Source organism: Rutidosis leptorrhynchoides, chromosome 3 (assembly GCF_046630445.1).
Source record: "Rutidosis leptorrhynchoides isolate AG116_Rl617_1_P2 chromosome 3, CSIRO_AGI_Rlap_v1, whole genome shotgun sequence".
Lineage (NCBI taxonomy): Eukaryota > Viridiplantae > Streptophyta > Magnoliopsida > Asterales > Asteraceae > Rutidosis > Rutidosis leptorrhynchoides.
Genome location: NC_092335.1, coordinates 304,112,009 through 304,184,097, shown reverse-complemented (window position 1 = coordinate 304,184,097; position 72,089 = coordinate 304,112,009). Strand labels below are relative to the sequence as shown.

Genomic DNA, 72,089 nt, shown 5'->3' with positions numbered 1-72,089 from the left:
GATAAAGTTGGCGGAGAAGGTGATCAGGGACGGGTGGGTTATTATGGTTTGATGGTGTTCTAGAGATTATGGTGGTTGATAGATGGAAAAGGGAAAGGATGTTGGTGCAACCATAGTTAGCAATAGTGCTAGATTCAAACCCATTGTAAAACCCATAATTTTCTTGAAACCATTTTGCCAAAGTTGTGACCGTTTTTGAATATTTGCATTATATATACGAATACATATACATTTAGGTAGATGATGGTTGCTAACTTGCTATGGATGTAGTAAAAATTTTGGTTTTTGAGCAAGTGAAAGCTTAAAGTGATGATATGAAGAAAGAGGAAAGTGAATGGTTATTATGCGTTGTATGTATATATATTATAATAAAGTGTGAGAGAAGATAACAAAACAACAACAGTAAATTTAATCAATTCTTTCAATTATGAATAAAGTAGACGTCCTTAATTTAGTCCGATTGTGCCGACAGTTTTTAGGGGTACTATATCGGGTCCATTGCTAAACAGTTGAAGTATAAAAGTGTCCCTAAAAATCCCAAACTTATAGATTAAATATATTTAATTATTTCACTCAATAACTGTTTGAAATCTGATCAAAAAGGTTCGATAATTATTTATTTTCTGTTCCAAATTATATGTACGGAGTACTAATATTTAATCTTAAAAAGATAAAAATATTTTTGACTAATCTAAAATCTTCGTAATCAATTTACAATCCAACTTTTATTTTAATCATTTATGAACATGTATTATATCTATATTAAAACTAACTAAACGTCAACCAGGTGTTACTGACGTTTACTAATTAAGTTCGAAATCATTCATTTTCCATTTACTCTCTTTCTAAATATAATTAGTTTTAAATAACAAGTTTTATCACATAATTATATATTTTTAAACAAATATATTTAATATCATTTTATATATTTACAAGTAGTATACATATATATATATATATATATATATATATATATATATATATATATATATACACATTTTTAATAATAGTTTTCATTATATCGTATATTAATTTACATATTTATTTCCAACAATTAACTCATATATTATTTCAATTAATATTTCAAATTATATATATATATATATATATATATATATATACATGTATCTATTTACAAATAGTGGTTCGTGAATCGTCAAGAATGGTCGAAGGTCATTTGAATATACGAAACAGTTCAAATATTTTGAGATTCAACTTTACAGACTTTGCTTATCGTGTCGAGATCATATAAGTTTAAGTTTAAATTTGGTCGAAATTTCCGGGTCGTCACGGTACCTACCCGTTAAAGAAATTTCGTCCCGAAATTTGATCGTGGTCGTCATAGCTAACATTAAAAATGTTTTTATGATGAATTTGAGCAGGTAAACAGATTTATTATTGTTCCAAACCATATATATATATATATATATTATATATATATATATATATATATATATATATATATATATATATATATATATATATATATATATATATATATATATATATATATATATATATAAAGTATACATATATAATTTTCAGGAAGAATGAGTCAATACATCTTAACTCATTATTACTAATATTCCTTGGTATCTATGGGGCGTATGATGTTGATATCCGAGGTACAGATTATGGTGTTTGTTGTTGGTGAAGCTGATGCTGTTGGTGGTGATGCTGTTGGTACTGGTGGTGATGTTGGTTATGCTGCTGGTACTGCTGCTGGTGCTCGTAGGTTTCGCACCATATTCTCCAGAGCCACCACTCGAGCGCGAAGCTCATTGACTTCTTCTATTATTCCGGGGTGATTGGCGGTTCGGATAAGTGGATGAATAAGATCTAGAATTTTAGATATTATATATTCATGACTGGATACCCTGGAAATGAGGGTGAAAATAGTGTTCCGAACGGGTTCGCCGGTAAGTGCTTCAGGTTCTTCACCAAGAGGTGAATTCGGTTGGTGGAAGGGATCACCTTCTTCTTGTCTCCATTAATTAAGTTTACTACGAATCCATCCCTAATTCATCCAAAATAGATGATGACTAATTGGTTGGTTCATTCCGGTTACGCTGCCATTGGAGCTCGAGGAGTTCGAGGAATCAAGTGAGAAATCCATATTATCTGATCGAAATAAGGGTTTTTGTTATGAGATGAATGTTGAATATTGAATGATATATTTGTCTTCTTGATATACGTATATATAGCAAAAAGATTTCCGTAATTTACGGAGGAAATTTAGGAAAAGTGTTAGACAAAGTTTATTGAGATAGATATGATAAGATATAATAAGATATGATGTGTCTATAATCCAATAATAGCAGTATGATGTGTCGAGATCATAAAATGATAAGTATGTAATCTGATAATCTTTCGATTAAAGACTTTCAAGTCGTAATGGCCTATTCAGGTCTAGGGGCTTGAGCTATAGGATCCTTTAAATCGGTAATCCAAACCCTTCCATTCTAGAGTTTCGTAGACGCCATCCGTCAAGAAAATTCAATAACGAGAAATAAAAGGTATAAAAGTAATGAATATGAGTAGTGATGACATTATAATGTCTTTGAGATTCTCGATAACTCAAAGACATTTTTCGGTTCGCAAACTAATGCATAAAGGCATAAAGCATATAGGTACGTGATATAATAGAGAGTTATATACGTTTGAGTATGAATAGTAACAAATATAGGAGTTTCAAAAATTCATGGATATGTAACAACCCGACATCTTAAATCCCTTAGACGCGTACCAAAAAAAAAAATTTCTATGTCAGTGCATCTGGACGGCGTCCAGCTCAGAAAGGTGGGACGGCGTCCAAAGTTTGGGACGGCGTCCAGCTCAAAACAACTGGGACGGCGTCCCAATGGTCTTCCAGCTACTGATCACGGGTCCAACTCACATGAGCGGAAAACCCGCTTCCCGACACTTTCAAACGAAAACCTTTTTACCACAAGTCAATATAAGTGAAACTAAGAGATTTTCATCATCAAATCAAGTTTTACATCAATGGGCCCACATCGCCCATTTTTACGAGTTTCGTTCAAAAATAAAAGTTTCGACCAAATATAAGTTTAAGTTCCAAACGACACTAGAGCATGGTGTTTGGGGTTAAACTACCCAATCTCGGTCGAACTCCAAAAGCTAATACCCAAAAGCATCCCCTAACAAAACAAGCGGGAGATCACTAATCCAATTGAACGCTCTTACCCTTGTCAACGCCCGAGCCTATAAAAAAAAGGTAAACAACGAGAGGGTAAGCAAAGCTTAGTGAATGCAATAATTATACGAATACATATATAATTATACCTAATTGCATACACTTACACAACCGCAAACATGCTAGCAAACAACATTAGCTTATCGTCGCAATAACAAGCTATAATTCACCAATACCCCCAAGCTAGCATAACATCCGCATATAAATATAACTCGAATAATATAATATGCTTACAACACAAATAACCATGGTTAACCAATAGTACAAGGGAACGGCGCTCGCGAAAACGCCATCGGTGTTCACAACATCCGTTAGGGCACTTAACACCTCGCACCACTAACCCCTAGGGTGGCACCTGAACACCTCGGCACTTCACCCCGAGTGGCATCTTAACACCTCGATGCTTCACTCATTATTTTACGGAGTGGTGTCTTAACACCTCGACACTACACTCCTAGGTGGCATCTTAACACCTCGATGCTACACCCGAGTGGCATCTTAATACCTCGATGCTACACTCTTCACGTGAAATGTGGTGTCTTAACACCTCGACACTACACATTTCACGCTACAACAAATAGATACATTATATACCTACGCATATAATTATTCCACTCACCTCAAAGTCTTCGTGTAAGATAACCGAACTTGCAATGTCAATGTAACGTACCTATTACATTTTAGCACATAATCAATTAACAACTCAAGTCGGTCAAGCAACTCACTCAACAATCTAGAGTCTTTTGACCCTAAGTGCAATCCCGACCCATTTTGCACCTTTAACCCTAATAATGGGTCAACTTCACCAAAAACCCTAACTCTAGCCAAATATGGTCTTATTACATTTTTTTAAATCACCAATTTAACTCATTTTCACACATGCAAGACCACTTAGGTCATTAAAGACCCATTTGACCCATTTCAAGGTCAACACACCCATTTGGGTCATCCACAACCCAAATGACACCCACTAACATTAACTATAAGTGTACTAGTGATTTGCTAGGCCTTTAAGACCCATTTACCCTTTCAAAACCCTAGGTTAGCCACCATTTGGGTCTTCATGACCCAAACTTACCTAAAACCCCCAAATTACTCACAAATGGGTTTTATGTGCAACACTAACCCAAACCCTAACCCTTAAACACATTAAACTAAGGTAATCAAGTTTAGGGCTTACCACCACAATCAAAACGAAGCTAACGAGGAGATGATCAACTTTAATGCTCGAGCTAAAACCCGAAACACGCTTCTTCTTCTCCGATTTGAGCTTTCTCACACTTGAATCACACTCTCTCACTAGGATTTAAGTGGATGAAGTTTGGTGGTTAGAAATGGAGTAATGAGACTCCCAAAACTGATCTAGGGCTTTAAAATTCATCCAAGAAGTGAAATTACCAAAATACCCATCTAAAATAATTAATAGCAAAAAGACATGCCTGCCAGCCATTCTGGACGGCGTCCAAAATGTTGGACGGCGTCCAGGTCTTCAAACTGGGACGGCGTCCCAAATGTTTGGACGGCGTCCAAACCCAAAAAGAAAACAGGATCTTACAACTCTCCCACACTTGAACCGGATTGCGACCTCGCAATCCACGCCGCATGACAAGCAGGAAGATAAACCAAGACAAACTCTTCGGGCTCCCAAGTAAACTCGGAGCCTATACTTCGACGCCATTGGACTTTAAAAGTACTCACCTCCTTATTTCTCAATTTCTTAACCTTTTCACCAAGTATAGCAACCGGCTCCTCAACATACTCTAACTTATTATTTAGCTCAATCTCGTCTAACGACACCCACGAAGAATCATCCGCAAGACACTTACGGAGATGGGAAACATGAAATGTATTATGGATCCCCGCAAGTTCTTCGGGTAATTCCAAATGATAAGCAACTTCGCCAACACGAGCTAAAACTTTGAATGGCCCAATAAACCGAGGAGCTAACTTTCCCCGTTTTCGAAACCGAATAATACCTTTCCATGGCGAAACCTTAAGCATCACCATGTCACCTTCTTGAAATTCGATCGTTCGTCTACGTTTATCGGCATACGACTTTTGTCTATCTTGAGCCTTCTTCAAGTGATCCCGAATACTATCAATCTTGTTGTTCTTCTCCAAAACCAAATCGGTACTCCCGATTTCCTTTTGTCCCACTTCACCCCAACAAAATGGGGTTCGACACCTACGCCCATAAAGCATCTCATAAGGTGGCATCCCGATACTAGTATGATAACTATTATTGTACGAGAATTCCACCAAAGGCAAATGCTTATCCTAACTACCATTGAAATCAATAATGCACGCCCGTAACATATCTTCCAAAGTTTGATTCGTACGTTCGGTTTGACCGTCCGTTTGAGGATGATACGCCGTGCTCAACTTCAATTGCGTACCCATATCTTCATGAAACTTTTCCCAAAACCGAGATGTAAAACGGGTATCTCGATCCGAAATAATAGATATAGGAACCCCATGTCGCGAGACCACTTCCTTGATAAACAACTTAGCCAAGGTCTCTGACGATATCGCTTCTTTAATGGGAAGAAACAAAGCGCTTTTTGTCAATCGGTCAACTATAACCCAAATCGAATCGAATTGGGTTCTTGCCATTTTAGGTAACTTTGTAATGAAATCCATGGTAATGTGCTCCCATTTCCATTTCGGGATTTCTAACGGTTGCAACTTACCATACGGCTTTTGGTGTTCGACTTTTACTTGTAAACACGTGACACATTGCTCAACATACTTCACAACATCACGTTTCATGCCTTGCCACCAATAATCTTTCTTCAAGTCATGATACATTTTTGTCGCGCCCGGATGAATGGAATATTTTGACTTATGTGCTTCATCAAGTAGCACCCGTCGGTAATCACCCATATTAGGCACCCACACCCTTCCTTGAAAGGACAACAAACCACGCGAGCCCATAGTAATGAACTCCGATTGGCCCACGATTCGTTCCGCATGCTTGTTGTGAACGTAAGCCTCTATTTGAATCTCGCCAAGCCTCTCAAGAAAATCGTTGGAAATAATCAAACATAACGATCCCACTTTTATCGCCGGATGTTGACTCTTTCGACTCAACGCATCCGCGACAACATTCGCCTTACCCGGATGATAAAGTATCTCACAATCATAATCTTTCACCACATCCATCCACCTACGTTGGCGATAATTCAAATCTCGTTGATTAAAGAGATGTTTCAAACTCTTATGATCCGAATAAATCATACACTTGACACCATACAAGTAATGGCGCCAAATTTTCAACGCATGCACAACCGCCGCCAACTCAAGATCATGAGTCGGATATCTCGTTTCATGTTCCTTTAATTGTCGAGAGGCATAAGCGATGACTTTACCTCTTTGCATTAGAACACACCCGAGACCATTTAAGGAAGCATCACAATAAACCACCATATCTTCTACCCCTTCCGGCAACACTAACACCGGAGCTTGACACAACTTCTCTTTTAACAATTGAAAAGCAATCTCTTGCTCGTTCTCCCAATTAAATCTTGCATTCTTTCTTGTCAATTTCGTCAATGGAGAAGCGATCTTAGAAAAATCTTGGATAAACCGACGATAATAACCGGCCAATCCGAGAAAACTTCGGATTTCCGTAGGCGTAGTCGGTCGTCCCCAACTCTTCACCGTCTCGATCTTCCCCGGATCTACTTGAATACCGTTTTCATTCACAATATGACCAAGGAATTGAACTTCCCTTAGCCAAAATTCACATTTGGAGAACTTTGCATACAACTTCTCCTTTCGTAGCGTCTTCAATACTTCACGCAAATGACGTTCATGCTCGTTCATACTTTTCGAGTAGACTAGTATGTCGTCAATGAACACTATTACCGACTTGTCCAACATAGGTTGGCACACTCGGTTCATAAGATCCATGAATGCCGCCGGTGCATTCGTAAGGCCAAAAGGCATCACCACAAACTCAAAATGCCCATACCGCGTTCTAAAAGCCGTTTTCTCAATATCTTCCTCACGGACCCGCATTTGGTGATAGCCGGACCGTAGTTCGATCTTAGATAAATACGTTGCACCTTGAAGTTGATCAAATAAATCGTCAATCCTGGGTAATGGATAACGATTCTTGATCGTCACTTTATTCAACTCACGGTAATCAATGCACATACGCATACTACCATCTTTCTTTTTCACAAATAACACCGGAGCGCCCCACGGTGAAGCACTCGGTCGAATAAAACCCTTCTCGAGCAATTCTTGAATTTGATTTAACAACTCTTGCATCTCCGTTGGCGCTAAACGATAAGGAGTTTTAGCAATGCGGGTAGCCCCCGGAACCAACTCGATGCGAAATTCAACTTGTCTTTCCGCCGGAACACCCGGTAATTCGTCCGGAAAAACATCTTCGAAATCACTAACAACCGGAATTCCACGAATGGGTGGCGGCTCATCACGAGTATCAACAACATGAGTAAGGAAAGCCATGCCGCCGGTAATAACATGACGATGTGCCCGTGCAAAAGTGTATATCGGCACCGGTCTCCTCCGCCTATCACCATGAATAATCAACTCTCCCCCACTTGGGGTCTTCACACGAATAAACTTATCATGGCATGCAATATCGGCTCTATAACGATCAAGCCAATCCATACCAACGACAATATCAAAGTCGCCCAAGGTCATTGGAATAAGATTAATTTTAAAGGTTTCGGCACCAAAAACAACATCACAATTTTCACACACATCAACCACTAGCACCGTCTTGTCGTTCGCTATTTCGACTTCTACCGGACGACTCAACTTAGCTAATGGTCTATCAAGTTTAGGCACAAATTTAGGAGACACAAACGACAAATTTGCACCGCTATCAAAAAGAATCCTCGCCGGATTAGAATTAACCATGAAAGTACCTGAGACAACTTCGTTCGATTGTTTGGCTTCATCATTAGTCATCAAGTAGTTGCAACCCCTAGCCGTACCCGCCGCCTTCTCTAACCGCTTCACATTATCATTTCGCAAATCGGGACACTCCGGCTTCTTATGCCCCTCTTTGCCGCAATTAAAACAAGTGATTTTGTTTCCGGAACGTGGTTTTGGACACTCACGAGCCATATGACCAGGTTGCCCACAGTTGTAGCACGTATAAGAAAACCCACCGGTAGTGCCCTTCTTTGCACTATTGACACTTTCGGCCCCCCTCTTTCTCTTGCTCTTCTTGCTTGAGGCGTTAGAGTAACTAGAACCTTCAAACTTTCTTTTGGAAAACATGAAATCACTCTTCCTTGGAACCTCCAGCTCAAAACCCCGAGCCAACTCGAACAATTCATCAAAAGACTTAGCCATACCCCGACTAATCTTCCCCTTGTACTCATCATTCAAAGTACGGTATAAATCCTTCATGAGCTTATGATCATCACCCACATATTCCGGGCAAAAACGAGTCTTTGCCAAGAATGTAGACTTGAGGGTAACCAAATCCATGGAACCTTGTTGCAAATGGTGCAACTCGTCCCGGATTCTATCGAGATCGGATGAAGTTCGGTATTCTCTGAAAAATTCTTTCTTGAACTCCTCCCATGTCAAGCCCATACATTGTTCTTCACCATACAAGTTGATTTTATCGTCCCACCACAACTTAGCTTCTTTGCGTTACATGCTAGAACCATACCTCGTCTTCCTTTCGGGAGGACATTCCGCGGTACGGAAAGCTCCCTCAATATCGGAGATCCAACATGTACTTTTTAAAGCCATTAAACATCGGGGGTTGAGCATCCTTGAAGTTCTTGTAGTGGAAGTCCCGCCTTCCTTCACCTCCTTCACCGCGAGGGTAGATATTCCTAGCGTCAAGGGCCTCTTCGATAGTGGCCTTCATTCGTTCATTAATTAGATCGGTTATTTGCTCATCAACCGAATCTTGGAAGACCTTTCGAACGTCCGCAAGAAAATCCGATTTTAACTTCTTAAAGATGGCCTCAACCTTGGTTGAGAACTCGGCGCCCCCGCTTGTACTTCCATTATCATGTTCGGGACCATTTCTCATCTTCATTCTATAAAACGAATTAGGTTAAACCACAAAACGGAAGGACAGATTACATATATACATACATATACGCCACACTACTCCATCTCGCTCAACAATCGTCGTACATTACTTGTTTGACACGATTTGCACTCGTAGTGATGGTAGCTAGTCATTACTACGCGAGCACGTCGCGTTAACTCACTAGTACAACGTCCAACTCGCTTGATGATTGCTAATCACACACAACAAATAGCGCATGATTAGTTCACATAAACCTATGCACTAACCATCCCGATCCGACCCAAGGTCCTACAAGTCCCGCATAAACGCGCACACAAAAAGTCTAAGTCTAGGCACCTATCTCAAGTCACCTAAATCCCTTAGACCATGCTCTGATACCACTTGTAACAACCCGACATCTTAAATCCCTTAGACGCGTACCAAAAAAAAAAAATTCTATGTCAGTGCATCTGGACGGCGTCCAGAATCCTGGACGGCGTCCAGCTCAGAAAGGTGGGACGGCGTCCAAAGTTTGGGACGGCGTCCAGCTCAAAACAACTGGGACGGCGTCCCAATGGTCTTCCAGCTACTGATCACGGGTCCAACTCACACGAGCGGAAAACCCGCTTCCCGACACTTTCAAACGAAAACCTTTTTACCACAAGTCAATATAAGTGAAACTAAGAGATTTTCATCATTAAATCAAGTTTTACATCAACGGGCCCACATCGCCCATTTTTACGAGTTTCGTTCAAAAATAAAAGTTTCGACCAAATATAAGTTTAAGTTCCAAACAACACTAGAGCATGGTGTTTGGGGTTAAACTACCCAATCTCGGTCGAACTCCAAAAGCTAACACCCAAAAGCATCCCCTAACAAAACAAGCGGGAGATCACTAATCCAATTGAACGCTCTTACCCTTGTCAACGCCCGAGCCTATAAAAAAAAGGTAAACAACGAGAGGGTAAGCAAAGCTTAGTGAATGCAATAATTATACGAATACATATATAATTATACCTACTTGCATACACTTACACAACCGCAAACATGCTAGCAAACAACATTAGCTTATCGTCGCAATAACAAGCTATGATTCACCAATACCCCCAAGCTAGCATAACATCCGCATATAAATATAACTCGAATAATATAATATGCTTACAACACAAATAACCATGGTTAACCAATAGTACAAGGGAACGGCGCTCGCGAAAATGCCATTGGTGTTCACAACATCCGTTAGGGCACTTAACGCCTCGCACCACTAACCCCTAGGGTGGCACCTTAACACCTCGGCACTTCACCCCGAGTGGCATCTTAACACCTCGATGCTTCACTCATTATTTTACGGAGTGGTGTCTTAACACCTCGACACTACACTCCTAGGTGGCATCTTAACACCTCGATGCTACACCCGAGTGGCATTTTAACACCTCGATGCTACACTCTTCACGTGAAACGTGGTGTCTTAACACCTCGACACTACACATTTCACACTACAACAAATAGATACATTATATACCTACGCATATAATTATTCCACTCACCTCAAAGTCTTCGTGTAAGATAACCGAACTTGCAACGTCAATGTAACGTACCTATTACATTTTAGCACATAATCAATTCACAACTCAAGTCGGTCAAGCAACTCACTCAACAATCTAGAGTCTTTTGACCCTAAGTGCAATCCCGACCCATTTTGCACCTTTAACCCTAATAATGGGTCAACTTCACCAAAAACCCTAACTCTAGCCAAATATGGTCTTATTACATTTTTTTAAATCACCAATTTAACTCATTTTCACACATGCAAGACCACTTAGGTCATTAAAGACCCATTTGACCCATTTCAAGGTCAACACACCCATTTGGGTCATCCACAACCCAAATGACACCCACTAACATTAACTATAAGTGTACTAGTGATTTGCTAGGCCTTTAAGACCCATTTACCCTTTCAAAACCCTAGGTTAGTCACCATTTGGGTCTTCATGACCCAAACTTACCCAAAACCCCCAAATTACTCACAAATGGGTTTTATGTGCAACACTAACCCAAACCCTAACCCTTAAACACATTAAACAAAGGTAATCAAGTTTAGGGCTTACCACCACAATCAAAACGAAGCTAACGAGGAGATGAACAACTTTAATGCTCGAGCTAAAACCCGAAAAACGCTTCTTCTTCTCCGATTTGAGCTTTCTCACACTTGAATCACACTCTCTCACTAGGATTTAAGTGGATGAAGTTTGGTGGTTAGAAATGGAGTAATGAGACTCCCAAAACTGATCTAGGGCTTTAAAATTCGTCCAAGAAGTGAAATTACCAAAATACCCATCTAAAATAATTAATAGCAAAAAGACATGCCTGCCAGCCATTCTGGACGGCGTCCAAAATGTTGGACGGCGTCCAGGTCTTCAAACTGGGACGGCGTCCCAAATGTTTGGACGGCGTCCAAACCCAAAAAGAAAACAGGATCTTACATATGTAATACATATGTAATACACAAAACCATGATAAATGACATAGGAATGTCGAGAACGGTGTCGCATTTAAATGTGGTGGCGGAATTGAATAGTACTTAGGAGAATGAGCAGAGTTCTTAGATTGGCTCGGCATTCTAAGATAAGTAAAGTTTCTAAAGTATAGTGTAGCATTTAACAGTTAAAGGCAATAATTAAAGGCACTATAGTCAAAGGAAGTTGTAGTCCTACATTGCTAAGGTACCTAATTGTATAAGGCACACATAAAATGTAATCCTGGTTCTCTACAACAACCTGCTCTGATACCAATCTGTCACACCCCCCAAAATGGACCAGGGGTAATTGTGACCAATCATATCATAACACAGTTGTATAAACGAGAACGACTCTATATGAGACTTTTTAAATAAAACCTTTGTTAATAAAACAGCGGAAGCAGTAATACATGTTTACATTATTATTAAAATGTAAAATAAATGTTTATGAACTAAAATATAATATGCGATGTGGACTCCATGCAAGCATCAAATCTATCATCACAAAGTTGCAAACAGCTAGCTCAATCATCACCTGAGACAAAACATGCTTAAAGTGTCAGCCAAAAAGGTTGAGTGAAATTCACAGGTTTATAAATAATATCCAAAGTTTTAGACCACAAGATTTAGTTTAAAGTTGATTGATATAGAAATATCAATCTAAAAGTGTTGCTGCATTTTGTAATATCGCTACTAAACAAGTTTACCCTATGACACCTCGTACTGTCAGTGTCGTGGAATCATTATTATGTAACCAAAGATCAACGGTCGAATGGTTAGAGATGTTACTCTCAATAGGCCTACTCACAATAATTAAGTTTGCATTTAAACGTAGCAATTAATGATATTACGGTAGGGATTTAGCATGAATCAAAGCATGACAGCATAGTTAACAATTTAGTACTTGTGTCTAAGCGTAAAATAGTTATAAAGCAAGCATGTGTCTCACCCCAAAAGTTGTAAAACAGTTATGAAACAGTAAAAAGTGGGGCTATGAAGTTCACCTTAGTAGCACAAAAGAGTATTCCACGAAAGAATTGAACGGAAGGACGTGACCGAGATCTCAACCTAGAGATAGAACGTATGATCAGACATTGCCTAACAGATAAATGTATATAGTACTATATTGATAGTAATGGTTCACTAAAGAATTTTCATTTTCGGAAGGTTACTATTTATGGAAAGTTTCCACTTATAGTAATTTTCCAATTTTAGAAAGTTCGGGTTAATCTTTAGCAAGACGTTGTATAACTTTACTCAAACTTCGTTGCTATCAAATAAGTCAGGAATGACCAGATGTAACCGGGGGCCCAGGACTCTTGACCAGAATCTAAGTCATGGCATTCGAGATCCACAAGCTTACCCATAAATGGCAACCTAGACATCATTCACTTACGACCGTGAGTAGCGATGAAGTTCACATGAATTATACATTATCTTTGATTAACCTTCACTTTAGGTTTATATGTTATTATATATGTTATATTATATTTATTAATGTATTAACAATTTGATTATCTTATATTATATACTATAAGTTATTATTATTAATTTAGTATAGTTATAAAATAAGTGTTTATTAATAATGTATTGTTATTAACTTACATTATAAGCATTATACTTTATTATATAGTATACTTAGTTATTAACCGTAAGTTATAATAATAATATTAATTTAGTATATGTAATATACTTATGTTAATCGAAAATCATACTAATATATGTTAATTCGAATATTAATTCATTAAATATTATATTTATAATTTTTATAAACTTAGTTAATTATACAATTTAGTAGGATATTTTATAAAATTAATTTTATCAAGTTTTTGTATTTATTTCCCACTTTTCTTTATATATATACTAGGTTTATATTAATCAAATTTAATTAGGTAATAAATATTAAATCGACCTAAATAAATAATTTTATATTTTTTACAGGTTCTATATTATGTAAAAATGTTATAAAAATTATTAAATCAAATTTTATATCAAAATATTATTTATTTAATGTTTTCTAATTATTTAACCATTGTAATCGGCCTATAATTAAATAAATAGGAAAAATAATTTAAAATTAATTTTTATATATTTTTTTAAAGTATCTAGTGATGCTACTAATCATATAAAAATTTTATAAAAATATTTAATACACGTTTGTATTTATTTTGTATTTTCTTTATTATTTCTCTCGGTTTAGAATAATGCAAAAGTAAATTCTTTTTAAATACTAATCATCTCATTTATTTAATTTTTATAATTTTCGCTTGTTTATAAAAGTATAATAATCTCAAAAAAAAATTATAATTATTTTTATTACTGTTTAATATTTTATTACAAATTTTATATTATTTTTATGTTTAAATACTACATAATTAGTATTTAATTATAAATAATATTCCATAAATTATCAAAATTATTTTTATACATCATAATACTTATAATACTAATTATAACATGTAAAAAATAATTTATATATATTAAATTCGAATTTTTAAAGAATATACAAAAAAATAAAAGCCATTCGATAAAAAATATAGAAAATACCTCAAGTACTTTCCCAAGTTTGTGAGAGAGTTTTTCCAAAGATTTGATACAAGTTTTTATGAAATGGAAGTGGGTATTTATAGGAAAAAAATGGTTGGTGAAAAGAAAAAATATAAATAAATTAAAGGTGCCAATTTTGACAAAAAATAAAAACATGTTAAAATTGTTTTTAATAAGTTTTTGTTTTTGAAAATATTTAGTCAAAATTCATGGGATCATTATTTAATTTATAAAAAATCTCTTTTTTTTATAAGCTAAAAATATATATATAATGATTAAAATAACTTATCATTTAATTAATAATTATGTTTCATATAGTTTTAAATATAATACGCATTAATATTAATATTAACTAAAGTTATTTTATATAATTAGTGTAAACTTTAGTTAACAAAAAGTGTCGACTAAAAATAAATATTTGATCAACGTCGAATTTAATTATATATTACGTATGGATAACAACCCTATATGCAAATTAGTCAATTCAAGTATGGAAATATGAGGGTTGTTATAGTACCTACCCGTTAAAAGAAATTTCGTCCCGAAATTTAGTTGTTGCCATCAATCGGCGTTGTTCGTACATAGATGAGAATATCTACGTTTTATTTGGTTTTCACGTTCCCAGGTATGCTCGGGGCCTTGCGTGAATTCCAATGGATAGAATATTGTTCTGTTTCAAGAATTAAAATCATACAAACCATAATTTCTACAAGTTCTTCTACGAAGTGCATTTTATTATTAATGCGGAGATCATTCAAAATGATGATGTTATACAAGTCATTTCAGTAAATTGGATATATAAAATGTGTTATGAATAATATCGAGCTCATTTAAAACCTTGAGTGGTTATGCCACAATATTAGGGTAGACAAAACAGAGAGTAGTTCATGAAAATTATAGTCATGAAGTTTGATAGAGATCATCATTGTTTACAACAAGAATATTGTAATGATGAATATAAGTTGAAGAATAAAGTTTTATCAATATTGAATAATATGTATAAAACGATTCGATTATAAGAAGAGTATAAACGAAGCTATCGTAAAAGAGTGATTGAGTAAATTAAATGTTCGCCTTAACTTTTGACGTAGTCACGATTTATTTCTGGAATTCAAGGAATTCAAGGAAATCTTCGTAATCTATAAGATTTGATTCTCCGGTATTTACGGAATTTTGGGATTTCTTTGATTAAATGCGATGAATTGCCTCGATTGCTGTGTTTGGAAATTTTGCTATAAATTAGCTTCTTCCGTTTCATTATCTTCACCACTTCTATACTTTCTTCCTAGATTCATACTTCCAAAAGATTTGTTAATATGCTCAATCCCGTATTGATACTTGTTATTATATTGACCATATATGCAGTCATGCTTCTTTTTCTTTTACCATCAGAGGAATCTGTTTACTTCTACTATGCTCTTGGGGTTATAGTGTTTTTAATTCTCCCGTGTCTTTATGTTGCTATACGCATTGATATACACGATTTGTAATTTCCGTGTTGTTATCGGGCTTTGTATTTTCCCTTATATGTCGCAGCTCTTTACCTTTTTATTCTGCTCTCGACTCTAAGTTAAGCGAGTAATGGTCCAGAATTTGTAGGTATGAAGTTTCGAATGAACCTAATGTTCTAAGCGTAATATCACGATTTGATTTGGTAAATTACCAGAATTACTGAGGATAGAACTATCAAGAATATATGTTCTTGATATGTTCAGAGATTAAGTAGAATGTAAGAGTCGTGTAACATGGTAAATGATGATTATAAAGTCTATGAATCATCATCTTCCATTAAAAATTTAGCATGACTTACTGTAATATAATCACGTTGGCCTGACGTCATTATATTATACTAACTCATGCTTCAATTTCCAACATTTCTTCAAAACATTTATAATTTAAACTTGAATTTTACTGAATATAGAAACTAAAATAGTTTCCTTTATAAAGATATCGCAAAGAGATACTTAATTGTGGACAAGAATCGTTATGAAAATATCTTCGGAAATATAGAGGATATTTATAACGACATTTTGGAATATCTAAGTTCGAAGGTTGATTAAGAAAAATTTTCCGCAAGCTTTTAACATAACTTCGGAGCAAGATATTCTCTAAAGATTTCATCGGGTCCAGAATTACCTGGATTCTTTGAATATAGGGTTTGGTCCTTGTATTTGTCCTTGGTCTCCTCCATGGTTAGCTCAATCCGTTTTTCAGTTCCAAATTTTCTTTTGAGCTTTTCCAACGTACCATTCTTTATTATCAAACTTTTGGCCATTGAGACCATCTACAATTTTGCTGTTTCCTCTGCATTTAATGCAGCCATATTTGATTCATCGGTTATCAATCCGAGATGGTTTCAAGAAATTTTTCTTTTAGATGATTAAACGCTGAATGTAATCGTCAACGGATCTAATGGTTGATGAATAGGCGTTGTTGATTTCAAAAGTAATGAACGATAATTTTGGTGGTTTGATGTGATAATTCATCATAGAATACGAATGAATATAATTCATGAATGTAGTGATCTTTAGGAAGATTACACTTGCTAAAGCTTTACTTGGATTCCGATATGTCCAAATCAGAATAGGTAATTAAATTTGCATGAAAATGGTTGTTCTTTAGTGAACGGATACATATGTGGATGTAAGTAGTATAGTTACTAATTATTAAATCAGAATTTGAAGAATGTACAATGTAAGATATTAATGTGAGATATAAATATTTCTCGGGTTTTACCTACCCGTTAAAATATTTTCACAATTAACAGTATGTACAAAAGGATTTTTAATTACAATCTTTATGAAGATATACGTTCATATATGTATTCTTCACGTATAATATAAATTTAATGAGTTAATATACTACTAAACTCATTTGATTTTTGATTGAAGCGAGAATAAATAATCTCCAAAACTTGAGAGATTACATAATCATCGCAGAATCTTTCTTTAATGAAGTTATGAATCAATACTCCATCATTCATTGTTATTGATATACCTCGGTATATGATGTTGATGCTCGTGGAATTCTTGTGAAATTCACAAGGCACGAATGATGTTTTCTAAAGAGTTTTGAGTACATCGAAAATGAAAGTGTAAAACCAAACATGTATTTGAATAATACACTTAGTTTATTATGAAATGGAGTTTATTGTGATGAAGCAGTGATTAACGATTGTTAAGTCATTAACGAGGGATGTACATCATAGTATATTAGTGATATGAATTAACCAAGTAGTACATACTAGTTAAGATTCACACGTAATAGCTTAATACGAAAAGATTTATTATTGTTCCAAATCATATATATATATATATATATATATATAAAGTATACATATATAATTTTCAGGAAGAATGAGTCAATACATCTTAACTCATTATTACTAATATTCCTTGGTATCTATGGAGCGTATGATGTTGATATCCGAGGTACAGATTATGGTGTTTGTTGTTGGTGAAGCTGATGCTGTTGGTGGTGATGCTGTTGGTACTGGTGGTGATGCTGGTTATGCTGCTGGTGCTCGTAGGTTTCGCACCATATTCTCCAGAGCCACCACTCGAGCGCGAAGCTCATTGACTTCTTCTATTATTCCGGGGTGATTGGCGGTTCGGATAAGTGGATGAATAAGATCTAGAATTTTAGATATTATATATTCGTGACTGGATACCCTGGAAATGAGGGTGAAAATAGTGTTCCGAACGGGTTCGCCAGTAAGTGCTTCAGGTTCTTCACCAAGAGGTGAATTCGATTGGTGGAAGGGATCACCTTCTTCTTGTCTCCATTAATTAAGTTTACTACGAATCCATCCCTAATTCATCCAAAATAGATGATGACTAATTGGTTGGTTCATTCCGGTTACGCTGCCATTGGAGCTCGAGGAGTTCGAGGAATCAAGTGAGAAATCCATATTATCTGATCGGAATAAGGGTTTTTGTTATGAGATGAGAGTTGAATATTGAATGATATATTTGTCTTCTTGTTATACGTATATATAGCAAAAAGATTTCCGTAATTTACGGAGGAAATTTAGGAAAAGTGTTAGACAAAGTTTATTAAGATAGATATGATAAGATATAATAAGATATGATGTGTCTATAATCCAATAATAGCAGTATGACGTGTCGAGATCATAAAATGATAAGTATGTAATATGATAATCTTTCGATTAAAGACTTTCAAGTCGTAATGGCCTATTCAGGTCTAGGGGCTTGAGCTATAGGATCCTTTAAATCGGTAATCCAAACCCTTCCATTCTAGAGTTTCGTAGACGCCATCCGTCAAGAAAATTCAATAACGAGAAATAAAAGGTATAAAAGTAATGAATATGAGTAGTGATGACATTATAATGTCTTTGAGATCTCGATAACTCAATGACATTTTTCGGTTCGCAAACTAATGCATAAAGGCATAAAGCATATAGGTACGTGATATAATAGGGAGTTATATACGTTTGAGTATGAATAGTAACAAATATAGGAGTTTCAAAAATTCATGGATAATATTTCATGTAATACATAAAACCATGATAAATGATATATGAATGTCGAGAACGGTGTCGCATTTAAATGTGGTGGCGGAATTGAATAGTACTTAGGAGAATGAGCAGAGTTCTTAGATTGGCTCGACATTCTAAGATAAGTAAAGTTTCTAAAGTATAGTGTAGCATTTAACAGTTAAAGGCAACAATTAAAGGCACTATAGTCAAAGGAAGTTGTAGTCCTACATTGCTAAGGTACCTAATTGTATAAGGCACACATAAAATGCAATCCTGGTTCTCTACAACAACCTGCTCTGATACCAATCTGTCACACCCCCCAAAATGGACCAGGGGTAATTGTGACCAATCATATCGTAACACAGTTGTATAAACGAGAACGACTCTATATGAGACTTTTTAAATAAAACCTTTGTTAATAAAACAGCGAAAGCAGTAATACATGTTTACATTATTATTAAAACGTAAAATAAATGTTTATGAACTAAAATATAATATGCGATGTGGACTTCATGCAAGCATCAAATCTATCATCACAAAGTTGCAAACAGCTAGCTCAATCATCACCTGAGACAAAACAAGCTTAAAGTGTCAGCCAAAAAGGTTGAGTGAAATTCACAGTTTATAAATAATATCCAAAGTTTTAGACCACAAGATTTAGTTTAAAGTTGATTGATATAGAAATATCAATCTAAAAGTGTTGCTGCATTTTGTAATATCGCTACTAAACAAGTTTACCCTATGACACCTTGTACTGTCAGTGTCGTGGAATCATTATTATGTAACCAAAGACCAACGGTCGAATGGTTAGAGACGTTACTCTCAATAGGCCTACTCACAATAATTAAGTTTGCATTTAAACGTAGCAATTAACGATATTACGGTAGGGATTTAGCATGAATCAAAGCATGACAGCATAGTTAACAATTTAGTACTTGTGTCTAAGCGTAAAACAGTTATAAAGCAAGCATGTGTCTCAACCCAAAAGTTGTAAAACAGTTATGAAACAGTAAAAAGTGGGGCTATGAAGTTCACCTTAGTAGCACAAAAGAGTATTCCACGAAAGAATTGAACGGAAGGACGTGACCGAGATCTCAACCTAGAGATAGAACGTATGATCAGACATTGCCTAACAGACAATAGTATATAGTACTATATTGATAGTAATGGTTCACTAAAGAATTTCCATTTTCGGAAGGTTACTATTTATGGAAAGTTTCCACTTATAGTAATTTTTCCAATTTTAGAAAGTTCGGGTTAATCTTTAGCAAGACGTTGTATAACTTTACTCAAACTTCGTTGCTATCAAATAAGTCAGGAATGACCAGATGTAACCAGGGGCCCAGGACTCTTGACCAGAATCTAAGTCATGGCATTCGAGATCCACAAGCTTACCCATAAATGGCAACCTAGACATCATTCACTTACGACCGTGAGTAGCGATGAAGTTCACATGAATTGTACATTATCTTTGATTAACCTTCACTTTAGGTTTATATGTTATTATATATGTTATATTATATTTATTAATGTATTAACAATTTGATTATCTTATATTATATACTATAAGTTATTATTATTAAATTAGTATAGTTATAAAATAAGTGTTTATTAATAATGTATTGTTATTAACTTACATTATAAGCATTATACTTTATTATATAGTATACTTAGTTATTAACCGTAAGTTATAATAATAATATTAATTTAGTATATGTAATATACTTATGTTAATCGAAAATCATACTAATATATGTTAATTCGAATATTAATTCATTAAATATTATATTTATAATTTTTATAAACTTAGTTAATAATACAATTCAGTAGGATATTTTATAAAAATAATTTTATCAAGTTTTTGTATTTTATATATATATATATACTCGGTTTATATTAATCAAATTTAATTAGGTAATAAATATTAAATCGACCTAAAATAAATAATTTTATATTTTTTACAGGTTCTATATTATGTAAAAATGTTATAAAAATTATTAAATCAAATTTTATATCAAAATATTATTTATTTAATATTTTCTAATTATTTAACCATTGTAATCGGCCTATAATTAAATAAATAGGAAAAATAATTTAAAATTAATTTTTATATATTTTTCAAAGTATCTAGTGATGCTACTAATCATATAAAAATTTTATAAAAATATTTAATACACGTTTGTATTTATTTTGTATTTTCTTTATTATTTCTCTCGGTTTAGAATAATGCAAAAGTAAATTCTTTTTAAATAATAATCGTCCCATTTATTTAATTTTTATAATTTTTTCTTGTTTATAAAAGTATAATAATCTCAAAAAAAATATAATTATTTTTATTACTGTTTAATATTTTATTACGAATTTTATATTATTTTTATGTTTAAATACTACATAATTCGTATTTAATTATAAATAATATTCCATAAATTATCAAAATTATTTTTATACATCATAATACTTATAATACTAATTATAATATGTAAAAATAATTTATATATATTAAATTTGAATTTTTAAAGAATATACAAAAAAATAAAAGCAATTCGATAAAAAATATAGAAAATACCTCAAGTACTTTCCCAAGTTTGTGAGAGAGTTTTTCCAAAGATTTGATACAAGTTTTTATGAAATAGAAGTGGGTATTTATAGGAAAAAAATGGTTGGTGAAAAGAAAAAATATAAATAAAATAAAGGTGCCAATTTTGACAAAAAATAAAAACATGTTAAAAATGTTTTTAATAAGTTTTTATTTTTGAAAATATTTAGTCAAAATTCATGGGCTGATTATTTAATTTATAAAAAAATCTCTTTTTTATAAGTTATATATATATATATATATATATATATATATATATATATATATATATATATATATATATATATATATATATATATATAATGATTAAATTAACTTATCATTTAATTAATAATTATGTTTCATATAATTTTAAATATAATACGCATTAATATTAATATTAACTAAAGTTATTTTATATAATTAGTGTAAACTTTAGTTAACAAAAAGTGTCGACTAAAAATAAATATTTGATCAACGTCGAATTTAATTATATATTACGTATGGATAGCAACCCTATAGGCAAATTAGTCAATTCAAGTATGAAAATATGAGGGTTGTTATACAACCACACCAAAACTAAACAAAAACATACTGATCTAGCATCCTAATGATAGTACAAAGAGACACACGAACAAAACACAATACGAATACTACATTAATAAGGAAGAAGGATTATGTAGCAAATCATGCCACTCGATTTTCTTAAATTTGCACCGCTTCACAATCCATTCAAGCTTTTCACTTGAATCTCGGATAAGACATTTGGAGGAGACCAACACGTCTACCGCTTGCCATAATTTCGCACCCGCGTCCGAACATTGGAAGGAAGTTTTACCACTAATTAAGTTGTAAAAATATAAAGAACTCAAGTCGTCAATGAGTGGCATTGGCTCTTTGATTGTAAGGAAGACCTCATTACTACCAAGTCATTGACTTTTTTTTTTTTTTTGTAAACGAGGAAATCCTCCTATAAACGAACATTATTCTTTATTATTTATATATCACTTAATTTCTACAATCTTCTATAAATTCAAAATACAAGACTTAATAAAAGAAAGATTAATGCATCTTATGCTCGTTATAATTATAAAAATTTGTTTCCACAATTTTACCGGCAAACAAAACGAAGGTTTAAAGGTTACAAGGGCAATTTTATCATTTACTTTATCACCATCCTTTTGATTTCACAAATTCACGAGCAACCACAATTCAATTCAATTCAAATATTATTCATTATTCCTTTAAATACTACGTATATTCAATTTAGTATCACGCGGGAAATAATTATAATTACTTTAGTCTGTACAATAAATAAACTAAACAGTAAACAATGTACTACTCCGGCGCCGATCATCCTCAACGATCAGATTCCGACCAACATCTTCGGCACCAGCAATACCTAACATGCTCACAAGGCCATACTTCATCTCTAATACTCCAAACTCTAGAAGGCGGCTCAATTTGTTTAGTTTGTTTATCGAATCTAATTTCAAACCCTAATTCCCCAACCGTACATGTTTCATACGCACTCTCGCAGCTTTCTCACGCTATCTCTCAACCTCAATTTTCTCACAACCTCTTCACTTTTCATCCTCATTTTCTAGTTTCTCCGCTTGTAACTGCCATTTCTTCTTTCGATGATGAACCTCTTGCCAAACAGATGATTGATTTGATTAATCAGTTGTGTAAGTCTGGTGAATTTTCAGTTTACGGTGAGTTCGTTGCTAGGGTTTCAGATCAACTGTGTTCTGGTTCATTATCCTGGAGCAGGCGTCAGGTTTATATGGTACTGTATTCATTTGTATTGTATGTTATTAGAATTTTGAATTTAGTTTACTTGTGTTTGTGTATCGATTACTATGATTGTACATGTATTAGTCATTTCTCATTAACTCATTGCGATTTCACTTAAAAACTGACTTCCTACAGGACCAATATTCGAGCTATGTAGTAGTTTAAAATTTAAATTCAATATGACTAATACACAACCTTGTCTAGTTAGTGTCATTTCTATATAAGTGGCTTAATTCCGAGCTAACTCTTTCAAGCTTTAGCTACACTGCTTAGGTATTCTGTTGGATTCTCAACAGAACGATTCATACACTTACATCAAAGACAAAGATGCACTTTATCTGAACCTTGTATCAGGTCTCCAGTTGCCTAGGTAAAAGTTTGACTGTACTACATAGTTATATACAGGCTTGTTTAACTCGTTTTGCTTCATTCTTACTTTATTGTTTTTTTATCTTGAAATGCAGTGAAGAGATTCAAGGAGAGATTCTGTTTGTTCTTTATAAGATATGGTCTACGCAGTATGACTTTGCAGGTAGTAGAAAAGGTGATGTCATGTGTGGCCATTCTTTGAAGATTTTACGCTTGTCGCTAGAAGCGCTTTTGAAGACCCATCGTGATGATGTTCGCATGAACTGTGTAGGTTTGTGATTACTCCATGATACAAAACTGTTTTTATCATGTATGTCTTTGCTTATTTACTTATATACCTAGTTTACCATGCTGAGATGCCATATGTTTATAATGTGATGATTCAAGTACTACAATGGATCACAATTGGTGGCTTATTTTAAGACTTTTTACAACTGCAGTCACATTTTGGCACGCAAATCACCGAATTTCCTTTGAATGATGATGAACTTTATACTTGCCTGCAACATATACAGTTCTTGAATTTTTTAGCCAAATTCGTATGAGACAATAATCACATGAACCTGGATTTTGGATTGTTCATCTTAAGATTGCTCGTTAAAATTATCAGATTTATTTCTATAGAAGGAAATCATATAGTTTAATTGCCTCATTTTTCCCTGGAAAAGGTTAATATTCCTTTACTAATGAGCTTTTTGTATTTTGTTTAATTCCTTCTGCTCTATGTTTTTTCTCCCAGAACTAATGAAAGCTGACATATTATGACTCATTGTGTATTCTTCCATCATTATAGTTTTATCTATTCAAAGATAACATTTTGTTGTTGTTATTTTGTGAAGCGCTATTGTCCGTGCTTGCACGCAGAGGGTTCTTTGAGGCTGCTTTGGAGAATGATGTAACCAAGGATTACGCTGAAGCAGATAATTTTATGGAAACAACTGATCAAGAACTAGAAAAGACTCCTCTTAATGTTTTATTTGCTGAAGCCATAAAAGGGCCTTTGCTTTCATCAGATTGTGAAGTTCAAACTGCTACATTGGACTTAGTTGTCCAGTATATGTCTTGTGGAGGTGTTTCACAAAAAGAGGTACAAGCTTTGGTTGAGGAGAATATCGCTGACTACGTCTTCGAAATTTTAAGATTGTACGGTAGGTTCAACATTTCGTTCAATCTTCTTTAGTTTTCTTAGGTTTGAAACTAGTCTGTTTTGTTTCCTATAAAAGATTCTCCACTTTCGCTGATTTTACGAAAGTGAAAGGAGTAATACGTAGTTTGGGTTACTCAGTTGGTTCAGTTGTCTAGCCTTGTTCCCAATACCAATTTCTGTTAAAGAAAACGATGCTCAATCAGTGTTTGGTTTTTTTTTTTTGAAATCACTATGGGTACAGGTTTCGTAATCAAACATATCCAAATACTATCAGAGCTGTACCCTGAAACCAAACACTACCTAATTACAGTGTTGGAGAACTCGGAATTACTCGGCTAGTACTCGGTTTTTGCAACTCGGGGAGTACTTGGTGAAACTCGGGATTATTAAAATCGGTCAAAGTCAAACTTGGTCAACATCCAAGTACATCCCGAGTAGCGATTTTTGCAACCTTGCCTAATTTGGGTCTACCTTCTGAAGTTTGTAGCTGTTGTAAAACATTTATTTTCTATGTTTACAGGGTGCAAAAAGGTTTCTGTTGTCATCTCGTCCCTACAGGTACTCGATCTCTTGTCGGTTGCAGAGGTAGCTTTCAAACAAAGGCTTGCAATCGGGTTTACAACTCTAATTCCCATCTTACGTTACGTTGCTGAAGTTCCATATCATCCTGCTCAATCTCAATCATTAAATCTTGTATCAGAATGTCTTTCAAACTGCCCTGGAATAATTGCAAGTTCCAGTATTGAAGAAATAAGCCTTGTAATGAAAACGATGCTCAAAAAACATGTTGATGGTGAAGCTAACATGCTTCCAGAAACATTCACCTTAGTTTGCACGGTCCTTGTAGCTCTAATGAAATCTCCATCTTCTTATAAAACTTCAAGTAATGCCAAATCACTACAAGATTCATCAAGATACACCATTGAAATTTGCTTGAACTACTATGGTGAACACAGTGGTCAAATGCTACATTCACTTTACTTACTGAAAGAAGCATATGAGTATAGTTTCCAAGGGAGCTCAACAGATTCTAACTATACGGGGTTACGCGATTGTATATTAGACATATGCGAAACTAGATTATTGCCATCGGTAACTATGAGTATTAACGAGATTGATGAGGATATTGCATTGGGTATACTTGAGTTATTTCACTCAATACTGCTGATTCAGTCTGATTTTCGACCCAAGGAATTTGTAACTGTTATGGTTTCATCCTCATGGTTCAGTTTTTCATTTGGATGTTTAGGAATTTTTCCAACAGAGAAGATGAAATGGAGAGTTTATTTCTTATTGAGTTCGATATTGGATGTTCTTTTTGGAGATGAATTTGGGCAATCTGTTAGAGATGTTGCTTTGGATCTTCCTTGTGATCCTATGGATTCGTTGTTTCTGTTAGGGCAGAAAGGGTCCCACAATCAGGAAGTGTTTTGTTGCCAGTCTGCTGTTCTGTTGATACTATATACAAGCTCCTTGTATGATGACAGGTAAAAAAAGAAATATTTTTGTTGTAATTATAGAGGTGGCAATTTGGGTGGGTTGGTGGTTTATTGATTGGTTAGAAATGTTACTCCATCCCTAATTTATTGTCTGCTATTCTTCTTTGGATGTCTGAAATTAATTGTTCACTTTCATAGAGCTACAAATAGGTCATATACTTTCACTTTTTTTCGATTGTAGGCTATATACCCCATAACAAAATACTAGTGTAGGTCATAAACTTTTTTTTTTGAACGGCAAGATTTGCATCAGTGTATTATTTATTTCAACGACACTCATCATTTGCACATAAACACGCGTTCGGGAGGAAACCCGAATCGCATTACAGGAACCCGATCCTTTAACCATCCCGAGGGGCAGGCGGACCGGGTTTGAATCCTGAATGGATCCGGGAGAAAACCCCCCTGAGGTCAATCTGGATATCCATATTTCAGGCAGATTAATTAATAGGATGGGCAGAGCGAGGCTCGAACCCATGACCTAACCCCCAGCCCCAACACACAAGGTGAAGAGGATGCCGTTGAAGCAATGCTCCGTTGGCGTAGGTCATAAACTTTAAAATCGTGTGTTAATGTAAACGAATAAAACTTTTTTAACCGGAACAAAAACACGTGCTGACGTATCATCTAATGTGTCGCTGACATGTCCTTACACGTAGGTTCGGGATTTTCTGTATTTAATCCTCCTTTTACATCAGATCTCATCTCAGTAAAAATAGGGTTAAAGCTACAAATATGCGATATGCTCTCACTTTTGTTCCATTGTAGCTTGTAGGCTATATACCCCATAAAATCCTTGTTGGAAAATCGTGTGTACTTTTACCAAAACAGATTAACGCAGCGGATAGTTAAAATAATGATCTTTTATTATTTTATGAACAAAATTTAACAAGATTAAATTTTCACTTATTTAATGAAACATGCACACGATTAATCTTTCCCAATGATCCAGTTGCACCATAATAATTGTCATGAATATAAAATAAAAGAGGAGTTAACGATATACCTTTCTTGAAGAAACTGATGAACGGAGAGAAACCTACGATCAAAAGTATGACCGTCTCTTTGGATAGTCCACACTACACTTCAAACAACGTCAATCGATGCTAGTCCAAACCCAAGTAATACCTTTGATTAATATTATGAACCAAAATATGTAATATGTGTTTTTGTTCAGTTCACCGAAAGAATGAGAGATGAATTGTATTGATATTGATTGATATAAATCCTTGTGTGTTTTTGGATGATATTGAAATAGGATATCTTTTTATTCAATATTTTTAATCTCTTTTCTCACCTTGAAAACTTTCATGTCATAAGCACCACATATATATATATATATATATATATATATATATATATATATATATATATATTAGATGTCACTACCCACCATCCCTCATATTATATTATATATACTCCATATATTGAAATGTGTGAGACTCAAGTCCGTGACACAAAGATTCTTGATATCTTCAATTTACTTTTCAAATCTAAAACAAATCCCTTTCATAAAGTTGTTTGTTTTATTTCCAACAACCAAATCAAGGAAATCAATTAATATTAATCATTTAATTAATTAATTAATTAAGTATTTTAATTTGTTTCGTTACTTGAGTAATATATATACATCATATATATATATATATATTTTATTTGACGTCTCGGTGTATATGTGTGTGACCCGAAGGCTCAAATGAAGTTGGCCATATAGTTATATGTTGTAACTTGCACATTAATCCTACAATCCTAGTGTAGATCATAAACTTTAAAATCGTGTGTTAATGTAAACGAACAATAAAAAATGAAAATATCGATTCATTTCCATGTCATCTTTGAAACAAAGATAAAAAATGGCACATAAGTATTTTAACCGGTCCATCCGGTAACATGTAACGTTTTGTTTACATAGATACACGATTCGAAAGTTTATGACCTACAATGGTATTTTTTTGAGGTTTATAGCCTACAATGGAACAAAAGTGAAAGTATATAACCTATTTGTAGCTTTAACCCTAATAATAATGAGGTAAAGCTCTTTTATTTTCTTAATGTATGCATGTAAGACAACAAGATAGGTAAAAAGTAATGAGTAAAACTCTAAAGCTTATAAACAGTACAATATAATAATTATGTTTCTTAATCTGCGTGTATTTTTGTATGGGGACGATAAAAGTGGGACGGAGGGACTAGGGAGCATATATCTGTATGTGTCCAGGGGGCAGAGCTGTGTTGACTTGCTATTTGTGTAATTCTGTAAGAAAATCCAACTTCCCTAATAAAATGAATTGGGTGGTTAACTTTTATGCATCGTAAGTACACTTTGGGTGACTTTGTTTGACCTGGTACGAATAAACATAATCAAATTGACCCATTTTAAGTTTTCTTTATTTCTAATCTTTTCTTTTTAATATGAAATATGAATCTGATTATATACCCAAACAGTATGACAACTATTCAGAGAAAAGAGTTGAATCATTTATAAACTTGATGTTTTATTTTTTACAAGAAAAAGAAAATGTTATCAGTGAATGTAAAATGTTTTTTATCCTCTTAATCCCTGTGCTTAATTGCTCAAATTTTATGTCTATAAATAGGCTTGCAGATGATAGGATGGTTTTAGCTTCTCTGGAGCAATATATTTTACTTAATAATTCCGAGATCTTCGGTGGGGTCATCAAACCACTGATAATAAAAGTACTTGTAAATCTGTACGGTCTTTATCGAGGTTTGGCTAAGATAAGCTACCAAATACCATATAGTCCAGATGCCGAAAATACCCTCTTCCATCTTATGGAACAAAAACAATGCGAGTTTCTCTCAGTTAGAATCCACATGACATCACTCAAATGGTTGTTCCAACAAGAAAGAATTTGTAAATATCTATCCAACCAGATTTTAAAGTGGTGTAGAAGATGTATCGTCTCAAATCAAATTGTTGCTTGTAATGACACCGAAACTGTAAAACTCAAACAACTTGCTGAGTTGGTTGCATCTGGGGACAACTATGGAGCCAAAATACTGGTGTGTTTGTTGAGTGAGCTTATTGAAGAAAGCAGACAAGAACATGACATTGCGTTAGTGTTATATATGATTGCAGCAATTATGTTGTTATTTCCGGCTGTTTCGGGACAGTTATGCATAAATGGACTAGCTCTTGCAATTCGGGATCTTTATTACAATCCTTCTCTTTCGACAGATATATTCAATCTTACTAGTCAGCTAGTTTTTTTTATATTACATTCAGTTATCCTGGAATCAGTCTCTGACGATCAAGTGTGGATTACAGTAGCAACAGAGGTTAACAAACTATTCGTTAAGCTTCATAATAAGATGTTAGAGATGTGTTTTACCCATTTACTTATGTCTGGTCGGGTTGTATTTTTCTTATCTAATGGGTCGAATGGTTAAAAATAAAGAAAATAGCTAAAAGAGGAATTAGCAGAACTTGGAATTACTCAACGAGTACTCGTTTTGTAACTCGGGAACTACTTGGCGATTTCTCGGTCAAACTTGGTCAAATTCGGTCAAACCTTGGGATTACTTGGAAAATCGGTCAAAACTTGGTGAAAAGTCGGAATTAGTCGGAAATTAGCTAAAATTGGTCAAAAATTGCTTCAAATCTGTCAAAGTCAAACTTGGTCAACATCCGAGTACTAATTCTGGCCATCTGTCTTTTGCAGTTGATGCACTACTTGATCTCCACAATTGCTGAAGACGGGTGCACTCAGGAAGCTCTTTTAGTAATAAGCATTCTTTCTCTAATTTTGCACCATTCTCTCCACCAAAACCTCATAGAAGCCTCCAAAACCATACTTATGAACACTCAATTGATTTCACTAGTTGATAAAACGATCCATGACGCTTGTTTAAAAGGACCCGAATTGCTCGATCATGATGAGACAACCCAAACCGGAGAAAACCTGATATTTATGCTCTTACTAAACTACTTCTGTCAAAAAAGGTTCACCTTTTTTAGTTATATAAATATATATTTTCCTTTTTTTATCTAAGAGCTAATGTATACGTCTTCAATCTTACTAACACTCTGCTTTTGTTCAAGTGTGCATGTTGTTCTGCCCGGGATTGAAGATACACAAAGCTTACTTGATGGTGACATCAGCAATCAACAGTCATTATCCTACATCAGCATTCAATGTCATGAGTTGTGCAGGCTGTTACATTTTGGATCTAATCCAGTTAAACTGGTATCTTCATACTGTCTTCTTGAACTATTTCAGAGAATAACAGAACAAAAAAGGGAAGAACCAGATGACGTCACACATAACTCCCATCAGTTGCGGTCTGTAACCTCCGTTCTACAGGGCCAAGTTTTCCACAGTGATATTAGAGTTGCTAATAACTGTGCCCGTTGTATATCAATGGCTGTGGAATGGGAAAAACATGTTGATAAAGAGAATTGGTATCGATTGATAACTGAAGAGTTGGTAATGATTTTAGCGTCTCCAGGTTTGGCAACAAAATCTATCATGATTCATCACAAGCCAGCAGTTCATATTGCAGTGTCGCTGCTAAAACTGCAGCAGGTTCCTAAATGGATGTCTGATGTGTTTGATGATACTTGCATAAGTGGTATTATTCAAAACCTGTCACCGAGTAATATAACTCGTGAGATTGTGTTATTGTTTCGGGAGCTTCTTCATTCAGGGCATCTTAACTCCAACCATATTGCTTGCCTAAATCAACTTTTCCAGGTGATAAAAGCAAAACTTTTACAAATTTAAGTTAAGGTGGTAAATTAGACAGGCGGGTAAATATGGGTAGTGTTTGGTTTGGGTCCAAATGGTCCGGGTTGTATTATTTGTTGCCCAAAATTCTGAAGTTAATACTGTATTCATGAACAATTACTGTGTCAAATATAAGGTTTAACAGGTATTCTCTTAAAAAAATAATAAAAAAAATTCTAAAAAATTAACAGGTTTAAAACTTTTGCCTTGACTTTTTATCATTTGATCTGTTTCCTTATTCCTAATTTTTTTTTTTTTTTTTAATTCAAACCTTTTATAGATAAACCATAACCTGAATCAATTCATTTACACTCATAATTTTAAATGCTCTGTTGCATATGTTAAAGTGTTATTTTCTCCTGTTGCAGGCCTGCAGAAAACGTGTTTACTCAGACGACATTCAAGATGCCGAAGTAGAGAACAATAAGAAGATGATTGGTTATCCTGATGATCTGGGAAAAGTTTATGAGGTTCTCATAAAACTTATTTCACCTGAATCATCTCCAAACGAGGGACTATTGGAAGAAATAGAATTGTTTTGCCAAACTCTGATGGAATCAGAATGACAAGAAAGGGAAAAAAAAAAAAAAAGGATCTGTATACAAGTTGTAACCCTTTTAATAGCTATAAAAATCAAATGAAACCAATAGTATGTATGGATTACGTTTGCAAATTATTTGTATAACAAATAGCAAATTTATATCACGCTGGTTGTTAGTCATACAAGACATTCGGGTTTCACATGTCTCATTGGGTGAACTATATAAAGTACACAAATACTTCAATGAAAGTTTGTAACTTTTGCTAGGATTGTATGATTTTGCCTTTACAAAAAAGGATTGGATGATTTTGCTTCACCTGTACTCACAACAGAAATCTGAGTCTTTTATCAGTTACGTAAACGAAGGTATGTTATGACATTTACGTATACATATCATTATTTTATTACATTGTTATATACAAGTATGACAATACGTTTAGTCTACTGTTATCATCAATATGTAAATGACGACAACTTATGACAATTAGGTATACATATTTGTAACGTATACACATCAAACCACATTATATCGAGACTATTCTATCTGTAACTCACAACACTAATTGTTTGATAAACTGAAATAATTTTGCACTGTTATTTATAACACCTGTGCAACGCATGAACTCTAAAGCATATAGCAACAATGTGAAAGACTAATGTGCAAGGTACAACATATAACTATATGGCCAAATTCATTTGAGCCTTCGGGGTCACACATATACACCGAGACGTCAAATAAAATATACATATGATGTATATATATTACTCAAGTAACAAAATAGTAAATCGAAATTAATTCATTTACTATTCATATGAATAGTAAATGAAACGAAATTAATTAATTTACTATTCACACGTGACATGATATAAATTATTAATTATAAGTTACATAACATACCCCTAAAGTATTTGAGAAATACGACTTTTTAAAATATATATCATAACTCCGTATCTTTATAAGATTTTAAAAAGCAAATTGGTTGGTGAATAATTGTACTCCCCATCTTTAAAAACGTGTATCTTGTTTCACAAATAAGAAAAAAGTTGATGTGCATATCACATCAGACATATATATATATATATATATATATATATATATATATATATATATATATATATATATATATATATATATATATATATATGATAGATGTGGTGTGTGGGTCTGGTGCTTGAAAACATACAAGAAAAAAGAAAAATACAAAACCCCTACATACATTATTGTGGTGATCATATTGCCCAGGAAATCAATGTGCAAGTCGATCAAGACAAAAATCACATCAAGATTTATTTTTGATTCTTTTGGAAACAAAAATGAAACGGTTTACGGAGTATTTTATTTATAATTTCATTATAATAATTTGATTATTATAATAAATTACTTGAGTTTGGACTAGCATCCATTGACGGTCGTTTGAAGTGTAGTGTGGACTATCCTAAGAGACGGTCATATTTTTGATCGTAGGTTTCTCTCCTTCAATCAGTTTCTTCAAACATATTAGAACCCAGAACTATTTAATGTTACTTTGTATGATACATAAAGGAAACAATGGGTTACTACTTTTACTACCAAGCTGAAGACAACGTGTTTTCTGCTCGGTCTGTTGAATTCCTGGAAAGAGATCTTCTATTACAAGAAGTCAGTGGGAGTAAAGTAGATCTTGAAGAAATTCAAGTACTTTAAAGTAACATACCTTCAGTAAGCACTAGCAATCCACACGTTGAAACTGAGCGCACTGTTGGTGAGCCAGAACGTGTTACACCTGCACTTTATAGATCTAGTAGAACTCATCGGCTTATGAGGTTTAATTATCTGATTAATTCAGATAAACCTCAACTAAGGAATTATGATGAACCCTCTAGCTGCGTGAGGCCATATCAGATCCTGAATCTAAAAATGACTAGATTCTATGAATACATATATGCAGTCCATGAAGGATAATCAAGTATTTGACTTGATTGATCTTCTACCCAATTGTAAGACATTGAGGTAAAAATGGGTCTTCAAAGGAAGACTGATATGGACGATAATGTGTAACACCCCGTTTTTCCCGTATATGATTTATAGGTGTATTGTGTATGTACGATAGGCGTATGAAGGGTTCGAGACATGTTTGGGTGTTGAGGTCTTGTATGCAAGGAAAGGTGTCAGACCACGTTGAACGTCGCGGCGCGACGAAGGAGGCCGCGGCGCGGCAATTAACTGGAATCCAGATCAGAAGTCCGATTAAAAATGATCCCAGACCTAGGCAAATGTCGCGGCGCGACATTTAAGGCCGCGGCGCGGCGATACGGGCAAACTGGTACCAGATTCTTGTAATTTTAAATAAGGTTCAAGGGCAATTTGGTCATTTCACGTTTGAGCCAGATTTGAGGCTTTAACCTCATCCATTCATTTCATTTCCTAATTTCATTTTCCTTTTCATTTCATTTTCCTCTCAAAAACTCAAACACCCATTTGATTTCAAAGGGATTTTTGGAAAGAAAGAAGCGGGATTTGATCTTTGGCGTAGTTGACTAGGTTGTTCTCCTCGTTCTTAGCTACACGGTGATACTAGTGGTAAGCTCTAACTCCGAATTTCATTTTCTTGTTCATCATTCAAATTTGAGGCTTTTGTGAAATGTCCCGTTCTTATTGATTAAAAACGTTCCATATTAATAGATTTCGTTGCGAGGTTTTGACCTCTATATGAGACGTTTTTCAAAGACTGCATTCATTTTAAAACAAACCATAACCTTTATTTCATCAATAAAGGTTTAAAAAGCTTTACGTAGATTATCAAATAATGATAATCTAAAATATCCTGTTTACACACGACTATTACATAATGGTTTACAATACAAATATGTTACAACGAAATAAGTTTCTTGAATGTAGTTTTTACACAATATCATACAAGCATGGACTCCAAATCTTGTCCTTATTTAAGTATGCGACAGCGGAAGCTCTTAATAATCACCTGAGAATAAACATGCTTAAAACGTCAACAAAAATGTTGGTGAGTTATAGGTTTAACCTATATATATCAAATCGTAACAATAGACCACAAGATTTCATATTTCAATATACATCCCATACATAGAGATAAAAATCATTCATATGGTGAACACCTGGTAACCGACATTAACAAGATGCATATATAAGAATATCCCCATCATTCCGGGACACCCTTCGGATATGATATAAATTTCGAAGTACTAAAGCATCCGGTACTTTGGATGGGGTTTGTTAGGCCCAATAGATCTATCTTTAGGATTCACGTCAATTAGGGTGTCTGTTCCCTAATTCTTAGATTACCAGACTTAATAAAAAGGGCATATTCGATTTCGATAATTCAACCATATAATGTAGTTTCAATTACTTGTGTTCATTCGTAAAACAGTTATAAAAGAAGCGCATGTATTCTCAGTCCCAAAAATATTATATTTTAAAAGTGGGACTATAACTCACTTTCACAGATTTTTACTTCGTCGGGAAGTAAGACTTGGCCACTGGTCGATTCACGAACCTATAACAAATACGTACATATATATCAAAGTATGTTCAAAATATATTTACAACACTTTTAATACATTTTGATGTTTTAAGTTTATTAAGTCAGCTGTCCTTGTTAGTAACCTGCAACTAGTTGTCCACAGTTAGATGTACAGAAATAAATCGATATATATTATCTTGAATCAATCCACGACCCAGTGTATACACGTCTCATGCTAGATCACAACTCAAATTATATATATTTTTGGAATCAACCTCAACCCTGTATAGCTAACTCCAACATTACTGCATATATAGTGTCTATGGTTGTTCCAAATAATATATATACATGGGTCGATATGATATGTCAAAATATTTGCATACATGTCTATGGTATCCCAAGATTACATAATATTTTAGAATACATGTATAATACAATATAAGTTAGCTAGGATATGATTTGTATAGAATTGTTAATATTTTTCGTAGCTACAAAAATAAAAAAATATCCAATCTTGTTTTACCCATAACTTCTTCATTTTAAATCCGTTTTGAGTGAATCAAATTGCTATGGTTTCATATTGAACTCTATTTTATGAATATAAACAGAAAAAGTACAGGTTTATAGTCGGAAATATAAGTTACAAGTCGTTTTTGTAAGAGGTAGTCATTTCAGTCGAAAGAACGACGTCTTGATGACCATTTTGAAAAACATACTTCCACTTTGAGTTTAACCATGATTTTTGGATATAGTTTCATGTTCATAAGAAAAATCATTTTCCCAGAAGAATAACTTTTAAATCAAAGTTTGTCATAGTTTTTAATTATCAAACCCAAAACAGCCCGCGCTGTTACTACGACGGCGTATGTCCTGTTTTACGGTGTTTTTCGTGTTTCCAGTTTTTAAATCATTAAGTTAGCATATCATATAGATATATAACATGTGTTTAGTTGATTTTAAAAGTCAATTTAGAAGGATTAACTTTTGTTTGCGAACAAGTTTAGAATTAACTAAACAATGTTCTAGTGATTTCAAGTTTAAACCTTCGAATAAGATAGCTTTATATGTATGAATCGAATGATGTTATGAACATCATTACTACCTCAAGTTTTGTGGATAAACCTACTAGAAAAGAGACAAATGGATCTAGCTTCAAAGGATCTTGGATGGCTTGAAAGTTCTTGAAGTAGAATCATGACACGAAAACAAGTTCAAGTAAGATTTCCACTCGAAATAAGATTGTTATAGTTATAGAAATTGAATCAAAGTTTGAATATGAGTATTACCTTATATTATAAAAATATCTTACTGTAAATAAGAAAGATTTCTTGAGATTGGATGATCACTCTACAAGATTGGAAGTAAGCTAGCAAACTTGGAAGTATTCTTGATTTTATGAAACTAGAACTTGTAGAATTTATGAAGAACACTTAGAACTTGAAGATAGAACTTGAGAGAGATCAATTATATGAAGAAAATTGAAGAATGAAAGTGTTTGTAGGTGTTTTTGGTCGTTGGTGTATGGATTAGATATAAAGGATATGTAATTTTGTTTTCATGTAAATAAGTCATGAATGATTACTCATATTTTTGTAATTTTATGAGATATTTCATGCTAGTTGCCAAATGATGGTTCCCACATGTGTTAGGTGACTCACATGTGCTGCTAAGATCTGATCATTGGAGTGTATATACCAATAGTACATACATCTAAAAGCTGTGTATTGTACGAGTACGAATACGGGTGCATACGAGTAGAATTGTTGATGAAACTGAACGAGGATGTAATTGTAAGAATTTTTGTTAAGTAGAAGTATTTTGATAAGTGTCTTGTAGTCTTTCAAAAGTGTATGAATACATATTAAAACACTACATGTATATACATTTTAACTGAGTCGTTAAGTCATCGTTAGTCGTTACATGTAAGTATTGTTTTGAAACCTTTAGGTTAACGATCTTGTTAAATGTTGTTAACCCAATATTTATAATATCAAATGAGATTTTAAATTATTATATTATCATGATATTATGATGTACGAATATCTCTTAATATGATATATATACATTAAATGTCGTTACAATGATAATCGTTACATATATGTCTCGTTTCAAAATCATTAAGTTAGTAGTCTTGTTTTTACATATGTAGTTCATTGTTAATATAATTAATGATATGTTTACTTATCATAATATAATGTTAACTATATATATAACCATATATATGTCATCATATAGTTTTTATAAGTTTTAACGTTCGTGAATCACCAGTCAACTTGGGTGGTCAATTGTCTATATGAAACCTATTTCAATTAATCAAGTCTTAACAAGTTTGATTGCTAAACATGTTGGAAACACTTAATCATGTAAATAACAATTTCATTTAATATATATATAAACATGGAAAAGTTCGGGTCACTACAGTACCTACCCGTTAAATAAATTTCGTCCCGAAATTTTAAGCAGTTGGAGGTGTTGACGTATCTTCTGGAAATAAATGCGGGTATTTCTTCTTCATCTGATCTTCTTGTTCCCAGTTGAACTCGGGTCCTCTACGAGCATTCCATCTAACCTTAACAATTGGTATCTTGTTTTGCTTAAGTCTTTTAACCTCACGATCCATTATTTCGACGGGTTCTTCGATGAATTGAAGTTTTTCGTTGATTTGGATTTCATCTAACGGAATAGTGAGATCTTCTTTAGCAAAACATTTCTTCAAATTCGAGACGTGGAAAGTTTTATGTACAGCCGCGAGTTGTTGAGGTAACTCAAGTCGGTAAGCTACTGGTCCGACACGATCAATAATCTTGAATGGTCCTATATACCTTGGATTTAATTTCCCTCGTTTACCAAATCGAACAACGCCTTTCCAAGGTGCAACTTTAAGCATGACCATCTCTCCAATTTCAAATTCTATATCTTTTCTTTTAATGTCAGCGTAGCTCTTTTGTCGACTTTGGGCGGTTTTCAATCGTTGTTGAATTTGGATGATCTTCTCGGTAGTTTCTTGTATTATCTCTGGACCCGTAATCTGTCTATCCCCTACTTCACTCTAACAAATAGGAGACCTGCACTTTCTACCATAAAGTGCTTCAAACGGCGCCATCTCAATGCTTGAATGGTAGCTGTTGTTGTAGGAAAATTCTGCTAACGGTAGATGTCGATCCCAACTGTTTCTGAAATCAATAACACATGCTCGTAGCATGTCTTCAAGCGTTTGTATCGTCCTTTCACTCTGCCCATCAGTTTGTGGATGATAGGCAGTACTTATGTCTAGACGAGTTCCTAATGCTTGCTGTAATGTCTGCCAGAATCTTGAAATAAATCTGCCATCCCTATCAGAGATAATAGAGATTGGTATTCCATGTCTGGAGATGACTTCCTTCAAATACAGTCGTGCTAACTTCTCCATCTTGTCATCTTCTCTTATTGGCAGGAAGTGTGCTGATTTGGTGAGACGATCAACTATTACCCAAATAGTATCAAAACCACTTGCAGTCCTTGGAAATTTAGTGATGAAATTCATGGTAATGTTTTCCCATTTCCATTCTGGAATTTCGGGTTGTTGAAGTAGACCTGATGGTTTCTGATGCTCAGCTTTGACCTTAGAACACGTCAAACATTCTCCTACGTATTTAGCAACATCGGCTTTCATACCCGGCCACCAAAAATGTTTCTTGAGATCCTTGTACATCTTCCTCGTTCCAGGATGTATTGAGTATCTGGTTTTATGAGCTTCTCTAAGTACCATTTCTCTCATATCTCTAAATTTTGGTACCCAAATCCTTTCAGCCCTATACCGGGTTCCGTCTTCCCGAATATTAAGATGCTTCTCTGATCCTTTGGGTATTTCATCCTTTAAATTTCCCTCTTTTAAAACTCCTTGTTGCGCCTCCTTTATTTGAGTAGTAAGGTTATTGTGAATCATTATATTCATAGATTTTACTCGAATGGGTTCTCTGTCCTTCCTGCTCAAGGCGTCGGCTACCACATTTGCCTTCCCCGGGTGGTAAAGAATCTCAAAGTTGTAATCATTCAACAATTCAATCCACCTACGCTGCCTCATATTCAGTTGTTTCTGATTAAATATGTGTTGAAGACTTTTGTGGTCGGTATATATACTACTTTTGACCCCATATAAGTAGTTCCTCCAAGTCTTTAATGCAAAAACAACCGCGCCTAATTCCAAATCATGCGTCGTATAATTTTGTTCGTGAATCTTCAATTGTCTAGACGCATAAGCAATCACCTTCGTTCGTTGCATTAATACACAACCGAGACCTTGCTTTGATGCATCACAATAAATCACAAAATCATCATTCCCTTCAGGCAATGACAATATAGGTGCCGTAGTTAGCTTTTTCTTGAATAACTGAAACGCTTTGTCTTGTTCATCCTTCCATTCAAATTTCTTCCCTTTATGCGTTAATGCAGTCAAGGGTTTTGCTATTCTGGAAAAGTCTTGGATGAACCTTCTGTAGTAACCAGCTAGTCCTAAAAACTGGCGTATGTGTTTCAGAGTTTTCGGGGTTTCCCACTTTTCAACAGTTTCTATCTCTGCCGGATCCACCTTAATACTTTCTTTGTTCACTATGTGACCGAGGAATTGAACTTCTTCCAACCAAAATGCACACTTTGAAAACTTAGTGTACAATTCTTCCTTCCTCAATACTTCTAACACCTTTCTCAAATGTTCACCGTGTTCTTGGTCATTCTTTGAGTAAATAAGTATGTCATCAATGAAAACAATGACAAACTTGTCAAGGTATGGTCCACACACTCGGTTCATAAGGTCCATGAACACAGCTGGTGCATTAGTTAAACCAAACGGCATGACCATAAACTCGTAATGACCATAACGTGTGTTCTGAAAGCAGTCTTTGGAATATCATCTTCTTTCACCCGCATTTGATGATACCCGGAACGTGAGTCAATCTTTGAATAAACAGACGAGCCTTGTAGTTGATCAAATAAGTCGTCGATTCTCGGTAGTGGATAGCGGTTCTTGATGGTAAGTTTGTTCAACTCTCGGTAGTCGATACATAACCTGAATGTACCATCTTTCTTCTTGACAAACAAAACAGGAGCTCCCCACGGTGATGTGCTTGGTCGAATGAAACCACGCTCTAAAAATTCTTGTAATTGGCTTTGCAGTTCTTTCATCTCGCTGGGTGCGAGTCTGTAAGGAGCACGAGCTATTGGTGCAGCTCCTGGTACAAGATCTATTTGAAATTCAACGGATCGATGTGGGGTAATCCCGGTAATTCTTTCGGAAATACATCGGGAAATTCTTTTGCGACGGGAACATCATTGATGTTCTTTTTTTCAGTTTGTACTTTCTTGACGTGTGCTAGAACAGCATATCAACCTTTTCTTATTAGTTTTTGTGCCTTCAAATTACTAATAAGATGTAGCTTCGTGTTGCCTTTTTCTCCGTACACCATTAAGGGTTTTCCTTTTTCTCGTATAATGCGAATTGCATTTTTGTAACAAACGATCTCTGCTTTCACTTCTATCATCCAGTCCATACCGATTATCACATCAAAACTCCCTAACTCTACTGGTATCAAGTCAATCTTAAATGTTTCGCTAACCAGTTTAATTTCTCGATTCCGACATATATTATCTGCTGAAATTAATTTACCATTTGCTAATTCGAATAAAAATTTACTATCCAAAGGCGTCAATGGACAACTTAATTTAGCACAAAAATCTCTACTCATATAGCTTCTATCCGCACCCGAATCAAATAAAACGTAAGCAGATTTATTGTCAATAAGAAACGTACCCGTAACGAGCTCCGGGTCTTCCTTTGCCTCTACCGTATTAATATTGAAAACTCTTCCGCGACCTTGTCTATTCGTGTTCTCCTGGTTCGGGCAATTTCTAATAATGTGGCCCGGTTTTCCACATTTATAACAAACTACATTGGCATAACTTGCTCCGACACTACTTGCTCCGCCATTACTCGTTCCGACACCATTTGTTCCTTTCATTCTGTTAACCCCTGGTCCATAGACCTCACACTTCGCCGCGCTATGACCATTTCTTTTACACTTGTTGCAAAATTTGGTGCAGAACCCCGAGTGATACTTTTCACACCTTTGGCATAGCTGCTTCTGATTGTTGTTGTTGTTGCGGTTGTTATTGTTGCTGGAATGATTGTTGTTGTTGTTGTTGTTGTTGTTGTTGTTGTTGTTGTTGTTGTTGTTGTTGTTGTTGTTGTTTTGCCGTTTGTTGTAGTTGCGATTGATGTTGCGATTGTTGGGATAGTTGTTGTTGTTTTGGTGACTCTTATCACCGTTTTCCTCCCACTTTCTTTTGACTAGCTTCACGTTGGCCTCTTCGGCCGCCTGTTCTTTAATTCTTCCCTCAATCTGGTTCACTAGTTTGTGAGCCATTCTACATGCCTTTTGTATGGAGGCAGGCTCGTGTGAACTTATATCTTCTTGGATTCTCTCCGGTAACCCTTTCACAAATGCGTCGATCTTCTCTTCCTCATCTTCGAACGCTCTCGGACACAATAGGCACAATTCTGTGAATCGTCTTTCGTATGAAGTAATATCGAATCCCTGTGTTCGTAACCCTCTAAGTTCTGACTTGAGCTTATTGACCTCGGTTCTAGGACGGTACTTCTCGTTCATCAAGTGCTTGAATGCTGACCACGGTAGCGCGTAAGCAGCATCTTGTCCCACTTGCTCTAGATAGGTATTCCACCATGTTAACGCAATACCTGTGAAGGTATGCGTAGCGTACTTCACTTTTTCTCCTTCATCACACTTACTTATGGCAAAGATCGATTCAACTTTCTCGGTCCACCGTTTCAATCCGATTGGTCCTTCGGTCCCATCAAATTCTGAAGGTTTGCAGGTAGTGAATTCCTTGTAGGAGCATCCTACACGATTTCTTGTGCCGTTAGCTGTATTGCTAGATTCAGAGTTATTGTTGGTATGTAGCGCGGCCTGTACTGCGGCTATGTTTGAATCAAGAAAGGCACGAAATTCCTCTTCGCTCATATTCAAGGTGTGTCAAGTAGTCGTGCCATTTCCTTCAAAATAGTCAAATGAAACGAGTTAATCATATAGAATATCAAGAGTAGTCAATAGTATTTCGTAGCGTAATATGAACTTATTTATAAAAGCTCTTTCTTCATATTAGCATTTTATACTCTTTAATTCGGGTAGTACCTACCCGTTAAGTTCATACTTAGTAGCTAACATACCATTTCAACTACTACAATTCTATATGAAAAACTAATCACAAAAAAAAAATATCATATTCAAACCTTTATACAATAACTTGCAAACTTACAATACCGCTATTTTACATATAGCATGAAATATAGCACATAAAACTTTGATACAAAGTAGTTGCAAAGATAATTCTAGTTAATAAATAAGGCGTTCAGCAAAGTCAATAAAGACACGTAATTCATACGTCCAGAAACAAGTCATGCATTTTGGTTTTATTAATACCACTTCCCATCCTTGGTTTTGTGGAACATAACCGTTGTGACCGATAGTAAGACAATGTGTTGTAACGTCGTCAAAAGGATGAAGGTTACGTAATGACCAACAGTCTCGTAATAACCTAAAAACCTCATTTCTTACCCCAATTACCGACTCCGTCACTTGTGGGAACGTTTTGTTTAATAGTTGTAGCCCGATGTTCTTGTTCTCACTTTGGTGAGAAGCGAACATTACTAACCCGTAAGCATAACATGCTTCTTTATGTTGCATGTTAGCCGCTTTTTCTAAATCACGAAGTCCTATATTCGGATATATTGAGTCAAAATAATTTCTTAACCCGTTGCGTAAAATAGCATTTGGGTTCCCCGCAATATATGCGTCAAAGTAAACACATCGTAACTTATGGATTTCCCAATGTGATATCCCCATCTTTCGAATGAAAGCCTTTTATAAACCAAGGCATTCTTGGAATGTTCTTCGAATGTCTTACAAACTGATCTCGCCTTAAATAGTTGTGTCGAGGAATTCTGACCGACTCTAGACGAGATTTCATCAATCATGTCTCCGGGTAGGTCTCTTAAAATATTGGGTTGTCTATCCATTTTGTGTTTTTATACTGTAAAATAGACAAGAGTTAGATTCATAAAAAAATAATTATTAATACAAGCAATTTTTACATATATCATAAAGCATAAGCACACTAATATTACATATATTACACCACACGAATACAACTATCTTATTCCGACTCGCTCGTTTCTTCTTCTTCGGTTTTGGTTCGTTTTGCCAAGTTTCTAGGGATATATGATGTTCCCCTAATACGAGCTGTCGTTTTCCACATTGGTTTAGAAAAACCTGGTGGTTTAGAGGTTCCCGGGTTATTGTCACAACTTAAGAAATACGGGTGTTGACGATACATATAAAGTTCATCGGGTTTGGAATCAAATTTCTCTATTTTTATGCCCTTTCCCTTATTGTTCTCTTTTGCCTTATTAAATTGTGTTGGGGTAATTTCTATAACATCATCGGATTCCTTGTCGGGATCCGATTCATCGGAGAATTGGTAATCCTCCCAATAATTTGCTTCCTTGGCGGAAACACCATTGACCATAATTAACTTTGGTCGGTTGGTTGAGGATTTTCTTCTACTTAACCGTTTTATTATTTCCCCCACTGGTTCTATTTCTTCTTCCGGTTCCGATTCTTCTTCCGGTTCCGATTCTTCTTCCGGTTCCGACTCTTCTTTCGGTTCCTCTTTGGGAACTTGTGAATCAGTCCACGAATCATTCCAATTTACATTTGACTCTTCATTATTATTAGGTGAGTCAGTGGGACTTGTTCTAGAGGTAGACATCTATCACATAATATCAAACACGTTAAGAGATTAATATATCACATAATATTCACATGTTAAAAATATATAGTTTCCAACAAAATTTGTTAAGCAATCATTTTTCAAGTAAACATGGTCGAAGTCCGGACTCACTAATGTATCCTAACAAACTCGATAAGACACACTAATGCAAAATTCTGGTTCTCTAAGACCAACGCTCTGATACCAACTGAAATATCCCGTTCTTATTGATTAAAAAAGTTCCATATTAATTGATTTCGTTGCGAGGTTTTGACCTCTATATGAGACGTTTTTCAAAGACTGCATTCATTTTAAAACAAACCATAACCTTTATTTCATCAATAAAGGTTTAAAAAGCTTTACGTAGATTATCAAATAATGATAATCTAAAATATCCTGTTTACACACGACTTTTACATAATGGTTTACAATACAAATATGTTACAACGAAATAAGTTTCTTGAATGCAGTTTTTACACAATATCATACAAGCATGGACTCCAAATCTTGTCCTTATTTAAGTATGCGACAGCGGAAGCTCTTAATAATCACCTGAGAATAAACATGCTTAAAACGTCAACAAAAATGTTGGTGAGTTATAGGTTTAACCTATATATATCAAATCGTAACAATAGACCACAAGATTTCATATTTCAAAATACATCCCATACATAGAGATAAAAATCATTCATATGGTGAACACCTGGTAACCGACATTAACAAGATGCATATATAAGAATATCCCCATCATTCCGGGACACCCTTTGGATATGATATAAATTTCGAAGTACTAAAGCATCCGGTACTTTGGATGGGGTTTGTTAGGCCCAATAGATCTATCTTTAGGATTCGCGTCAATTGGGGTGTCTGTTCCCTAATTCTTAGATTACCAGACTTAATAAAAAGGGACATATTCGATTTCGATAATTCAACCATATAATGTAGTTTCAATTACTTGCGTCCATTCGTAAAACAGTTATAAAAGAAGCGCATGTATTCTCAGTCCCAAAAATATTAGATTTTAAAAGTGGGACTATAACTCACTTTCACAGATTTTTACTTCGTCAAAAAGTAAGACTTGGCCACTGGTCGATTCACGAACCTATAACAAATATGTACATATATATCAAAGTATATTCAAAATATATCTACAACACTTTTAATACATTTTGATGTTTTAAGTTTATTAAGTCAACTGTCCTCGTTAGTAACCTACAACTAGTTGTCCACAGTTAGATGTACAGAAATAAATCGATATATATTATCTTGAATCAATCCACGACCCAGTGTATACACGTCTCGGGCTAGATCACAACTCAAAGTATATATATTTTTGGAATCAACCTCAACCCTGTATAGCTAACTCCAACATTACTGCATATAGAGTGTCTATGGTTGTTCCAAATAATATATATACATGGGTCGATATGATATGTCAAAACATTTGCATACGTGTCTATGGTATCTCAAGATTACATAATATTTTAGAATACATGTATAATACAATATAAGTTAGCTAGGATATGATTTTTATAGAATTGTTAATATTTCCCATAGCTACAAAAATAAAAAAAATATCCAATCTTGTTTTACCCATAACTTCTTCATTTTAAATCCGTTTTGAGTGAATCAAATTGCTATGGTTTCATATTGAACTCTATTTTATGAATCTAAACAGAAAAAGTATAGGTTTATAGTCGAAAATATAAGTTACAAGTCATTTTTGTAAGAGGTAGTCATTTCAGTCGAAAGAACGACGTCTTGATGATCATTTTGAAAAACATACTTCCACTTTGAGTTTAACCATGATTTTTGGATATAGTTTCATGTTCATAAGAAAAATCATTTTCCTAGAAGAACAACTTTTAAATCAAAGTTTATCATAGTTTTTAATTATCAAACCCAAAACAGCCCGCGCTGTTACTACGACGGCGTATGTCCAGTTTTACGGTGTTTTTCGTGTTTCCAGGTTTTAAATCATTAAGTTAGCATATCATATAGATATAGAACATGTGTTTAGTTGATTTTAAAAGTCAAGTTAGAAGGATTAACTTTTGTTTGCGAACAAGTTTAGAATTAACTAAACTATGTTCTAGTGATTTCAAGTTTAAACCTTCGAATAAGATAGCTTTATATGTATGAATCGAATGATGTTATGAACATCATTACTACCTCAAGTTTTGTGGATAAACCTACTAGAAAAGATACAAATGGATCTAGCTATAAAGGATCTTGGATGGCTTGAAAGTTCTTGAAGTAGAATCATGACACGAAAACAAGTTCAAGTAAGATTTCCACTCGAAATAAGATTGTTATAGTTATAGAAATTGAATCAAAGTTTGAATATGAGTATTACCTTATATTAGAAAGATATCTTACTGTAAATAAGAAAGATTTCTTGAGGTTGGATGATCACTCTACAAGATTGGAAGTAAGCTAGCAAACTTGGAAGTATTCTTGATTTTATGAAACTAGAACTTGTAGAATTTATGAAGAACACTTAGAACTTGAAGATAGAACTTGAGAGAGATCAATTAGATGAAGAAAATTGAAGAATGAAAGTGTTTTTAGGTGTTTTTGGTCGTTGGTGTATGGATTAGATATAAAGGATATGTAATTTCGTTTTCATGTAAATAAGTCATGAATGATTACTCATATTTTTGTAATTTTATGAGATATTTCATGCTAGTTGCCAAATGATGGTTCCCAAGTGTGTTAGGTGACTCACATGGGCTGCTAAGAGCTGATCATTGGAGTGTATATACCAATAGTATATACATCTAAAAGCTGTGTATTGTACGAGTACGAATACGGGTGCATACGAGTAGAATTGTTGATGAAACTGAACGAGGATGTAATTGTAAGCATTTTTGTTAAGTAGAAGTATTTTGATAAGTATCTTGAAGTCTTTCAAAAGTGTATGAATACATATTAAAACACTACATGTATATACATTTTAACTGAGTCGTTAAGTCATCGTTAGTCGTTACATGTAAGTATTGTTTTGAAACCTTTAGGTTAACAATCTTGTTAAATGTTGTTAACCCAATGTTTATAATATCAAATGAGATTTTAAATTATTATATTATCATGATATTATGATGTACGAATATCTCTTAATATGATATATATATACATTAAATGTCGTTACAACGATAATCGTTACATATATGTCTCGTTTCAAAATCATTAAGTTAGTAGTCTTGTTTTTACATATGTAGTTCATTGTTAATATAATTAATGAAATGTTTACTTATCATAATATCATATTAACTATATATATAACCATATATATGTCATCATATAGTTTTTATAAGTTTTAACGTTCGTGAATCACCGGTCAACTTGGGTGGTCAATTGTCTATATGAAACCTATTTCAATTAATCAAGTCTTAACAAGTTTGATTGCTTAACATGTTGGAAACACTTAATCATGTAAATAAAAATTTCATTTAATATATATATAAAAATGGAAAAGTTCGGGTCACTACATTTTGATTGTATGATTCATAGATGGAACCCATTTAGTTGTTAATTGGAGGTTAACACCAAGATTCGGGTTTATAAGTGTTAAAGGCGGATTTTGGGTTGGTTAATGATTTAACCATGTTTAAGACTTGTAAATGGTGTACAATCACTAGCATTAGTGATTATTGGTGTTCTGGAGACTTTTAGGGTTTTCGTGGTTGACTAATTTTGACTAGAGTCAAAATTAGGGTTTGTTGAGGATTATGACCCGAATGTCGATTCGATGAGGTTTGAAAACTTAAAATGGATTAAGTTGAAGTATAAAACTGAGTTAAACATGTTTTGGTGTCAAAACTTGTAAATGGTGAGATTTTGACCTTATGGGCCAAAATTAGGGTTTATGGGCGATTTTGAGAACGATAAGTGTTTAACACTTGTGTTCGGGTTTAATTGGCATATTAGGACCATTATCACTTGTGTTAGTGATTATTGGTTAGTTTGGGCGCTGTTTGTCCTTGGAAGTGCATTTGGGTCGAAATTGCACTAAGTGTCGAATTGGGTTGGTTTGTAGATCCAATCTAAGTGTGTTGTTGAATTTGTGATAATGGATTAGGTACTTTCCATTGACGAGTTGCGGATTACTTGGAAGCATTCCTTCAAGGCGACAAGGTGAGTGTTAATTTCCTATGTGTATATGTATTTGTAAGATGGGTGCGGGTCGGGTGAAGTGATTCTCGGCTATAGAGCTCACTTCACATATAGGTGGATTTGATAGACTTTTGTATGAGTCCAATTGGCACGGTTGTGCGTTTTGGTTGACCACCTTTGGCGAGGTACACGTTTTGTGTGTACGTTATCACACGTGGTTGTGATGTAGATGTTATAACCCCAATGGTGAAGGGTTAGTATTGTGTTGCGTTTTGGATAACCCGATGATGTGGGTTTTGATTTGGGAAGTGAATCTCGGGTAGTGCGGATTCATGATGACTCGGGTTGTTCAGTCATCTTATTGATGAGGTGATGAATTTCGGGTTGTTCGAATTCATTGAGGCTCGGGTAGTTCGGCCAACCTCGGTTGTTGAATTGGTGGAAAAGTGAATTTCGGGCTGTGCGAATTTACGAAGGCTCGGGTTGTTCGGCCAATGTTCGTATGATTGAGGTTAAGAGGTTAACCTTGTAGTTTGGTAACCTTTTTCATTTATATTGTTATATATATTAATGTATTGTTGTGTTGTAGCTAACCCTCCGGGTGTAGCTTATTGGCGTTGTTCACATCGTCGTCGGTGAACTTATACTTGTTGATATCTTTAGCTTGTTGCTTAGAGATCGTACGGTATGCTTAGTGTAGTTGCCTTATACTTGGATGCTTCGGTATGCGGTATTGATATTGTGTGGCGTGTCCATTTTATACATATATATGTATGTAGTATGTTAACATTCACTAAGCGTTAGCTTACCCTCTCGTTGTTGATATTTTTATAGGTTCGCATGATGGTGGCTCGGGTAAGCATGGGAATTAGAGATCTTGACTAGTATGCTTTAGAAGATCTTGCTTTCGTACTTGATTAGGATTTGGGTAGCGTAGTCCCAAATCACCATGCTCGGTTTATGTTTAAATATCACATTATTGTATTAAGGAGTTTAATTTATTAATGTGTGTTTTAAGTTCGTTGAACTTACTTTGGTAACAAATATGTTTTGGAACCTGTGTAATGGAACCTAAAGTATTATTTGACGCGTATTAAAAGGAAAAAAAATTATGGGCCGGTTTTAATACGGGTTGAGTTGTTACAAGTGGTATCAGAGCATGGTCTAAGGGATTTAGGTGACTTGAGATAGGTGCCTAGACTTAGACTTTTGTGTGTGTGCTAAATTATTGCGGGACTTGTAGGATTACGGGTCAGAATGAGTTGTAGTTAGTGCCTTGTTTGTAGGTGGACTAACGTTTATATTAGTAATGCGGATATTATTAATATATTATTGTGTTGTGATGATAATTCTCGCGTGTGTTTATATCGCGTAGAATTTTGTTTGTGTATGTTTATATCATCGATCGAGACGGTCGTTGTACTAACAAGTGGATACGGCGTGTGTGCGTAATAAGGACTTGCAAACCTTATTACGGGTACAATTCGTGTCTAACAAGTGATGTACGATGAGTGTGTCACGACCCGGAAAATTTCGACTAATTTTAAACCAAACTCTCAATACGATATTGTAATTTCAACACGATAAGCAAAGTCTGTTAGGTTGAGTCTCAAAAATTTTGAACTGTTTCATATATTCAATTGACTTTCGACTGTTCTCGACGATTCACGAACAACTATTTGTAAATAGATACATATATGTGTGTGTGTATATAAATGTGTATATAAATACTACTTGGAAATATATAAAATAATATTAAATCTAATTGTTTAAAAATATACAATAGATTTATTTTAGTAGTTAAACTTGGCTAGTTACATATTCATACTAATAAAAATAAAAGCTAAATAACTTCTACTGCCACTACATGTCTCATTTTCCTAATAACAATCTCATACATGAACTAGATAAGATGATAAATAGGAACATGCAAGAGTGCATGTATGGGTTGTCATGCATAACCAATTCATCCTACCTACATGTGATGACCCGGGAATTTCCGACTAAATTTAAACCTAATCTTTATATGATTTCGATACGATAAGAAAATTCTGTAATTTTGAGTCTAGAAAATTTGGAAATTTATATTCATGTAATCAATTACCCTCTGACTGTACTCGACGATTCACGAACATTTATGTGTAAAGAAATATGTAAATAAATATATATGTAAATACAAAAGTAAGTGTATATATTACTTTGAATTGATATTATACCATTTAATCATTTGGATCAAATATGTAGAATAATATACCAAATAAATAAGATGTTATTAGAGTAAATATATGTAAGTATATATATGAATTATGTGCACAATTAATTTTATATGTATGTGGTAATATAAATAATAGGTAATCACTATTGTTATATTGTAATGTAAATATTATATAATTAATAATATGTAATATTATTATACTAAATTTAATTACAAGTTTGAATATATAATTGTTATATTAATATTATTATCATTTATATTATTATTATCATTACTAGTAATTAAAATTATTATTATTATTGTTAGTATTAATATTGTCATATTATTAATTGTCATTTATTATTATTAGTCTTTATTAATAATATTATTATTAGTATTATTAATAGTGGTAATATATTGATAATCGTTAATTTATGAATCTTATATATAAACATATATAAATTGTTAAAAAGATATATCCAGATATATATATATATATATATATATATATATATATATATATATATATGCATTATATGCAGATATATAAAATAATGATATATCTTTATTATTATTATCATTATGTATTATTATTTGTTATAATAAATAATATATAACTATTATTATTAATAGTACATATTTATAGTTATTATTATTATTATTAATATATATATTAATGATATATATATCAGCATTATTATTATCGATTATTATTATTAATAATATATATTTATTAATTATATAAACCCATAAATCGTACAAAGAGTTGTTAAACTTACCTATCAATACTGTAATTGTTTTTGCTTTATGTTGATTTCTGTTATGGGTCACCTTCTTAAAACAAATCAGCCAGCTATTAAATTGTACAAATACTGCTTTCTGTTTTTATTTTTTTTATTTATTTGCTCTTTATCTTCCTGAGTGAAATATTGTGTCGACACACTCAGATTTTTACAGCAAACATTTCTCAAATTTTAATTGATTAAATCCTGTATATCTACCATCCTATATATCAATTACCCCAGCCCAACATCAATGAACCTGTCAAACTTATATTTATTTTTTTTTGAAAAACCGCCATATTCCCTGTTCTTGACTCAAATAATTAAAACCTCGATTTTATATCAAATTCAAAAATGTGTAAATGTAGAGTTGTTAGGAATCCCTTCTTAAAACTTCCTGTAGATTATCAAAGTCCAATTCCTCATAACACTCTCGAATTTTGGAGTCAAAGTTTTTAGAATAAAAAGTCAATAAATGTTCATCTGTCAAATTCGAGTTGATTTTTGAGTTTCAAGTTAAATTAACGAATTATAAAGTTTCTAAGAGATGTTTGCCACAAAATTTGTGTTATGAACTTTATCTAAAACATAACGAAAATCAAAATCATATGTTATTTGTGTGTGTTCTTCCTCGTCGAGCAGTAATAGCTATTTCTAGCTGTTTTGTTATTTTTTTTTCTCTCGCGTTTGATAAATTGGATTACAAGCGTGTATGTTTGTAATAAAAATCCTTAAACCAAATCGTTAAAATGGTTAATAGACTCCTCCTCTAGTCGACCTTAATTTTCGAAGAGGAAGAAGCAGATTCAGGAAGCAAATAATACAGTTTAAATCATTTTGGGTCGAGAGTATATTAAGAAAAACAGAAACGGTTCAGTGGCTAAATGAGTTGACGGGGGAGCGAGAGGTCTCGGGTTCGAGACCCGGCTGTGACATTACATTTTTTTTGGGACTTCTTTTAAGGTAGCCTATTTTCTTTATTTGTTATTATTATTATTATTATTATTATTATTATTATTATTATTATTATTATTATTATTATTATTATTATTATTATTATTTTTGTTGTTGATGCTAAGATTATTATTGTTAAAAGTAATTGAATTATAAGTATTATTATTATTGTTATTATTATTAGTATAAGAACCATTTATAAATTGTTGTTATTATTGATAATACTAATATTATCATCTTAAAATAAAATCGTATTACTAAGTATAAATATTATTATCATTATTACGATTATGATTATTATTATCATTATTAGTATGAAAATAATATAAATTATTATTATTTTCATTAATAATAGCATTAGTATTAATTTATGATTATTAATAACAGTATTAATATCAATATAAGTATTACTATTTTTGACATAAGTATTAACACTATCCATATTATTATAAGCATTAATAATAGTATTGTTATTGAAGATCATTATAACTATTATTAAAAACATTATTATTTAGTTATCATTTTAATTAAAAATTATTATTATTAGTATTATCATTAATTTAACAAACAAAAGATGATTATATAAAAAAAATATGTTTAAAATAAAACTTAACTATATTAATATTGTTACTATTTAAAATATATATTATTAACATAAAAATGATATAACTAGTATATTATTAATAATAATAACATAGAAATTTGTTCGATTACAATTATGTATATTAATAAGTACCCAAACCCTGCATTGTTCACTTGTTCAATGATGTTATATGTATTTTTACTACAAAATACATTAGGTGAGTTTCATTTGCTCCCTTTTTAAATGCTTTTGCAATATATATTTTTGGGACTGAGAATACATGCGCTGCTTTTATAAATGATTTACGAAATAGACACAAGTAATCGAAACTACATTCTATGGTTGAATGATCAAAATCGAATATGCCCCTTTTTATTAAGTCTGGTAATCTAAGAATTAGGGAACAGACACCCTAATTGACGCGAACTCTAAAGATAGATCTATCGGGCCCAACAAGCCCCATCCAAAGTACCGGATGCTTTAGTACTTCGAAATTTATATCATGTCCGAAGGAGGATCCCGGAATGATGGGGATATTCTTATATGTATATTGTGAATGTCGATTACCAGGTGTTCAATCCATATGAATGATATTTTTGTCTCTATGCATGGGATGTATATTTATGAGAAATGAAAATCTTGTGGTCTATTAAACTGATGAAAATGATTATTTATGTTAAACTAATGAACTCATCAACCTTTTGGTTGACACTTTAAAGCATGTTTATTCTCAGGTGTGAAAGAAGTCTTCCGCTGTGCAATTGCTCATTTTAAAGATAATACTTGGAGTCATTTATGACATATTTCAAAAGACGTTGCATTCGAGTCGTTGAGTTCATCAAGATTATTATTAAGTCAATTATAGTTAGATATTATAAAATGGTATCCATGCTATCCACTTTTGATGTAATGAAATATTGTCTTTTCAAAAACGAATGCAATGTTTGTAAAATGTATCATATAGAGGTCAAGTACCTCGCGATGTAATCAACCGTTGTGAATCATTTATAATCGATATGGACTTCATCCGGATGGATTAGGACGGGTCTTTCAGTTGGTATCAGAGCAGTGGTCGTAGCGAACCAGGTCTTGAATTAGTGTGTCTAACTAGGAGTTGTTAGGATACATAAGTGAGTCTGGACTTCGACTTAATAGTTGTTAGGTTACTTTAAGGAGTCTGGACTTGAACCTGGTCTGCATGTCAAAAGTTTTGCTTATCATTTCGTGTCAAAAAATTACCTTCTTATCATTCTTAGAGAATCACTTGCTTATCATTCTTAGTCTAGACACGTTTTACTGCATTGACTGCATGAATAGTGTAGAGACAAAATTTATATCTTAGCGTATCTGCTACTTTATATCTTAGCGTATCTGTTACTGTAACTTTGTCTGACATATTCCGTAAATTCCTCCGTAACTTATGGGATTTTATTATTATATATGTATATGTAAATTATGTATTGCAGGGTACTAATTTACATCCTATAATCTATTTCTTATCGAAAATCCTTCATCTGATTGTACAAGATGAATCCCTCAACCAGTTCGAGTCCCTCAGATTTCGATAACTATTCCGATAGTTATTCCGACAGCTATTCCGACATGGATATTCACCTAAGCTCCGGAAGCAATGTCACCAGAATGAATCAATCAATCAGCCATCCCCAATTCATCTGATGCATTCGTAGTCGACTTAATTAATGGAAACGCGCAGAAGGCAATCCCTTCCACCAACCGAATTCACCTCTTGACAATGAACCTGAAGCGTTTACCGGCGAACCTGTTTGAGACACCATTTTCAGTCTTATTTCCAGAGTAACTCGACAAGATTATATTCTATCCACAATTCTGAACCTTATTCATCTGCTTGTTCCGACCGACAATAATCTTGGAATAATAGGAGAAGTCAACGAACTTCGCGCTCGAGTAATCAATCTGGAGATTATGGTACAAAATGTACCAGCTTCAGCAACATCATCGGCACCAACAGTACCATCAGTAACAGCACCAGTACCATCAACAATCCATGCCTCAACATCTCATTATGTACCTAGAGTATAATCATCATTCTACGTATCGTTCTACATCGATTATCTTCTTTCTTCATGACGATTAAGTAATCTCTAAATGTTTTAGAGATTATGTATTCTAGTTCTAATGGTAAACCAAATGAGTTTAATATCACATTGACTCATTAAATCCATAATTACGTCTGAAGAAAATAATGTATATATGTTTTCATAAAAATTGTAATTAAATTTTTTTTGTACAAGCTGTTAATGGTGAAAATATTTTAATGGGTAGGTAATACCCGAGGAATATTTAGATTTCGCATTAATAAGTTACACTGTACATTCTTCGAATCTGATTCAACAGTCGTTTACTATCCTATTTACATCTACCGATATACAAATCCGTTCATCGCAGAATAACCATATTTTTTTTTTCAATTTCATATTTGGATTTTGATTTATCACAATCCAACAAGTGGCATAATGAAGAAAACATTGGACAAAATAAAAATTGTTAGAAACAAACGAATTAACTAATTGAAATTTTGTTAAGAATCCACGCTAACTGTTCCTAGCTAACTGTTCCTAGCTAACTGATTACATTTTAGTTATCGAAGTTTATTTATCGCAATTTAATTATCGCAATTTTATTTATCGTTATTTAATTTCTGTTATTTACTTTACGCATTTAATTTATCGTCATTTAATTTCTGTTATTTATTTTACGCACTTTAAATATCGGGACACGTATACAAGGTTTTGACATATCATATCGACGCATCTATATATATTATTTGGAATCACCATAGACACTCTGTCACACCCCCAGTTAGGGCCTGGGTGAAATGTGACTTAATATCAAATCAACCAACATATTATAATATACGAGAACAATACTAAATGATAAAACAAACTTTATTGAGCACGCAGCGGAAAATGAAACGTAGTTACAATGATAGGAATAACAATAATGGAAATGTTCACATGCGGAAGTAATAAATGCGATATCTCTTGATCCTATGTCCAAGTAGCATCACATAAGCAGTAAGTATAAGAGCTTGAATCAAACAGCACCTGAGACAAAACATGCTAAAGTGTCAACCAAAAGGTTGAGTGAAGTTCATAGGTTTAACAAATAAGTTTGACCGTTTGTTTTAGACCACAAGATTTAATTTGTAAGGTTGATCTCCCGCAGGATCAAAAAGTTATGCCAGTGCGTGATATTTAGACTAAACGTTCAAGTTTGCCCCATGACAAGTTAGTTCTACTTGTCGGTTTAATTTCATTATCAAGCAATACAAAGATAACATCAAATGTATCGGGGACGTTACTCCCGATAGGCCTACCCCCAATAACTAAGCATGCCGCAGCACCTAAAAATATCACTGTAGGGACTTAGTCGGACATAGCCGGGTATAGCATAGTTTTAGTTGGTACTTGTGTCTAAATTGTAAATAGTAAAAGCAGCATGTGTCTCACCCCAATAAGTATAAAAAGTAAATTGAGCTCAAGTAAAGTGGGGCTATAAAAATCACCTTAGTAATTCGATGAAGTAAGGTAGTCCTTAAAGAGAATGTATGGATGATCGAAGCACAAGATAAGTCAACCTAAGAATAAGTTGAGAATAGTTTAGATGTTTTGCCCGTATGAAGATAAGTTTAAGTATTTTCGTGTGTAGTAAGTTTAAAGATTGTTTATCGTTTTGGAAAGGCTTTTGCATATTAGACAAGCTTCCAATCTACCCACTTTCAATTTAAAATGGACTTTTCAGGTCATTAGGTTTCTGAGCACTAGGATCCGTTAAATTGGTCAATCCAGACTCTCCACCTAAGACTTTCGAGCTTCCATCCACATCGAGAAAGTTTAAGATCTATACAAGTCTAATATACCGATCCAATATGTTTTTAGGTGTGTATAGGAATACAACACTTTAGTTATTTTACTTATAAGTGTTTCAATATATATAAATATTATATATATGTAAGGATACATATATATATTTATTTTAAATTTTGTTTTAGATCAATAATAGCATCAATTAACTATCTAATAATATTAACAAGTGTAATATTGATTTAATATCAGTAGGTAATATGTATAAAACATAATAAAATTTTTATACACATTAATATTAAGTTTTGTGTATTAAATAACACTTTTTATTATTGTTTTAATAGCTAAAATGTAAATAAATAGGTAAACAAATTAAACATCACATTTTATATTTTTCTTATGTTCTACTGATCAAAATAAGCTTAAGAAAAATTTATAGATTTTTGTTATGGTGTTTAAGTATTTATTTTCCATTTTCCTTTTGGTTTGTAATAATACAAAGTTTATAAAGAATTAATTATTAAATGAACCAAATTAATTCAACCAATATTTTTTCTATGCTTATAATGTTACAACAAAGTCAGAAAAATTATTTATACATTTATATAAATAGTTTAACTATTTAATCATACTATTGTGTAGTTTTTAGTTTTAATAAAAAAATTAAATAGAAATACATAACCATTAATTCTACAAATATTTTTATAACTTTATTAATAGTTATTAAGTAGTTTTTAATAGTTATCATGGTTAAAAACCTGCTGTAACATGTAATTTCATTTTATTATAAAAAACAGTTTAATCGGGTACTGTAGCGTTTTCAGAAGAAAATTCAAATTAAATATTAAACATGCGAATTTAATTATAAAAAAAAATTATAATTACCCTTACATATGATATAGCAAGCGACTAAAATAAAATTTTACAAAAAAATTCGTTTACTATTTAATAAAAATCATTTATGTATTTCGGTTTATAAAAAAAATCAGTTTTTGATTTTTAATAAATACTATTCCGACTTTATAATTCATGAAACTAATTTTTATAGACATTAGGATACTTAACACTAATTATCATGTATTTACATTTTTTATTAAAATTAATTTCGTATTTAATTAGTTTTTAACATAAAAACTAGCATAAAACTATATAAAAAACTTAATAAAAACTATATAAATTAATTAGGGGACTTACAAAAAAATAGTTGCTGAGACTTGGGAGAGTTTCTTTCAAGTTGAGAGTGTGTTTTGAGGTGTGAGTTGAAATGAAACAAATGGGTGCTATTTATAGTGAAAATAAAGTTGATAAAATGAGTTTTATAATTTTTTTTTTTTAGTCAACAATAGGTGGTACTAGTTTATACCTTATTTTTAGTCAACATAAGGATGTAATGGTTTAAGATTCTTTAGTCTCATTATTATTACTATTATTATTTTTACATTTACTACATTGATAAGTATTATTTTCTTGTTACTAATTCATGACTTGTATATATTTAGTTCCCAATTGTTTTATTATTTATATAAATGTCACTTTTTATTTATTACTTACAGGTTATTAGTTATAATATTACATAAATGCATAAATTTTAATTAGTAGCGAGTGTCGACTAACAGTTTATTATTTTCATCTTTTATTAACTTGTCAATTATTGCACAAAGTTAATTAATATGTTTTCTAACTCTTAACACTTAACAATTGTTGATTAAAGTTTGATCATTAAGTTTTAATTATATTGTTTGGGCATTTAATATTGAAAAAAATATAGAATGGAAAAATGAGGGTCGTTATAGTACCTCCCCATTATTGAAAACTTCGTCCCGAAGTTTTTAGGTAGTTTTCTCGTTTGCATCAGCAGTTGAGAAGAGATGGGGATATTTCCGTTTCATATGGTCTTTGCGTTCCCAGGTATATTCGGGGCCTCTACGCGAATTCCACCGGACTTTTACGATAGGTATATTGCTTTTACGCGTTTGTTTGACCTCTCCTTCCATGATTTCTATAGGTTCTTCAACGAAGTGCATTTGCTCATCAATGCGGACATCATCCAGAGGAATAACGAGTGTGTCATCGGCAAGACACCGTTTAAGATTTGAGACATGAAACACATCATGTACTTGACTAAGTTCGGTTGGCAGTTCTAATCGGTATGCCACGGGACCGACTCTTTCAGTGATTGTGAATGGTCCAACATATCGTGGACTGAGTTTACTTCGCTTACCGAAGCGGACAACACCTTTCCAAGGGGATACTTTCAACATGACTTTATCTCCAACTTGGTATTCGATGTCTTTTCGTTTCTTATTGGCATAGCTTTTCTGTCGGCTACGGGCAGTTTCTAAACGTTGCTTGATTTGAACGATCTTTTCGGTAGTTTCGTGAATAATTTCAGGACCAGTTAAATGTTTGTCCTCAAGTTCATCCCAACACAAAGGGGATCTACACTTCCGTCCATATAAAGCTTCAAAAGGTGCAGCCTTAATGCTGGAGTGATAACTGTTATTATAAGAAAATTCAACCAAAGGTAGATGTCTATCCCATCCTTTGCCGAAATCGATTGCACAAGCACGTAGCATATCCTCCATAGTTTGAATGGTTCGTTCACTTTGACCATCGGTTTGCGGATGATAAGCTGTACTCATGTCGAGTTGAGTTCCAAGAGCAGATTGTAAAGTTTTCCAAAATCTAGAAACAAATCGACTATCGCGATCAGAAATGATCGAGATAGGAACACCATGACGTGAGACGATTTCTTTAATATAAAGCTGTGCTAATCTCTCCATCTTGTCGGTTTCCTTGATCGGTATGAAATGTGCAGATTTAGTAAGACGATCAACTACGACCCAAATAGTATCGTTACCGTTCGAAGTCTTAGGTAACTTAGTAACGAAGTCCATAGTGATACCTTCCCACTTCCACTGCGGAATGTCGGGTTGTGTCAACAGACCAGAAGGCTTTTGATGTTCGGCCTTGACTTTCAAACAAGTGAGACACTTACTAACATAAGTAGCAATATCGGCTTTCATGTTAGGCCACCAGTAGAATTCCTTCACATCGTGATACATCTTACTGGAACCGGGATGGATAGAATATCTAGTCTTATGTGCTTCATCCAAGACTAGTTCGCGAAGATTACCAAAACGAGGAACCCAGATTCTATTGCCAAAGTACCGTGTACCATTAGCTTTCACTTGAAGTTGGTTCTCAAAACCAATAGGTCCTTCACCTTCGATAAGTGTCGGTCTAATAGCTTCCAATTGAGCTTCACAGATTCGTGAAATAAGATTCGATTTGATTTTTAGGTTTAAAGCACGAACACGTTTAATATCGTCTTTTCGACTAAGGGCATCGGCAACTACATTCGCCTTGCCAGGATGATATTTCAGCTCACAATAATAATCGTTCAATGTCTCGAGCCATCGACTTTGCCTCATATTCAGCTGTTTTTGATCAAAGATGTGTCGAAGACTTTTATGGTCAGTGTACACCGTAAAGTGATTACCATAGAGATAATGTCTCCATATCTTTAATGCAAATACCACGGCACCTAACTCTAGGTCATGTGTGGTATAGTTTACTTCATGTTTCTTTAACTGTCTAGATGCATAGGCGATAACCTTCTCTCGTTGCATTAAAACACAACCAAAGCCATGCTTTGAGGCATCGCAGTAAACAACAAAGTCGTCGGTACCTTCAGGTAAAGAAAGAATCGGGGCTGTGGTCAACTTCTCCTTCAGAATCTTGAAAGCAGATTCCTGTTCTTCGGACCACTCAAATTTCTTCCCTTTTTGAGTCAGCTTTGTAAGAGGTTTGGCAATGAGAGAAAAATCTTTTATAAACCTTCGATAGTAACCGGCAAGTCCCAAAAATTGACGAATATGCTTTGCAGTCTTTGGTATCTCCCAGTTCTGAATAGCAGTAATCTTAGCTGGATCGACATGTATTCCGTTTCTATCAACAACATGTCCGAGAAATTGTACGGTTTTGAGCCAAAACTCGCACTTAGAAAATTTAGCATAAAGTTGTTCCTTTCGTAAGAGTTCAAGAATCATGCGCAAATGTTGCTCATGCTCTTTCTCATTCTTTGAATAGATCAAGATGTCGTCAATGAATACGATGACAAATTTGTCAAGATACGGTTTACAAACACGATTCATGAGGTCCATGAACACGGCAGGAGCATTAGTTAAACCAAAAGGCATGACACAGAATTCATAGTGCCCATAACGAGTGCGAAAAGCAGTCTTAGGAATATCGGATTCCTTGACCTTGAGTTGGTGATAACCGGATCTTAAATCAATCTTTGAATAAACACTTGACCCTTGAAGTTGGTCAAATAGATCATCAATACGTGGCAACGGATAACGGTTCTTGATAGTAAGCTTGTTAAGTTCGCGGTAATCAATGCACATCCTTAATGTACCATCCTTCTTTTTAACAAACAGAATAGGAGCTCCCCAAGGGGACGAGCTTGGACGAATGAAACCTTTATCCAATAGTTCTTGGAGTTGGTTGGATAATTCCTTCATTTCGGAAGGTGCTAAACGGTATGGTGCTTTAGCAACAGGAGCAGCACCAGGAGTTAAATCAATTTGGAATTCAACTTGTCGAGGAGGTGGAATACCCGGAAGATCTTCGGGAAACACATCGGGAAAGTCTTTAACTACTGGTACATCTTCAATTCGCTTCTCTTTCGATTCAATCAGATTAACGTGGGCTAGAATAGCTGGATAACCTTTCATAAGGTATTTGCGGGTTTTAATACAGGAGATAATATTGAGATTGGAACCACTCTTTTCACCTTGGATAATAAGAGTCTCTCCATTTCCTAATGGAACATGAACGGTTTTATCGTAACACATGATCGCAGCTCTTAATGGACGTAACCAATCCATTCCAACTACGACATCGAAACTTCCTAGCTCGACCGGCAAAAGGTCTATCTTAAATTCTTTGCTGGCTAAGATTAGGTTGCAGTTTTTATAAATTTTATCAACTTTCATGATCTTTCCATTGGCTACTTCTACTAATCGTTTAGTTTCTAAGGGTTGAGGCTTTTCAGTAAATAGGGTACAAAATTCATTAGATACGTAACTTCGGTCGGCACCAGTATCGAATAAAATAGTTGCGTAGCAATTATTGACGAGATACGTACCCGTGATGACCTCATCTTCATCTCGGGCTTCAGCAGCAGTAATAACAAATGCACGACCCTTTGCAGCAGTAGTATTGGCTCCAGTAGCAGGATTATCTCTCTTCTTAGGGCAATTTGGACTAATGTGTCCCTTTTCCCCACAAGTATAACAAGTAGGAGGAGCTTTGGCAGGAACAATAGATTTATTCTTTGGAGGAGTTCTACACGTCTTAGCTACGTGTCCCACTTTCTTACACAACGAACAAGTGGCAGTGCACTGCCCCGGGTGATGCCTTTCACAACGAACACAAAAAGGATAAGTGCCCTTATAATTCGTCCTTGTACTATCCATAAGCTTTTTACTAACATTCTGAGTTGAACCTTGAGACGGCTCAAACTTCCTCTTACCATCATTACCCTTGGTTTCAACTTGCTTATTGGCCGACGCCCTTCTTCTCTTGGCCAACATGAGATTTTGTGCCATGAGAATCACAGCATCCAAAGTAACCTTCTCAGCAGCAATAACATTCCCTTGAACATCCTCGGGAAGACCTTCAATATACCGCTCAATTCTTCTAGCTTCAGTAGGAAACATTTCAGGACATAGAGTAGAAAGCTCCAGATAACGATTGGTATAATTCTCAATGTCAGTACCCTTGACCCTGAGTTCCCAGAACTCAGCTTCAAGCTTCTGAACTTGACTCCTTGGGCAGAATTTGTTGACCATCATACTTTTGAGTTCGTCCCATGGAATTGCATTAGCATTATCAATTCCTACGGACTTGGCATAAGCAGTCCACCAAGTTAAAGCATTACCACCCAACGAGCTAGTGGCATACTTTACTCGATCATCATCACCACAGTTGCAAATACGGAAAATAGATTCCATCTTTTCGAACCAACGAACTAGTTCGACAGCTTCTTCGTTTCCCTTAAAAGCGGGAGGGTGACAGTTTGTAAAGTCCTTGTAGGAACAAGGTTTTGGTTGAGTATTAGCATGGTTAGCTTGGGCATTGCCTTGGGCAGCAGCGAGTAACTGTTGGAATTGCTCAGTAGTTAACACAACGTTGTTAACGGTAGGTGCAGCTGAACGAACCATGATGTCACTACATAAAAGTGAACATATGTTTGATAAGTTTAACAAGTTATAAGTTTGAGTAATCACAAGTATGAATAAACTAAAGTATTGATATCGCATGATATTAATAAAACACTTTATATTATTAGAACGAGGCATTAAATAAGCCTTTATTACACGATTCGGAAATAGAAATTGTTTAAGGCACAGCCTTTACATAGATGGAAAATAGGAAAAATAACTAGGAAATATTAAGATTGAAGTAGTCTTCATATTTCGTCTCCAACCTTCTTCATAAACTCCTCAACTTTCTCATTTTTCGTCTTTTGTTTCTCATAGAGATACTCGAAGTTGTCATAAAGGTTGGTAACACGACTGTTTACGGCATTAGTGTTGTACTCTCTTATGGCAAGTTGTTCGTCGACTCGACCTTTCTCCATTTTCATTCGGACATCAACATCCTCCTTGAGGTAAGCAAGTGATTGCTTTCCCCAGCGAGTGTTGCGTTCTTCCTCGCACTTTAGCATCAGCAACTCCATTCTTAGCTCGACGTTTTCTTTCATAAGTTTCTTCATTCGACGATCCACTCTTTCCATGTGGCGAAGTAGACCTCCAATGTTTCTCTCGGTATCGTTTCGTAATCTCATGATTTCATACTTAGGACCATCATAAAAAGGAGATCGGGCTCTCTTCCTTGATGGACCAACTTCTTCATGCCGTTTTCCCTTATCTTGGGTTCTCGGAGTTGGGTAGTATTGAGGAGACCCATGTGAATCTAAAATAGTATTCGGGCTATAATTCAGCGGTGGTGAAGCAGGACTATAAAGAGGACTTCGAACTGGTCTCGAAGTTGAAGAGTGTCCAACACCTACTTCGGTGGTAGGGTTGTGAGTTGCTTTGTTGGGCTTGTTAACGCTTGAGCTTGACATCCTATCATTAGGAAAGAGACCTTGATTAGAATCTTTGAGTCAAGTTTATTAAAGCATAATTGTTAAGATTATACGACAATCCTAAGTGCTTTAAGTCTAAGGCAGGAAAGGTTATAGTTTCCTAGATTGCTAAGGCACCCTAGCTAACAAGTAAGGCACACATAAAAATGCAATCCTGGTTCTCTATAACAGCCTGGTTTGCTCTGATACCAATCTGTCACACCCCCAGTTAGGGCCTGGGTGAAATGTGACTTAATATCAAATCAACCAACATATTATAATATACGAGAACAATACTAAATGATAAAACAAACTTTATTGAGCACGCAGCGGAAAATGAAACGTAGTTACAATGATAGGAATAACAATAATGGAAATGTTCACATGCAGAAGTAATAAATGCGATATCTCTTGATCCTATGTCCAAGTAGCATCACATAAGCAGTAAGTATAAGAGCTTGAATCAAACAGCACCTGAGACAAAACATGCTAAAGTGTCAACCAAAAGGTTGAGTGAAGTTCATAGGTTTAACAAATAAGTTTGACCGTTTGTTTTAGACCACAAGATTTAATTTGTAAGGTTGATCTCCCGCAGGATCAAAAAGTTATGCCAGTGCGTGATATTTAGACTAAACGTTCAAGTTTGCCCCATGACAAGTTAGTTCTACTTGTCGGTTTAATTTCATTATCAAGCAATACAAAGATAACATCAAATGTATCGGGGACGTTACTCCCGATAGGCCTACCCCCAATAACTAAGCATGCCGCAGCACCTAAAAATATCACTGTAGGGACTTAGTCGGACATAGCCGGGTATAGCATAGTTTTAGTTGGTACTTGTGTCTAAATTGTAAATAGTAAAAGCAGCATGTGTCTCACCCCAATAAGTATAAAAAGTAAATTGAGCTCAAGTAAAGTGGGGCTATAAAAATCACCTTAGTAATTCGATGAAGTAAGGTAGTCCTTAAAGAGAATGTATGGATGATCGAAGCACAAGATAAGTCAACCTAAGAATAAGTTGAGAATAGTTTAGATGTTTTGCCCGTATGAAGATAAGTTTAAGTATTTTCGTGTGTAGTAAGTTTAAAGATTGTTTATCGTTTTGGAAAGGCTTTTGCATATTAGACAAGCTTCCAATCTACCCACTTTCAATTTAAAATGGACTTTTCAGGTCATTAGGTTTCTGAGCACTAGGATCCGTTAAATTGGTCAATCCAGACCCTCCACCTAAGACTTTCGAGCTTCCATCCACATCGAGAAAGTTTAAGATCTATACAAGTCTAATATACCGATCCAATATGTTTTTAGGTGTGTATAGGAATACAACACTTTAGTTATTTTACTTATAAGTGTTTCAATATATATAAATATTATATATATGTAAGGATACATATATATATTTATTTTAAATTTTGTTTTAGATCAATAATAGCATCAATTAATTATCTAATAATATTAACAAGTGTAATATTGATTTAATATCAGTAGTTAATATGTATAAAACATAATAAAATTTTTATACACATTAATATTAAGTTTTGTGTATTAAATAACACTTTTTATTATTGTTTTAATAGCTAAAATGTAAATAAATAGGTAAACAAATTAAACATCACATTTTATATTTTTCTTATGTTCTACTGATCAAAATAAGCTTAAGAAAAATTTATAGATTTTTGTTATGGTGTTTAAGTATTTATTTTCCATTTTCCTTTCGGTTTGTAATAATACAAAGTTTATAAAGAATTAATTATTAAATGAACCAAATTAATTCAACCAATATTTTTTCTATGCTTATAATGTTACAACAAAGTCAGAAAAATTATTTATACATTTATATAAATAGTTTAACTATTTAATCATACTATTGTGTAGTTTTTAGTTTTAATAAAACAATTAAATAGAAATACATAACCATTAATTCTACAAATATTTTTATAACTTTATTAATAGTTATTAAGTAGTTTTTAATAGTTATCATGGTTAAAAACCTGCTGTAACATGTAATTTCATTTTATTATAAAAAACAGTTTAATCGGGTACTGTAGCGTTTTCAGAAGAAAATTCAAATTAAATATTAAACATGCGAATTTAATTATAAAAAAAATTTATAATTACCCTTACATATGATATAGCAAGAGACTAAAATAAAATTTTACAAAAAAATTCGTTTACTATTTAATAAAAATCATTTATGTATTTCGGTTTATAAAAAAAATCAGTTTTTGATTTTTAATAAATACTATTCTGACTTTATAATTCATGAAACTAATTTTTATAGACATTAGGATACTTAACACTAATTATCATGTATTTACATTTTTTATTAAAATTAATTTCGTATTTAATTAGTTTTTAACATAAAAACTAGCATAAAACTATATAAAAAACTTAATAAAAACTATATAAATTAATTAGGGGACTTACAAAAAAATAGTTGCTGAGACTTGGGAGAGTTTCTTTCAAGTTGAGAGTGTGTTTTGAGGTGTGAGTTGAAATAAAACAAATGGGTGCTATTTATAGTGAAAATAAAGTTGATAAAATGAGTTTTATAATTTTTTTTTTTTTAGTCAACAATAGGTGGTACTAGTTTATACCTTATTTTTAGTCAACATAAGGATGTAATGGTTTAAGATTCTTTAGTCTCATTATTATTACTATTATTATTTTTACATTTACTACATTGATAAGTATTATTTTCTTTTTACTAATTCATGACTTGTATATATTTAGTTCCCAATTGTTTTATTATTTATATAAATGTCACTTTTTATTTATTACTTACAGGTTATTAGTTATAATATTACATAAATGCATAAATTTTAATTAGTAACGAGTGTCGACTAACAGTTTATTATTTTCATCTTTTATTAACTTGTCAATTATTGCACAAAGTTAATTAATATGTTTTCTAACTCTTAACACTTAACAATTGTTGATTAAAGTTTGATCATTAAGTTTTAATTATATTGTTTGGGCATTTAATATTGAAAAAAATATAGAATGGAAAAATGAGGGTCGTTATACACTCTATATGCAGTAATGATCGAGTTCTCTATACAGGGTTGAGGTTGATTCTACAATAATATATATAGTTTGAGTTGTGATCGAGTCTGAGACGTATACGGGTCACGAAACATATTAATTAATTCGAATATTATATATTAAACTATATATGAATTATTGTACTGTCAACTGTGGACTATCGACTGTGGACTAATAACATTGGACAATTAAAATGAATTAAAATATTGATTATAACATATGAAACTAAACAATTCTTCAAGTTGCTACTTGATTTCGTCTTAAACATCATTTGAATCTTCACGATTACATTCTGCGTTCAAACCTTTCATGATTCTTGCAAACACCTCAATCGAGAGGATGAACCAACCGCACTTCATCTACGGGAGAAAAGGTTGATGCATATAGTTATGCACCTGAAAACACTCGGAACCTGAGTAAACGTTTAACACGTAGCTGTGCTAATTCCTTTAGAGTTATTATTACCGAAAATAACTTTGCATCTGCTGTTCGAGATAGCCAGTTTTGTCACAGCTCCAGCAAGACAACTTCAACTTTTTGTACAAAACAACCTTATTATAACGTTGATATATACGCGTGCTCTTTTATTGTTACCAGGGAACCTTTCATATTCCACCATATTACCATTAGCGTTTAATCATCTAAAAACATAATTTTCCTGAAACTACCTCGGATTAATAACCGATGATTTAGATATCATAGCATTAAATGCAGAGGAAACATAAAAATGGTAGATGGTCTAAATGGCCAAAAGTTTAATGATAAAGAAAGGAGCGTTAGGAACGCTCGATAGAAAATTGAGTATTGAAAAACAGATTGAGCTACCCATGAAGGAGACCAAGGACAAATACAAGGACCAAACCCTATATTCAAAGGATTCAGGTAATTCTGGATCCGTTGAAATCTTTAGAGAATATCTTGCTCCGAAGTCATGTTAAAATCTTGCGAAAAATCTTTCTCCATCAACCATCGAACTTAGAAATTCCAAAATATCATCATCAATATCTTCGATATTTCTGAGTATATTTTCATTAATATTCTCGTCCGAAATTATATACCTCTTCGTGCTTCCTGTATATCATTATATTGGAAACATTCAAGAGAAAATTTAGTACCGAAAAGCGGATTATGCGAAACTATGAAGGAAGCCGTGGACAAATCACAAAGAATATGTTTGACTTCAAAGAATCCAAATGATTCTGTTTCTGATGAAATTTTTAGCATATACCTTGCTTCCGAATCTAAACCCTTACGGATAAATCTTCTTCATCATCCATCGATATTAGAAATTCCAAGATATCATCATATCTTTCATTATGAATATCCTCCATATTTCTGAAGATATTTTCATAACTGTTCTTATCTGAAATCATTAATCTCTTCGTGCTATCAGTGTTACATCATATAGAAACTGTTAGTTTCTATATTCTGTAAACTTTCGAGCTTAAAAATATGAATGTTATTGAAGTAATGTTGAGAACTGATGCATGAGTTAGTATAATATAATGACACTTGATCAACGTGATTATATTACAGTAAGTCATGCTGAGTTTCTAATGGGACATGATGATTCACAGATCATAACATCATCATGTGCCATGTTACATAACCCTTTCATTCTTTTTAACTTCTGAACATATCAAGAAAGTATATTCTTGATAGTTCTATTCTCAGTGAATCTGGTAATTTGACAAATCAAATCATGCTATTACGTTCTTCCTTGTTTAGAACATTAAGATCATTTGAAACTCTATATCTACGAATTCTGTATCATTGTTCGCTTGACTTGGAGTCGGGAAGAGAAAACAAGAACATGGAGCTCCGAAAAATAAAGGAAAATATAAAGCCAATCACAAACACAGGAATTACAAACCGTGTATATCAATGTTTATCGCAACATAAAGACACGGGAGAATTAAAAACATTATAACCCCGAGGGCGAAGTAGAAGAAAACAGATTTCTCCTATGGTAATTGGAAAAGGAGAATGATTGTTGCGATAGTGAGGATAAGGACAAGGATCCGAATTGGATTAAGCATTTGTATAATCTTTTGAATTTGTGGATTGTATAGAAATGGTGATAATAAGGGAACAGAAGAGCTTAATTTATAAGGGAAATATCAGACAGAGTAATCGAGGCGGATCATCGTATTTAATTTTAGAGATCTTAATTTCCTTATTCGCCGAAGAATCAAATCTTTTAGATTTCGAAGATTTCCTTTAAATCTCTTGAATTCCAGAATTCAAACGTGACCACATTAAAAGTTAGGACGCACCTTATTTTCTAAATTCCACCGTGACTACGTCAAAAGTTAAACCTTTATCTCAATCTGTTGTGACAGCTTCATTCGTACGCTTCACCTAATCGAATCGTTTTATCTATATTAGTCAATAATGATAAAACTCCATTTATCAACTCATATTCGTCATGAAAACATATTTATTGTTAGCCATGACCACTTCACTTAAATTTCGGGACGAAATTTCTTTAACGGGTAGGTACTGTGATGACCCGGGAATTTCCGACTAAATTTAAACCTAATCTTTATATGATTTCGATACGATAAGAAAATTCTGTAATTTTGAGTCTAGAAAATTTGGAAATTTATATTCATATAATCAATTACCCTCTGACTGTACTCGACGATTCACGAACATTTATGTGTAAAGAAATATGTAAATAAATATATATGTAAATATAAAAGTAAGTGTATATATTAATTTGAATTGATATTATACCATTTAATCATTTGGATCAAATATGTAGAATAATATACCAAATAAATAAGATATTATTAGAGTAAATATATGTAAGTATATATATGAATTATGTACACAATTAATTTTATATGTATGTGGTAATATAAATAATAGGTAATCACTATTGTTATATTGTAATGTAAATATTACATAATTAATAATATGTAATATTATTATGCTAAATTTAATTACAAGTTTGAATATATAATTGTTATATTAATATTATTATCATTTATATTATTATTATTATCATTACTAGTAATTAAAATTATTATTATTATTGTTAGTATTAATATTGTCATATTATTAATTGTCATTTATTATTATTAGTCTTTATTAATAATATTATTATTAGTATTATTAATAGTGGTAATATATTGATAATCGTTAATTTATGAATCTTATATATAAACATATATAAATTGTTAAAAAGATATCTGCATATAATGCATATATATATATATATATATATATATATATATATATATATATATGCATTATATGCAGATATATAAAATAATGATATATCTTTATTATTATTATCATTATGTATTATTATTTGTTATAATAAATAATATATAACTATTATTATTAATAGTACATATTTATAGTTATTATTATTATTATTAATATATATATTAATGATATATATATCAGCATTATTATTATCTATTATTATTAATAATAATATATATTTATTAATTATATAAACCCATAAATCGTACAAAGAGTTTTTAAACTTACCTATCAATACTGTAATTGTTTTTGCTTTATGTTGATTTCTGTTATGGGTCACCTTCTTAAAACAAATCAGCCAGCTATTAAATTGTACAAATACTGCTTTCTGTTTTTATTTTATTTATTTATTTGCTCTTTATCTTCCTGAGTGAAATATTGTGTCGACACACTCAGATTTTTACAGCAAACATTTCTCAAATTTTAATTGATCAAATCCTGCATATCTACCATCCTATATATCAATTACCCCAGCCCAACATCAATGAACCTGTCAAACTTATATTTTTTTGTTGTTGAAAAACCGCCATATTCCCTGTTCTTGACTCAAATAATTAAAACCTCGATTTTATATCAAATTCGAAAATGTGTAAATGTAGAGTTGTTAGGAATCCCTTCTTAAAACTTCCTGTAAATTATCAAAGTCCAATTCCTCATAACACTCTCGAATTTTGGAGTCAAAGTTTTTAGAATAAAAAGTCAACAAATGTTCATCTGTCAAATTCGAGTTGATTTTTGAGTTTCAAGTTAAATTAACGAATTATAAAGTTTCTAAGAGATGTTTGCCACAAAATTTGTGTTATGAACTTTATCTAAAACATTACGAAAATCAAAATCATATGTTGTTTGTGTGTGTTCTTCCTCGTCGAGCAGTAACAGCTATTTCTAGCTGTTTTGTTATTTTTTTTTTCTCTTGCGTTTGATAAATTGGATTACAAGCGTGTATGTTTGTAATAAAAATCCTTAAACCAAATCGTTAAAATGGTTAATAGATTCCTCCTCTAGTCGACCTTAATTTTCGAAGAGGAAGAAGCAGATTCAGGAAGCAAATAATACAGTTTAAATCATTTTGGGTCGAGAGTATATTAAGAAAAATAGAAACGGTTCAGTGGCTAAATGAGTTGACGGGGGAGCGAGAGGTCTCGGGTTCGAGACCCGGCTGTGACATTACATTTTTTTGGGACTTCTTTTAAGGTAGCCTATTTTCTTTATTTGTTATTATTATTATTATTATTATTATTATTATTATTATTATTAATATTATTATTATTTTTGTTGTTGATGCTAAGATTATTATTGTTAAAAGTAATTGAATTATAAGTATTATTATTATTGTTATTATTATTAGTATAAGAACCATTTATAAATTGTTGTTATTATTGATAATACTAATATTATCATCTTAAAATAAAATCGTATTACTAAGTATAAATATTATTATCATTATTACGATTATGATTATTATTATCATTATTAGTATGAAAATAATATAAATTATTATTATTTTCATTAATAATAGCATTAGTATTAATTTATGATTATTAATAACAGTATTAATATCAATATAAGTATTACTATTTTTGACATAAGTATTAACACTATCCATATTATTATAAGCATTAATAATAGTATTGTTATTGAAGATCATTATAACTATTATTAAAAACATTATTATTTAGTTATCATTTTAATTAAAAATTATTATTATTAGTATTATCATTAATTTAACAAACAAAAGATGATTATATAAAAAAATATTTTTAAAATAAAACTTAACTATATTAATATTGTTACTATTTAAAATATATATTATTAACATAAAAATGGTATAACTAGTATATTATTAATAATAATAACATAGAAATTTGTTCGATTACAATTATGTATATTAATAAGTACCCAAATGATATAGGTTCGTGAATCCAAGGCCAACCCTGCATTATTCACTTGTTCAATGATGTTATATGTATTTTTACTACAAAATACATTAGGTGAGTTTCATTTGCTCCCTTTTTAAATGCTTTTGCAAAATATATTTTTGGAACTGAGAATATATGCGCTGCTTTTATAAATGATTTACGAAATAGACACAAGTAATCGAAACTACATTCTATGGTTAAATGATCGAAATCGAATATGCCCCTTTTTATTAAGTCTGGTAATCTAAGAATTAGGGAACAGACACCCTAATTGACGCGAACTCTAAAGATAGATCTATCGGGCCCAACAAGCCCCATCCAAAGTACCGGATGCTTTAGTACTTCGAAATTTATATCATGTCCGAAGGAGGATCCCGGAATGATGGGGATATTCTTATATGTATATTGTGAATGTCGATTACCAGGTGTTCAATCCATATGAATGATATTTTTGTCTCTATGCTTGGGATGT

At 33.2% G+C, this 72,089-nt stretch overlaps 1 protein-coding gene across 1 annotated transcript; it reads left to right on the top strand.

Annotated features, from left to right (window-relative positions):
• Positions 1-22,659: 22,659 nt before the first annotated feature.
• LOC139897427 (protein PUTATIVE RECOMBINATION INITIATION DEFECT 1-like) lies at positions 22,660-31,565 on the top strand. The gene is made up of 9 exons (XM_071880120.1): positions 22,660-23,154; positions 23,423-23,532; positions 23,627-23,802; positions 24,371-24,679; positions 25,199-26,165; positions 28,775-29,477; positions 29,861-30,141; positions 30,241-30,892; positions 31,294-31,565. Exons 1-9 carry the CDS (start codon positions 22,699-22,701, stop codon positions 31,489-31,491), a joined length of 3,852 nt encoding a protein of 1,283 aa, XP_071736221.1. The 5' UTR covers positions 22,660-22,698; the 3' UTR covers positions 31,492-31,565.
• The last annotated feature ends 40,524 nt before the right edge of the window (positions 31,566-72,089 follow it).

Excerpts from the sequence above, each read along its gene's own strand:
- LOC139897427 (XM_071880120.1), top strand. The coding sequence starts at position 22,699 with ATGTACTACTCCGGCGCCGATCATCCTCAACGATCAGATTCCGACCAA. Across the intron at positions 23,155-23,422 it reads GCAGGCGTCAGGTTTATATG|CTACACTGCTTAGGTATTCT; the intron begins GTACTGTATTCA and ends TTCAAGCTTTAG. Across the intron at positions 30,893-31,293 it reads GCCTAAATCAACTTTTCCAG|GCCTGCAGAAAACGTGTTTA; the intron begins GTGATAAAAGCA and ends CTCCTGTTGCAG.